General features: G+C 37.6%; 1 protein-coding gene and 1 long non-coding RNA gene across 3 annotated transcripts; both read left to right on the top strand.

The window, feature by feature from the left end:
• The first annotated feature begins 47,445 nt into the window (after positions 1 to 47,445).
• Positions 47,446 to 51,056, top strand: LOC124165185. Its single transcript, XM_046542475.1, has 2 exons — positions 47,446 to 48,783; positions 48,988 to 51,056. Exons 1-2 carry the CDS (start codon positions 48,619 to 48,621, stop codon positions 50,776 to 50,778), a joined length of 1,956 nt encoding a protein of 651 aa, XP_046398431.1. The 5' UTR covers positions 47,446 to 48,618; the 3' UTR covers positions 50,779 to 51,056.
• A 4,133-nt stretch (positions 51,057 to 55,189) lies between these two features.
• On the top strand, positions 55,190 to 68,081 carry LOC124165184. 2 transcript variants are annotated; one of them, XR_006866153.1, is made up of 7 exons: positions 55,190 to 56,050; positions 57,131 to 57,183; positions 62,732 to 62,813; positions 63,052 to 63,131; positions 64,927 to 64,998; positions 66,443 to 66,522; positions 68,003 to 68,081. It is a non-coding gene; the product is annotated as an uncharacterized LOC124165184 (long non-coding RNA). The 2 variants fall into 2 exon arrangements; XR_006866154.1 differs by lacking the exon at positions 63,052 to 63,131.
• The last annotated feature ends 4,008 nt before the right edge of the window (positions 68,082 to 72,089 follow it).

The raw sequence follows: 72,089 nt of genomic DNA, 5'->3' as shown, positions 1-72,089 counted from the left end.
CGAAGAAAAGCCTAACAAAAAAGGGATTCAGAAAGAGCAGTACTTCAAATTTTTATTAATTCAAGCTAATTCTACTTATACTTACAAAAAATAATATGCACAAAGGTAATAGAAAAATTATTGCCATATTTTAGCGTGTAGAGACAGTTGAATCATGCATTTAACAAAAGATACCCAATACCAACGAAAAGGAGGAACAAAAACGTATTTTACAAAAAATATGCTTAAATGGGAATACAAGTTAATATTTAATTTTATAGAATATACCATCACACAACACAACATTATCAAGAGCAGTGAAAATGAATGAATACAGAAAATAATTTTTATATTACTTTAATTCCTTAAATGAACACAGTAATACTTATTCACCATATCATAGTAATGAGGTAATATAAAAAAAAGTACCAAAAATTGGTGGATAAAATCAGCTAAAATAATAAAAAAGTGAAAACATTATAAACAGAACGAAGTTACACGAGCCGCAAAATTAGATAACATTCTATCACTTCAAACCTCCTAAATACAAATCACAAATACAGAATTTGAAATTGCACTAGGATACCATACTGCTTTAGCCAGAGGAAAGTCCAATGCTGTAATTCAAGCAGGAGATGACATAAATGATTCATTAAAATACACAATTGATTGGACAATTAGACTTTCCTCTGTTTATCCCCCTCCCCACGTAGAGGGAGCAGTTTGGATTTTGAGGGGGAGGGAGGGTGGGGAGGGATTTTTAGTGAAAGGAAGGGAGAGTTAGTGTCAGTATTGCTACTAACACTACCATTAGTACCACTACTACTACAAGCACACACTCACTCATAAAATCACATTCCATTCACTCATTCATAAAATCACATTCATCCATTCATACAGCCCTGCCTACCTAAATGCTACTTTATACGCCTGAGTTAATTAAACGCCTAAATACGGAATCGTGGCCACGATACACGAAGACCTGCCTAATCTGTGTTATTTCTACTCGACGGTAGGACGCAATATAAAATCCCTACTCTCCTGCCGCAAATCCTAACCATAGCTGGAAAAAATACATGCATTAATAAAAAATGTACAAAGACCCTGTACAATAATTGCAACAAAAAATGCAAAAAAAAACAACTATCTTCAGGCTTGGTGTCTTCTTTCTTCCTATCTTCATTCTTCATTTCTTCACGATAAAATCCTCAATTCCCTAGTTGTCGGCGCAGTAACCTTCAGGTGTCCATTTCATGGACCTGAACAGTTGTCTCCTAAAGCAATCGCTGTCGTTGTCCACAAGCTTGACCTGTGGTAATATAACAAAAAAATCTCATAATCCAACAAAGGAGAGACATAAAAAGTTGACTCTCAGCTCAGAAATATCATGTCGAGGAAGACGTTTAGAAAATATTAACTTTTTGAGCTTGTAGAAATTTTTAAAATTAAAAAAATGCAAAAGTGGGTAATTCCAAATTATTTGACGCTTGTCAAATCGGCAATATTTCAATGTATTTTCATTATTCTTTAAAAATTTAAATACATGATTGGGCGATATTAAAAATTTTCCAGGAAATCATTACTAAGAGTTGAATGTGTTATTAATATAACTTTTTTTACAACTTACTTGTACTTCATAGGTATTACTAAAAATTGATAGCAAAAATTTATGTACTATTTTATGAAATGGAAAACAATAATGAAATTATAAAAATCAACACGATGAAATTATTTAAAAAGACGAAAACAGAAGTTACAAATATGGCATCCATATTGAGGATAAAATGCTATCCAGGAGGATGTATTATAATAATTTCTTGTGGGATGTAATAATTAATATATAAGTCTAATGATACGAAAGAAATAACATAAATTATTTCTCAAGATCATGCAAAGAAGCAGAGGTCTAAGTAATCACATCAGAAACAAAACAGCCGAAAAAAATGAAAAATATATACTCAATTTTCTGACACCATTGACACATTATTGTTGCGACTTTTTTTAAAATATGTCACTTATACTCGGAATATATAATTCACGGAAAAATTCAGATAGGTAGAAAATATGACCGGAATCTCATGTTTCACTCAGGTTGGGTCTCCGAGGAAGTTATTACTTGAGCACGCATGACGGATGCTGAGTTACCAAAAGCAAGGCCAATATGGAAACCTCGACCTCCGCATTACAATGAGGAAATTAAACAGCAAAGTAAATACGTATGCTAGATTCACGACAATTCCCACACCTGTCCTTCATTCGAATTATATAATTTCTCAGAAATGAAGTTTCAAATCGAAATATATGAAAGCAAACGCTATCGTCGTCGCCAACCAATCAATGCCTTGATATTCAGCGCAGGATTTTAGTTTTGTGAATGTTACAAAAAAAGCGCGAAATCTTAATTTTGGATGCGGTTGAATTAAATATTTTCGCGTAGGAAATGTGAAAATATTTTTTTCTCACACAATCATTACTTTTATCATCGAGGTTCCTGAATGTAAAAATCATAGTGTACCTATGTGATCATTAAATATTGGTTCTGAACTGAACTCAAAACTTGGAGGAGGAATGAATGAAATCTTACCGTCTGCTTGCGGCAACGAGCTGTATTCTTTCGATCTCTTTGCACGTGCTTTTATCGAGGCCTCGAGTAGTCAACTCACACAATACGATCCATCGAACTCTGCAATGGAAAAAAACGAACACTCATAAAGAGACAAAGCAATACGCTTGATAATCGGCCTCATGGCTGATTCAATCGATAAATTTTCTTATGGCGCATGGACGTCACAGAGTGAATAGGCTCACCTTTGACTTAGATTTAAAAAACTTGGAGTGTAAAATAACGTTTCCCGTATTGCAGAGGAAATTAAAATAATATTCTATTAATTAATAATACTTATTTTTATAAAATGATTCCAATTCAATGGAACTATATCTCCCTTGAATAGGAAAAATGAAGGACTGATTTTGAAATGGGTAACCTTTCAAAAACACAAAAAGTTAAATAACTCTGATTCAGAGTGAAAAATCATGATGGAAAATATCATTTGTAATGAATAAGCAGATAATTGGAAATATTTTTTCATAACTTTTTAATTCAATTCTAAGTTAGTATAGATCCATAAAATTATAAATCACTTCCAGTTACTAAGTACCAAGTACAATTTTCAAACTGATTAGTCAATAACTAAATTGAGGAGGATATTAAGTTCATTTGTTCATTTTAATGGCATTATGAGCAAATTAGAAGTTCAGTGTAAGCACAATTGAGTTCCGTTAATGAATGTAACATTGAACATTCTCAAACAACTCGTTAATTAAAAAATTTATATGGGAAAAATGAACCAAATTTGAATGAATATTATGAGATCATACCGCTCCTTATCTGCTGCAACTCCTGTAGAGCCGCAAGAATCCGGCTCGGTGAGGTGCACCATCCCATCTTCTTCCAAGTGTCTTCTTTCTCCTTTTCTCAGCATGTCCAGCGATGGCTTGCGGACCTAGGGAGAGAGCGGGTTAGTGCATACACAAATAAATAACCCTTCCGAGGATTTGCACCGCTCCAAAGCATCACACAAGGACGTGACAATGGCATCGATAGGAAATCATAAATTTCCTACCTAGCCACAGTCACATTCCTGCATGACACAATGGAATCCATAATGCAAAACCACGGCACAAAAAACTAAAACTAACGCACGGAAAAAACGCCTAGCCTTACGCAAATTTATGTTCATTGGCCTAAAGGGCCCAAAGCTAATATGTCGCCTTCTTCTGGTTCCGAGATGCCATCCTCTTCTGTCTTCTATTCTTCCGATGAATCTTCATTCTTCTCTTCACATCCAGCGATGGCTTGCGGACCTAGGGAGAGAGCGGGTTAGTGCATACACAAATAAATAACCCTTCCGAGGATTTGCACCACTCCAAAGCATCACACAAGAATGAGACAATGGCATTGATAGGAAATCATAGATTTCCTACCTAGCTACAACCACTTCATGCATGACGCAATGGAATCCGTAATGCAAAACCACGGCACAAATAACTAAAACTAAAGCACGCCTAGCCTTACGCAACTTTATGTTCATTGGCCAGAAGGGCCCAAAACTAAGCCGCAAATATCGCACACGTCTTCTCTTCTTTCTTCTGTGAATAATTACGTCCTCAATTTCCTCTTCTTCGTGCAGTCTTCACTCCTCACTCCTGGATGTCCAGCGATGGCTTGAATCTGTGAAGAGGTAAGATTAGTGCATGCACAAACAAATAAATAAATAACACTAACATGCAAGCCCAAACGCGACGCAACGGAAAAATATTCGCAGCACACGCAAATATAAATAATCACACGCTGAAAAATATCACACGAAATCACACGGTAGATTTAAAAGCACACGCTCTCGGATTCTTGCCGTTCTTCGAGCTCAATTTGATGTCTTCAATCTTCATGGCTGGAAGGGAAGGAGTTACAGACATGTTACAATTAAGTACAAAAAAGTACACCAAGTTCAGGCGAGGGATTATCAATGTCCACTCATTCCCGATACACACACACATTATCTTCCCTCTTCATTCTTCGAGGCCCCTGCGATGTCTTCAATCTTCGGGGCCTCAGCTACGTCTTCTTTCTTCATTCTTCACTCCTGCAATAAATGGTGTTAGTACAAAACCCACCCAAATACCTTAAGCAAACTACACACACAAAAATACCCACGTGGATTTCCTGCCTAAGAATGCATTCTTTGTCTCCTAGGACCGGTCTCATTCGTAGTAAGTAACTTTGAAGTGCACTTTCTGGTACCTTTGTGTCAGCGCTGTTTAAAACCTTTTCAAACTTGCTCCTTCGAGCCGTTACCTTTCGTGTACTGTTGTTACCTAGAGCTCGTGCTTTGATAATCGAGGGTGAATTCACTTTCCACCAGGAGTCTCTCATAACTCCTGTTGTGTGGTTCAGGTCGGGCCTATTTTACCATTTCATGTACAAGATTACCTGATGTAAACCTGATGAAAATATACGGGAATTCACAGCGCCTGAGGAAAACTGCACTCTTACCAGCCTTCAACTCAAGTCGATGAATGGTGTTCTTACTCCTAAATATACATCCTGAAATTGAAAAAGCAAAAATGAGGATTAAAATTCGAGTCAAATCTCTCCGAATAACATAAAAGGAATAAGCATTGGATGTCCCGCGAGGCCATCGTCGTCTTCTCTTCTTCATTCTCCCCCAGGTCCACCTTTCATTCTTCCCCTCACGTCCGGGGATTGGTTGCACCTAGAAGAGAGCAAAAAATTAAATTAAATTCGGGGGTTAGATTATTAAACATGGGGCAATCCACCTTAATTCAACAAGCGTTTGTCCCTAAGAGACTGAGATTTTGATACCTGTATGGCTCTACATCAACCTCAAACTAAATACTCTTGAGATCATATTTTCATATGTGATTTTAATACGTTATCGATTTTTTTTTTTTCAAAAAAATTGCCTTAAATCATATAAATCCAACAATTTAACTATCAAATTATCGTAGAGCCATTATATATTGCTTATTTTACTGCTAAGTCCTTTCGGAAGTCACTTTGAGTAAACTATTGATAAAGTGCACTTATCTATTATTGTTATATCTAAATATTTAAAACATTGTTCAACAAATCAACTTTTTTCAAATAATCCACCTCAGAATTGGCCCAAGCATTTAATCTTTAAAATGCAGGCTCAATCATTGCCTTAGAATTAAAAAAATTAAATTTAAATCAACTTCTGAATGACATTTTTTGGAAATATTTGAACGTTTACTTTTTCTCCCGTGCGGCTTTCCGATTACTTTTAATACCACTCTATGGGCGCGTACTCATAGACTGGTAGTCTATATCATAGTAGTATGACCTACAGCTTCAACTATAAACTATCAACCATGAATTCATTAAAATCTGAGACCCTTCGGGACAAGCTTTTTTGGAATTGGAGTGGAATGACTCAAAATATTATACCCGTTTGTCTTTAAAAATCGTGGAAATGGATGCTAAAACAAAGGCTGTTTATTTTAAAAGGACACCCAAAAAGTTATATATAAATTCACATATTTGTTCAATGACTTTTAAACAACATTCTATTTTTTGGGAGCTTTCTAAAGTGATATTGAATAGGGTAGGTATATTAAAATCTCTCGTAACAGATTAAATCATTGTCCTTTAATGTGGAATTCTTTATATCCACTTGCAGTGAAAGATTTGTATAAATATGTAAACTGACTTAGAAATATATAACTTTAAGTATTATAATAGCAACACTAGAGAATTCGTAGAATAAGCAGTACCAAAGAAATACATAGCAAACAAACATTTTGGGAAATTTTACATCGTATCAACTTTTTTGTTTTATAAAATAGGCAGATAGAAAATTTTAAATATGTAACTAAAAAAATTGATGTTATTGACCACACGATATAGTATATTTTAAGTTGAACATTATTCTATGAATTCCAACTTGTACAAATCCAAAGTTGCTTTGTTCCACCGAGATCACGATTTAACTTTATCTAGTTTATTTTGGATACTTTTATTTTGGATTAATTAATACGGAAGATCATTTTTAATCAAAAATCATAGTCAATACTTAATTACAAATTTCCGTCTCTCTTCACATAATTCGTTGAAATTGATACTGGAAACAAAGGAGGCAGTCAAGCGAACCTTATTTCTATATTTAACGGGCTTCTTTTGTGGTAAAATGAAAAATCAATAACCTAAAACCATGACACATGTCCATGCGTTATTATCGCGACAGAATTGAATGGGTATTTTCAGTGTAAATACCTTAATCTAACCTTCATTCATTTGATTTATTAAAAAGCAATGTTTTATCATTTTTTATGAAAAAATTACGTGATACTTGCAAGGACCGCACGTGAGATTGGGTGAGATTCGACTCGACCCCCTCGCCCCTCCTGAACGCCACATCTAATTAACCCTTTCGCTACTAAAAAAGTAAGTCGTCTGGACGGTTTTTGACACGGAAGACGAAAGCCGCAAATATTCGTCACATATTTTCCAACGGAGGCCAAGGAATGCCGTAAATATCCGTTTCGTTGCCCTTTTATGCCGGTCGAGGCTACGCGAAGTCTTATCTGGACCATCAACATATAAATTGTTGATGCATTAAATCCATTAATTAGGACGGTAGGGCTCCGTTCAAAAGTTGACAATGCACAGAAAGAAACCGAGGAATTGAATTCGAAGACTGCAACATACGGGCAAACAACAATTATCCATGTAGAAAATTCACATAAACTAATCATGAGTTGACCCGGAACCAATTCTGCTACTAGGGCTATCAACCCGGAAAGGAGGAAGACCAACTATACTTTGAGCCCGAGATAATGCGGAAAAGTTGAAAAAGATTGGCGCTGATGGAGTGTGATTATCCGTGAGACCCTTCTTAACCAATGTCCTGCAAAATGGCCCGTACAGAGGGGACAGAAGAGACCCTTGGGGCTCAGTCCAACAGTCATGCTAAGGAAACAACACCACTGTGTCGAAAGGGTTAATGGATACCCCCAAAGATGTAATATTCGTAGGAATTGGCTTGTTCGATACAGAGTAAATATATAGTTGACAGACGAAAGTGGTGTATTTTGCTTGAATGCTGAAAAAAATATGGAAATATAATCCTTTAGGGAAATAAGAAAGTCGGAGTAGTAAACCAACGAAGCATTTTTTACATTAACGTCCCAAAAATATGGCTCTGTTGTGCCTACAAGTCAAGGGAAAGTGAAGGGTCTGTCAATATATAATGAGAGGAACATTGAGAATACTATGATAGTAATATTCGGTTCTCTTATTTTTCACCTGTATAAAGGCTTTATTATCAAGTACGGACACGTAAAAGATAAGCGTGTAAACTGCAATTGCGAAAAAATTATGTAATTGAAAACATGAAACGCTAAAAATTGAATAAATATATTATATTTTTTCAAGCGTTTCAACTTCTGTGGTGAAGTATATGAATAAAAATAATAAAAAGCACGTTATTATCCTGTAACTCATGTCATAAATGATTAGCCTCATTCACTAAATCGAATCACGTATTAGTTTTCTGTACGCAAGAGACTATTTCTAAACTTAATCAGCCTCTTCGCTTATTTATGCTTCATGTGACATTTTCTCTAATGCCCTTTGAAAGTTTAGTTAAATTAGCGCCAACGAGAGTGAGACGTATCCCTATGTCAAATGCTAAATCAGTATAATATCCAGCCAGCATTGTGCGACAAATCCACGGAGAAAAAATCATTCACCAGGATTCGAACCCGGATCCCCCCGAATGATTTTTTTCTCAGAGCGTTTTAGCGCAATAGGGTGGTTTCCTATTATTTTTTTATTGCTTCAATCGAAAGATTATTACTCCTGGAGTACGCATTTCACGCTTTTAGATTTTTAAATGACAGCATCTATTTTTCGCGATTAAATGAAAAGTGAAAATTTTCGCCGACATGAATTTGCTCACATTTAGTTCGAGTCCCCACTCTTGGCTTCTCAAATGAACGTTGTTTAAAATCGATTATAGAATATCATTGCCGTAGTGATCACTAATTTCGCGATAGATGACGGCGTCGTTAGCAAATAAGCGTATTTTACTGCTAATACTAGGGCATAGTTCATTAATGTAAATGCCTTATGAACAAAACGGGGCCCATTAGGCTTCCTTGTGGGGCAACGTATGTCACTTCAACTACATCAGAGCTCATTCCGTATCGAACTACTTGTTACTTACGATGACTCGGTAAGAAGCGTATCCAGTTTACAACTGTTTCATCTAATCCCCATGACTGTAATTAGTATTTGAGTTAATTGTGAGGTACCGTGTCAAATGCTTTCTTAAAATCTAAGAATAAAGTGTACTCATGTCTTTTCGATTCAACAGATTGAAGGACATCGTGAAAAAAGAACGCGAGCTGTGTTTCCGGAAGCCGTGTATTTATAAAACATTTTCTCAGTAATAAGGTAAAAGGATAGATTAAATCGAAATCCCTCCTCCGTTCACGGATTCAGGGCAAATTTTTTGCAGGTGGCTTCTTAAGTTTATTGAAGCCAAATTCTAGTTATGACAATAATAATATTTCACTCAAACATTTTATTTTCGCTTCATATGTTTTCTTATGACGTATACCCCTTCCTTCCCTTCCCGTATTTCATTTATAGTTAAAGGGTTCCTAGACCCCGTCCATATCACGATAGTTTTACTTACATTAAACTAAGTCATGTATTTTGTATGCATAATGTATTCACAACAGCGTATCAGCATTCCACGCCTACTTGAACGCCTTATAAAAACTGTAACAACTGTCATATAAAGCCTAAAAAAGGTTTTAAAAAGGAGTACTGATATCCGTATAAATAATCGGTTATAAACTAGGACTCAACAACAGCTGTCAGCTCCGAGTTCTCAACGCGACTCAAGTTAACAGAAGAATAACCAGACCGAACACCTTTTGCAGTACAAGACTTCGGAGCCTCTGATGAGCTCAGTTATACTCCCAGAACTTTTCTGTAACAACCGCGCACAATATAGACGTAGGGGAGACCGGGGCATGTTTTCGAATGAGGCACGTTTTCGAATTGGCTTCACCTCCTAAACTATCCGCTATAGTGCATCACCAATAATACTCGAATGATGCGCCTATGTATCGACGGCTGTTTTGTGAGTTTCAAGGACAGGGACTCAAGGGTTGTGGAGGAGTGTCACCTTTTGTTGATTTTTGCTCAGGTGTGTAACTTTTTATTCCCTACTTTAAACTAAAAACAAACATATACCGTTTCAGTTGTGCCTTGTTTTAATAATATATTTCGATTGAGCATTAACTGCTGTGTTTAACGATATAGGTAATGGACAAAGAATTATTTATTATCACCATTTAAGGTAGGTTTAAAGTAAAATAATGGCGACGGGGCGGGTTTTCGAATACGATGCGGGGTAAGTTTTCACCATCGAAAACGTGCCCTTTTAATCATTTGGTGTTTACTGACACCGAATTCATGCCAAGTTATTTCACGGATAGGCTTTACCCAACTGGGATCAATGTTGAAAACTGTTCCACTGAATCTAATTTGGATCAGTTAGCTGAAAAAATCCCTAAAACTACTGCAGCTTCTTGTACATCGCCAGAGGATGTCAGGCCGTTCGAAAAAGCTCTACCCAGAAATAAAGCCAGGCAATGGTGGAAAAAAAGAAATTCGGCTATTTAAGAATCAGTTAAAAATGGAACAGGAACAAGCTAAACAGAAAAGGCAAAAGCTATAGCAAGGAAAAAAGAAACAGAAAAAAGTGCACAAATAGACCATGAAGAACGATGGGAAATGGCAAATTCAGTAAACAAATTTCTATTCCACAGCCATTCCAGTGATGAAGATAGGATAGACTGTAGGGGCATTTACTGGTTGGAAAAATTTAGCAATTCCAAACCTATCGTGCAGTGGGTCAAATGCACTCGCTGCAAAAGATGGGCACACGATTCTTGCATCAAAGGGGAATCATTATTTTATGTTTGCCTTAACTGTGACATCGACGATGATTCTGAGTTTTGCTAAACTTTCTTAATGTATTTGTGTTAAATATACAGTTAACTCCTGACATATGTGTTCTTATTTTCCATTTAGTTATATTTTAGTATATGCGAAAAGTTTTTCAGTATAACTTAATGCTTTCGCACGTTTTCGCACGTGACTTACATTTACTTCTTTAAGTATATTTTTACTAACAAGTATTAATATTTCATTTGCTACCATAATTTCTAATTGTGTGATACAATGTTTCTAATTGTGTAATGAATGTTCTTTCTTGTGTTCTACACAACAAATGATTTAAATCTATTTTCATAATTGATTTCTAAGTGAAAGTAAATGAATATCTAGTAGATGAAAAGCAAGAAGAAGTCACCAAAGGCTTATTCATCTCGCAGTTAACATTCATTTATACCATCCGATCTTAGCCGTATGGTATGTTTCAATAAGCCACCTGGGGATTGAAGTCTTCAGTAATAAAAAATGAGCAATATATTGAATTATTCATAGATTACTTACTATTGTTTTAAATGATACTAGCCATCATCTTCAATTTAAATACATTCGTCATTAGCGTCACTTTGATCTTCAACAGATTCGCATTCATGTATGTGCAAATATGAAATGAGATTCTTTGAAAACTAGATCTGAGATTAAGGCAACGATAGATGAAGCGCTGAAGATGAGCGATAGATGATGATTAACTAGGATACTCTATTTCACATTACATATTTTTTGTGTACAGACATTTTTTTGCTATTTGGATGCAGCAACATGAGTGATCTTTGGGCTCACGGCAAATAATAGGTATACTACATATATTAAATTATATGTATATTATGATCCTATGATATTCTAGGTAGACATGTATTGTATTCCGTTCCTCCAGGTCCGTAAACTCTAGACATACTGCTTGTTCACTTTGTGAGGGGCCCATGACTTCTTCATCTTAATCATTAATTTTCACCTTTAAATAGGCAAAATAGGTTTGCCTGCTCAGTGCATTTCTCAAGCGTCATGCAGTGGAATTATTCCGTATGTTACAAGGGCATTCTAAACAGGAAAGTTTTCAGTTAATATGGATGGAAATAAAAACTAAAAAACTGCCAACATTGTAAAACGAAAAGAAATTGCAATGAACGCCAGAATCTAGAAAAGGAATACCATACTGATCCTACAATTTTTGTTATAGAGACATTTCATAATGACTGTCAAACACCAAATATGAAATTAATCTTTAGCAATATTCGAACGGAATTTATAGGTACTTAATATATAAAAAGGCACTTTAATAAAATGAAGACCAAGATTATTTTTGTTGTTTTTTAATGCATCTAGAGCATGGAATGTGAGACTAAAGATAAAGGTGGGTGGGGAATAACTTGAACAGGTGGAGCAATTCATCTATTTAGGTAGAATATTAGAGGAAAACGGATACAGTAGTGAGGACATCAGGAAGGGAATTGCATTAGCAAAGGAGACGTTCATGAACAGGAGGGAGCTTCTGAGAGGATCGTTATGTAAGAGTTTAAGGAAAAGGTTGCTGAAGAGTCTATTCTGTAGCGTTTTTCTTTACGGTGGGGAAACGAGGACACTTAGGAAGGAGGACGAGAGAAGATCGGAGGCATTCGAGATGTGGGTGTGGCGAAGAATGGATAAGGAGAAGTGTTCGACGCATTCCTACGCTGTTGGAAACGTGAGTTTCAAAGTTGAACGGTCTGTTGGCCAGGCATTAGTCGTCCCCAGTGAACGCACCACCAATGGTAGAGATGCGTGTGGTACCCCAAAACCTTGGTTGAATGATAATTTTTTTTAATAGGGCGCCAGGTGCATACATATGATGCACCACGAAGTAAAAGTACGTCACAGTCTCTTGAGGCAAGATGGATTTGAACAGGCACAAGGTTAATTTCCAAGAAGAATTCTGAGATTAACAAAACTGCTCACTATCCAAACTTTTTCCTTCATTCATGTAGTTATCTCTAGTTTACCACATACATATGGGTCACATTCACCGACAGCACTAACTTACAACACTTTGTGAGATCCCGGGGAGGAGTGGGGGTAAAGGAGGGGTAATGTGAAGGGAAAAGAGTGGAGGGGCGAAGGGAAAGAAGGGGAAGGGCGTTTTGAAAGGAGGGGAATGGGGTGGGGGGCTAGCGGATCCATTGGCAAACCTTTGGGATGAACTACATCGGCGAAACACGCGGATCAGTGAACACGCCAGGATGAACACCAGAGAGCAATTCGACTGGGGTAGTCAACTAAGTCCACGGCAGCCGAACACGCAGGCTGAGCCACGCAGTCGACCTTGAAGGAACAGCAATTGTCGACTATGTGAGAGGCTTATTCGGAGACTCATCAGAAATGCCATTGAAATAAAACAGCAGGCGAAGAAAAATCTTAACAGAGACATCAGCATTAAAATAATTCGTACTTGGCAACCCGCAATTCGGAAAAACACTCAACAACATACTCATCCAATTCCCATCCCCCACCCCCAGAAACGAATACCAGTAGATATATATTAATAAAAATCCTTACTTCATCTGATTCCCTTGAAAAAGCGACCACCATTAGTCGGGATATATTGAAGCCACCCGAAAATTGACGCAGCGGCATAGCCTTAAAAATTTTTTCATTGGCATAGTGATGATCGCTATGTCTTTGTTAGAGGGGCTGTAAAGTATTATAAGGTTGAAATTTGGCACACCCCAACGGAAAAAATGATTTTAACGAAACATTTGAGAGAATTTAAAGTTGCAAAATTTATGAAAAGGTGATTTTAGCACAAAATGCTATCATATGAATATTGTTTCTTTTTGGGTGGAATGTGTGTCCCAGTACTGTATTGATGTGGTTGTGTGTGTTCTCTTATGTGGCCACGTCAGTGAGTTCGTTCCCTGACACACGACAGAGGATTGTATCCATTGAATTTTTACGAGGCTATGAAGGGCTCAAGTACATTGAATGCAGGGTAAATTATTAAAGGCTGTAATACGAACAATGTGAATAATATAAGGCTGATTTCTAAGGCAATCAGTAGCCCTTACTGATGGAGCTATGAAACTTCCTCCCTCAAAGAAAGATATACTCCCCAACCCAATGGATTTGCAATGGCTAAAATCCATTAGGAGAGTTGCTTTCCAATTAGGTGTATCTTTATGTTACCATTATGAAAAATAATGGAATCTGCGCCTGAGGTAAAGGAATACCATTGTCGAACTTCCATATATATATATATAACTTGTAGTTACAGCGATAAAAAATATACACTTCTCTCACTACAGGCGCCGCAATATCAATTAAACTGCAACAATACTGTGACGTAGAAGGCTAGGGTCGACCACTATTGTATGTCATAGCGAAATACAATTGCACGGAGTGGAAGAATTGTGGAGTGTAAGCTACAGACTTATCGTTAAAGATCGCGAAAAGTTAATTGGAAATAGGTAGCGCAATTAAAAACGCAAAAATGTAGTGAGTGCATGAACGTATCACGGAAAAATTCAATCAAGTTAGAGGTGAAGAAAATTGAATTATTCTCTACGAATGTATTGCAATCACTGGCGAATTTCAAGACGGGAGGAAAGCCGAGAAACAGGGATGATGCATCCAAAATGGAAGACTTACAAGGACCACAAGCTAGTGGTTGCCAAAACAAAATTAAAATAATCACAGCCTAAGATGATATACGAGGAAATTGCTAGTATATATGAGAGATTCTAATTTGATTAAATTCTAGAACCTAGTGTGAGGTTGATTCAGGAACTAGAAAATGGACGGCAAAAATTACCCTTGGGATTATATAAACCGAGGCTATATTCCAATATCGATGTAATGTCACCCAAAATGATAGACAAAAATAAAAACAGAAGAAAGCGATGAAAAGTATATGGCAAGCAGAAAATAAATAAAACTCGGTATCAAGTGTAATTTCAGGAGGCAGATTAGAACAAAATAGCATCGGATGTGACCGAGAAATCAGAGGAAGAGAGTCAGAAGAACTTGAGCAGTTGGCTATTGGAAGCAGCTGAAGAAGTTCTTGGGAGAAGGAAAATCATCAGAATGGATTTCAAAAAAAAGTCTTGAACCTCACTGAAGTCACCGCTGAAGTAGAGAAATACTAAAGCTGCTAAATGAGAATACGGAACGATATTTTTCATAAATCCAGGGAGATAAACATCGTGTGCATGGAAAAGTAGAGGCTCGCTTGAGGAACCTCCTCTAATAATGAGCGTAAGATGAATACCGTAAGTGACAAAAACGGAGAACTTGTGACTGATGACGAATAAAAGTGAAGACATGGATTGAATATCTTAATGAGATGTGTATGGGAGGGCAACTAAGTACGATATCAATTTAAATCGATATCGATTATTAAATGTTCGAGTGTAGCAAAAAAATTGCATTTAACTAGGAAAACAAACATTAGAAGAGGTCGACCAGTTTATCACCAAATTACTTTAATCGTGTTCTTCCTTGAATTATTTGACGCAGCAGTATTGTGGATTGGAATTCCATGCTTAGAATTTTGAATGAAGTTAATTAACAATGACATGTGAATGATCCACAATTCGTTTAAAAAGACCAAGTAGGGGTGATATATAATAGGGCCCAGCTATGAAGAATCAAGTATTGGGAACAAAGTCAAGTGATCTGAGGCTGTGTTATTTCTCCCGTAATTTTCATAGTTTACAACTAAAAAGGGACCGATTACATCAAGGAAAAAATTGGGAGTTTACATGCATGAATATCCACGAGGAGAAATTAGCTCACGCTTAAAATATTTACAAAATTGAAAAAGAGTCTAATTAAATAGGGTAGAACAACGATCAATGCCATCTGAAAATCACCATCAATTACTAGAGTGTAGCAAACGACAGAAAGTCAAGAAAAGTATAGAACTAGGGAAACAAACATTGGAAGAGGTCGACCAGTTCAAATATTTCGGAGGGAAATAACCAGGTGTAGAAACAAGAGAGATACAATCAGTAGAACAGCCCAGGCGAAGCGAACTTTTCAGAAAAAATATTGCACCAATTTGCTAAAAGAAGCAGAAAATTTTATTATGAAGTTTGGAAACCTTCTATCTTACAATTCGAGTGTGCTTCTCTGTGGCAATGAATCAATGGCAATGACAGCAGTGGAGAAACTGATGGGTATTCGGCTGTATGAAAATTAATTGGATCGTTCGAGTGAGGACTGCGGGATTCCTCAGAGGAGTGGTAGAGAATAGAAGCCTAGTCAATACTTAGAGTAGAATACACACCATTATCATCGAACATATTTTGAAAAACTGGTCTTGATGGCATGATGAAAGCAATCCTCGACGGGCAAGTGGATGTTAAGAGCGGAAAAGTAAGACCTCCGATTTAATATTTAAAGAACCAGAAAATAAGAAAATGAAAGTGCATTAGAGAGATTCCATCGCCCTCCACGAGACATGAATACAGTATAGTGAACCTCTTAAAATTTACGTGAACTATTAATTTATAACAGCTCTCATTCCTACTAGTTGCCTACATAGTCACGGAGATTGATACCAGTAAACAGCTGAGGATTCGTAGCATAAAATACAACTATAAAAGAGTACATGATGAAATATCGAAATAAAAGTAATCACAGAATAAGGTAATATTTGCGCACCGCACAGGATTTAGTTCTTATTTAGCCACCAATAGATACAAAGAGAAGCAGAAGATCTATGCATATTCAAAGGCCTATCAAAAGAAGTGAATGATATTGACTCACCATATTCCTTTAGCCTTCGTCTTCCTTGAAACCTCATCGGAATGCCCCATTCAACCCCAAATGATTCACGGAAGTGATCCATTACACCAATATTAAACAAGGACCTGAAAAGAAAAATTTTGCATTAAAGGCTGGCAATATTCACGCACACTTTACATGCAGCATAAATTAAAGATTATGTTGATAATAAAGGCTACAACAAATTATCATACTACCGACCACAAAGTTGAAATAAATGGAAAAAAGAAAGTGCCAAGTGGAGTGCTGTAAATCCAATTATTATCCCTAATATTCTATTACTTTTCCTCATTGTATAATTATACGACCAATTCTGGCGGAGCGGCTTTGGAATGGGAGATGCATTTCTTAACGAAATAAGTAGATCGCAATCTCCTAGGCTTAAATATCAAGGACTTTTCCGAATGCCTCGTAGAAACCTATATTACGTGGAATAACTCGCCATTCAGATACCAATTAGAGAATTTTTTTAAAGGGTGAATAAGGGTTCCTGGCTAACAACTTAAGAAATCGCTTCATTTTGAAATCAAGTTCTATCACAATGAAAAACGAAGCACCGTGGCTGGCATGTAATACACTGTTCCACGTCCTCATTTAATACCTTATATTTATTGTCACAGCAATAAAATTCATCGTTTTAACCTGCGTTAAAAAGTAACTAATCTGCTGAAGTACTAGAAGTAAGCTACCGGATTGCCGTAAGGATCATAATTCCTACAATCAATCCGTTATCTTTGATGTCCTAAAAACCACGATAAATGTAAAGATAAAACCACCCACAGGTCCCTTACTCATTTCAAATGTCGACACTTCATGATGGAATGCAATTTTCACAATTTACGCTTAGCACACTCGGAAAAATTATTACGTACTTAGTCAAGGGTCCAACAAGAAGACTGATCGAGTATTTGCTCTGGCAACAAATTAAGTACGAGACATTGTCCATTGCCGATATACTTTTCACAAAATCTCGAAAAAATTTCAATCCTTAGGTCACAAGATAGAGACTAAAATCAGCACGCCAGTAACCGGCGAGGGTATTTCCTTATCACTAGCGTTCTCTAAAAAACCATCCTAACAAATATTGCCACTCAAAATATATGCCACTCTGATCACGATATCTGAATGGAATTAAACAAATTGTATTTGCGAAGTATCCTACACTTCAGAGAATAAATTGAAAGTGCATTGAAAATATTATGAAAATTATTCACCAAAGAAGTAATTATGGTACTCACCTCTTAACCCCAAGAAAGCTTGCCGCGAACTGAAGTCCAGAAACAGGGGGAGGGGATGTTCCGACACTTCGTCAGCCATGTCACGTGTGCCAGTGACGTCACGATAATTTCGAACCGATTTATTCTTTAAGGCAACGAAAACAAGAAAAAACCGCTGAATATCGTAGATGTTAGCTGATTTAAAATTTTATACCATAAAATACTTCAATAAATACGGTTATGTTCTATATTATGATTGAAAAATGTATCGCGCGGAAAATCAATAATACGCTTAACCAATAAGATTCGTTCATTTTTCGTCTTCTGCTGTTATACAAAAATAGCGCTAATTTCTCAAGCGGCTAACGGTCGAAACTCACGTGATCAATGTTCCAGAATTTTCTAGTCATCTGCGAAGGTCATTAGTTACGTTTGCAAAACACGTCATCGCATCACGAAAAACAGTATAACAGGGCATCAACGGTCTTCATTCAACTGTCGTCCGCAAAGCAGCACCTCCCCTCGCCCCTACTTACGAAGAAAGCACACCCCATTCCATCACCAACCTTCATTTCGGTAAAGTCACACTTCTGAATATTTTTAAATTGTTAAATTAATTTCCTGGAAGTTTCATCCGTTCCTTCGTTCGTTGAAGTCACCGTCTCATTATGCGGAAACGAGGATGGAGAGCGATTACTACAAGCTACATATCCTCAGAATTACTGAGAAGAAATGCAGCGGTATTTACGGAGGTAAGTGAGCAAAAGCATTTTTATGAAATAGTGAAAAGAGAAAATAATTTTAATCACGACTATCCTCATGGATAAACATGTCTCAAATATAGCTCATCATGTAAAATGTTAGCAAGAGCCAGTGAATAGCGGACATATGTAGTGAGTTCACAAACAATAAGAGCGTTGATAATCCCATTGTGCGATAAGTACATACGGGATAAGATAATTTGTTTGCTCTTTAGTGCATAAAAACTCTCTACGATTCGCATTTTCATCGATGCAACAAATTTATCGAATATTTAAAAATGAAAACCACACTAAGCATTAGTATCTTCAATTCAGTCAAGGTTGTATGCATTGCGTAGCTGAATACTCCCTCGGATCTACGCATCATTTCGGTGGTAAAGATTCCATGACACAGAAATATTATAATGATGTACGCCAGCTGCAAATGTGTTATTCGATAGTCTCATAATTGCTGCCCTAAGTTTCATCGTAGAAAAACTTTCGAGTGACTCCAAAAAATTATTTTTAATCTTGCTAATTAGTCGAGCGTAAACCATAAGCCTATACAGAGTCAAATAAAAAGATTTCAATTGCTTCGAAGATCTTCAATCTTCGTTATGATCTATGATATTTTATTAAGTCCGCAATGTGACCATCTTCTTTCACTGCACCACAGATATCGATAAAGCAGGCTAACTTGCATGTTCGTTATTACATTTGTTCATTTATAATTGCGTTTGTTAGTAGCTATCACACATTTCTTGGCCTCAAAATAGTGCCTGAATAATCATATGCTAAATGGTTCATTACTAGAAGTTCTGTGTCTAGAGTTTGTTTGTAACGACTCATATTATTTATATTTCATATGCCAAATTTTATTCTTGATCGAAGGTATAAATACTGGCAACTTGAGTAGCTTTAAACATATTTTAAATTGATAAAAGTCTTGGTTTAATTTTCCCATAAATGAAACCATTTTCAGTTAGAATTAATGGTGGATTTTAGGCGCCAATAAGAGTTAGCTTATTAGAGGTTCTGTTTTTAGAGAGGTTAAGTGAAGGTGATTTCGCAACAGATCGTCGAAGCAACAATGATCGACACTAAAATGCTTGCAAATTAAAATAAAAGCTGTACGGAAATAATCAATGAATTTCAGCTTCAGCACAAGCCAAGTTCATTGGCATTTGCTTTTTCACCCTTACTAGAGGGAAATTTCAATTGATAAATTGAAACTAAATGAGTTTATGGATTGTAATCAACACGTTTCTGCATGGGAATATTTCTGAATGTGTAATTCAGACTTTGCCAGCGTGGGCTTATCAGTTATTTAATGTTAATGGTCGTAGTCAACAAAAGCTGAAGAGATAAATATTCGTACGCCTCATAACTTTTAAACATGAGATAAGCCGACTAAGTATTCTGTCAATATATAATAATATTCTTTCGCAACTCACGAGTTATGTCAGTACAAGGGGAAATGCATCGTGGTTTACTTCAGCTTTCAAACTGTTTCGATTTTTCTTTAAAGTACACGACGAAGGAAAAATATGGAGAAGGGTTTATTTTGGATAAAAAAGTGAACGAAGCAAATGTGGCAGAAATATTGAATTAGCACTTATGGCTTGCGTTTTGTCTGAGATTTACACGGTCGGCACGCAAGTGATCAAATCAAGGTATATACAATGAAACACGCAAAAGAATAGGTTTAGATTATAGCGAGTCATACGGTTACTGATCCACGTAGGTTTGCACATTCATGATTTTAAAGCGCAGTGGGAAGTGGAGAAGAAGCTTATCTACTTCTACCAACCAAACACCTTTCTCACTTCAACTCTCTTTTTCAAAGAGGTGATTCAGCTGTACTTTTCTATCTAACCCTGTTATCACTGAACAAAAACCTTTTTGAGAACTTTATTTTCACGACACTGATTGCATTTTCAGACACTTTACAGATTAAAAACTGTTATAAATGGCGGATCAGTATGGGGTGTAAAATCAAAGCATTGGATCATTACGAATCTCTATACGAGCATTAGGAATATTCATCCCAAGGCATCTTAAATCAACATAGTCGAACCTGTAGAAATTGGTGGCCAGATCACGCGATAGCGAAAGAGCAGTACTAGGAAATTTATACCTATTGAACTAATATGAAAATCCTTTTTTATTCACCCCGCCATACTACAAAAACCGATAGCTCCAACATTCTAAAGGCCTGGTTACACGGTGCATTAACCCGTACGGGTTAATGTATGAATGCGTGTCTGTTTGCATGTCTGAATTCATGGACGTTTGCGTGAACGAGGAGCATGAATGAGCGGTTACACGGTACATGCGTTCGCACAAGTTTTCACACATTTTCTCGTAACGCGAGGCGTTTAGTTTTTGTTTATTCCCTTTACAGTGCGCAAAATTTAAATGTGAAAACAGTATCATTAGGTAGGAAGCAGACGATACCTACCAGAAAATAATTCCCTTTTCGTTGTTTCCTGTAGGACCAGGAAATTTCACATACTGGTAATATATTTGCGCTGCCGTGTAAACAGTGGTTTTCATTGTAGTTGCCGAACTTGTTTCATTTCGTGCCAGTAATATTTATTTATATTTAATATTTATCGTTATCGCTCGCCTAATGCTATATCTCAATAGCACTCTATTTATTTCAAACCGTTATCAAAGTTAATACTTAGGCTGAAAATTTGTAGTCGCATCTTGTTTTTAAGCCGTGTTTACTAGACATTTTTCCGTCATCTGTTTCACTGAGTGTAGATGATGTATGAGAGTAGATATTTTTAATACTTTGTTCTACTTTTGTCCGGGACGGTTATAAAGTTAAGAAGATATTTGCTGTTGATGGAAAAGATGTTGGTTTAGAGGTCTTGTCGATTTATGAACTTGCGTAATGTGAGTCGTATTTTTGTGGTGGGCCAGCGCATTCCCACCTCGGACGTATAAAAGGTACAATTGTCGTTAATTCGTATGGTATAAATTATGTTTAAATATGTTCTATAAGTCGTATGATAGCCGTTGTATTTCACAAATGTCGTGTTGAAAACTCTGTGACAACCTCATCGATTGTTTTGTTCCGGCATAATACAACCAATAAGATACCATAGGCATAAAGTTGGTATGTCCGGCATACATACAGGGATAATCTATACGAATATTAGTGTTGATGCAAATGGTGAGTTTGTGGTAGGATTCAAGCACTTACGATACAGTACAAATGAACAAATACGCGTAAAGAGTTACTGAATAGCCAAGACGGCCGTGGAGTAGCCCTGCAGATGACAACTAAATGTGTCGTTTCCCACCAGGTATCTCTGTTATCAACTTGTGCGAATGCATGAACGAAATTAGAACAGGTTCTATTTTCCGTTCACGCGTTCATGCATTTGTACATTTTGGGGTGGTTACACGGTGAATTTTTCCGTTCATTCTCGCGTTCATACATTTAGACATTAACCCGTACGGGTTAATGCACCGTGTAACCAGGCCTTATGACACTCTACGAATATACTTATACTTATACTCCTGAAATATATTTCATTTTCGGGAGACTCCGCGAATTGGGTCAAAGAATTTTCCTTCTCCTCAGAAAAAAATGGAGCTATATCACTTCTGTTTTAAATTATTTTCTGCAAAACCTCCATGTTGAATAAAACTGCAAGAGGAGAAGACTCCCTTTATACCTATTGAACTAATATGAAAATCCTTTTTTATTCACCCCGCCATACTACAAAAACCGATAGCTCCAACATTCTAAGACACTCTACGAATAAACTCCTGAAATATTTTTCATTTTCAGGAGACTCCGCGAATTGGGTCAAAGAATTTTCCTTCTCCTCAGAAAAAAATGGAGCTATATCACTTCTGTTTTAAATTATTTTCTGCAAAAATTGTTTAACCTCCATGTTGAATAAAACTGCAAGAGGAGAAGACTCCCTACCTTCTACTTGCTTCCAGGTCCATCGACGACAGAGCTCAGCTTTAAAACAGCGACACCCCAAAATACTTATATTCACAAGCACTTCACATTGAACACAACACTGACAATGAATTATTTGATGGAAACATGACAATTTCACTTCACTCTTTAGCCGATGAGTAACACATTCTGGTAGCCTCACATAATTCCAAGAGACATGCACACTGCTTTCATCGTGATGAAGAACGATTTATTATTATCCAAACGTTGACGAAAAGGCTTGAAGAGATCGTTGGCAACTTGATTTTAGGATTGCACTGTCAATCACTGAATTAATTGAATTGTTCACTCCACCTTTTGTAAACTGTAAAAAGAACAAGAAGTAGCTTTAAGCTATAGCACTAAAAATTTGGTACTGATGAAAGGAACAGTTCTTAATCATTATACTCGGAAGTAACATGAAGTCAAAACCAAGGGTGTGGGTACAAAAACTCCAATAATTGTGTCCAAATAATTTTCCAAAGAATGTTTCCTACTTGATCAAATATAATGAACAATTATGATTAAATTTGTAGGTTATCATGGATTAATAGGTTATTTACGAGACTTACCCGTACCCTTCTGCGAGGGAGGACACACCTCCTTACCCTATCCGAACTGCTGTGAGACTCAAACTTAACTAGGTATGATGGAATGAGGAATTAGGGGAAAACCTAAAGTGACGCACTGCTTCTAACATACAGTCCTGAGAGGTAAAGAGGGCGGGGAATCACTTAGGATATCAGGGGAGGTTGCCGTGAACAAATAGCTCAAGTCAGAGTCAAAATTGTCGGCCTGATTTCGAGTCCAAGTGCATCGCGAAGGCGCTCGGTTGGCGCGTCGTAGGGTGGAGAGCTGGTTGTTAAGGGGAGGTATTGAAGGAGAAGGAGAGGGGATGGGGGAAAGGGAATGAGGGCGCCACAAAAGAGACCCTCAACATTCCTCTCCTGACGTCACGTACTTAGGTCACGAGGTACGCTTTACTGCGTATAGTCGCAGAGTGAGCTCTTATGTTAACTTAACTGTGTTATAGCAAATGAAATTACAAGTACGAGTGAACACGTGAATCAATGAACCAAATCCCCTGATATGGACGTATATTATGCCATTATGGGTAATATTACAATGACCGTGCGGTTTGGGAGCGGTGGTCTTCTTGCATGCTGGAAGTTCGTGATTAGTCACCCCCTGCCAAACATCCGAAAAGTGGCACGCAGAGAATTATGTTGAATTAGAAGATTTAGAACATGCAGTAATTTCTGTTCAATCGCCTGCTTAATTGGTTTGATTACACGGTGAATTCTTGAGTTAAAATATTTAAGTTTACACATTTCCTTTCACGTTTTTATGTATCCTATTACCAAACATGAACACCAAGGAGAACTCCTTAATCATTATACACGCAAGAAATATGTGATAAATGTTTTTCATGATAAGTTCTAACTCGATTATTATAGTGAGCTTTAAAGGCTCAACTCAAGTATAAAGTACCACGGGATTAACTTCCATCCGAATGTGTCTTCCTTTTTATAGGATGAACTGTGCTATACAGAACTGCAATACATTACTTATCTTATGCCATCACCGCTTTTATTTATTGCATAATTTTATGCCTAGGTGGAGGTTGGTGCGATGGCGGTAGGTGACGAGGATTTTAGTTTTCTGATCCCCCGACCAACCAACCACCTCAAGTATAGATAGTTTAGATGTCATGGCCAATGTTCTATACCTGATTATTTTCATTCGTGTGACATTATTTTCTGTCATCTTTTTGATCTTCTTGATTTAATATTCTGTACCTGAGTATTGATTATTTTTTAATTATTCTTTGTATGTTCTTTCTCATTACCGAGGGCTGTTTTTTTCTATCTCCAATGGGTCATGACTAAAAGAAAAAGTGATCGAACAAAAATCATTTCATTGCTAAACAATAAGTACACATTTGCTTCATTTTCGATGCAATGGCCTCGGCGAAGGTTGTTCTCCATAGGACGTTGCTGCGAATGCCTTTCAATGATTTTACCGCTTTCCTAAATCTAATCGTCCGCTTTTAAACGCTTTTTCCTAGCCAAATTGTCACTCCGCGAAATATGCAAGTCAAAAATCGCAAGTTCATTATTGGAAAGGAGGGTTATCGTAAACGTCCCATTGAAATTGCTCAAAGAACAGTTGGGTAGCACAAGCGCTTAGGAGACGGGTGGTGTCATGCATCAGAACACTTACGGAATTCAGCACGCCTCTTATTTTATTTTGAATGGCTCCGCGCAATCGACCAAGTATTTGCATTTATCGTTAAACCCGGCAGAATGAAATCAAAAAGTAACACGCCTCATTTGTCCCAAAACAAAGAAGCATAATAATTCGATTGTTTGAAGATCGCCTGAATTTCATTTGTTTGCTTGGTGATTTTAAATGCCTCCATTGCTTATGCTGTATCTTTCTTTCAGGTGTCATATGTCGTAAGTATGTTATACGTCTAAACCTTGGCCACAGTTGATTTTTTTATATATCTCTTTTAAAAGCGTGAAGGACAAGAAATTTCAATTCCCATTCATCAAATTTCGTTCTTGTTGCTCCATGGTTCTCACAATGCGAGAGAATCAATGGCTGTTATATTGTTAATGAGGCTTGCTACTAGCCTTAAACGGACAACTTATGTTCTCAGATGACTGAGCTTGTGGTAAGGAGGGTGTGGAGTTGCCCGCTGCCTGCAGTACCCTTCCTCGATCCATGCAATAGATTGAAATTGCACTCAGCGTCCAAAAGAACGGAAGGGCTGGCGGGCGCAGAGTCACCGATCGCTTTCTACCTTCTCCCTTCCTCAGATCCTGCATGCGAGCCAGTGGTCGCCAAAGTGGACCTGCTATCTCCCATGTCCAACTGAGAGAACATCTGTGGCCCAAGTCCAGGACAGCGCGGCTTGCGATGGTGTTGGGGAACAGATGGTGTTTCTGGAATGAGCGGGTGATGGCCATTGGGAAGGTGGACGGATGAGGGAAAAATAGTTCCTTTCATCAAATTCTAATCTCAGGTAGTCTACCATGATACTCATACTATCTGAGCGCTACTTAATCTTAAAATTTAGAGTAACTTCTTTTCACACGATTGAATATATTTTTCATTGGTCATCATGTGATTCTAATATGACTTGATGTCCATTGGTCTTCTTCTTTATAAAGTTATTTTAGAGTCACATGTGAGGTAGTTGCTCGAGACAAAATTAATCCAAAATTCACAATATCGTCGAAGTTAATATCTGCCACATGTTTCTGAAAGAAAATTTCTACGCGACCTAGCCAATATAAGATAACATGAAATACTTAAAATTCCAATTTGATATAGCATAAATCCTACTTTATTAAATCATTCTAAATTTCATCTTACGCCCATTAAGTACCATGTATTTCTCTCCTATCTACCTTCCTTCAGCGGCATCTTGTCTCTCTTTTATTCTCTAATTACTAAGTCTATTAGTTGAGAACATATATGATTCAATCAATAGTATAAATAATAAATGTTCAATTACCTCCTGAAAAATGCGCATGTGGCCATAAAACAATTGGTGTGGCAATGGGAACTTATGGGAACTGTTCTCCACGATTGAATTTAAACATATATTGTAAATTATCTCAATGACCTGAGCCTTATTGTCTAGGCTATAACAAAAAGGACGAGTTTTTTCAATCATAAAAGATTGTTATAATGTAGTGGACTAATTCCGATTTATTTAAAACACAGCACCTCACAAATAGCATCACCATGAAATCCGCTGTACGAATAATGCAAAGGACAACGAGAGCGCGACGCAAGACAACACAGCGGACACTCTACGCCATCTATTCACCAGCCCTGATGAGGACACGGTGGTCTATTTGGGGGTTTTATCGGCTTCCCTTAAGTTTCGGACGAATACCATATCACAAGGCATCACGGAAGAAGAGAGTTCCATATGATTTTGACTTAACCATGTTTGCCACATTGTCACTAATAAATGTATTAAATAATAATAACTTATTGACTAGGCTTGACGACGAATAGATACTGTAGCGAGATATTTATTTATTTATCTATTGTAGCTTAATTAATGAGGTTCATGGATCAATTTTTTGGCAATGCCCAAGTTTGCTGTAAAATATTCTAACGATAATTTTTGTCGATGCCATAATTTGAGCCATTAGCATTTGTAACAACCCATCAGAATCACTTACTTGATTTTAGAAAATTAAATGTATAACAATATTTTAATAATAAATAAAGTGAAAACATCAGCCACTATGGAGGAGCAGCAGAAAGAGTGAAGAGGTAAAGAAAAAGCAGTTCCATGGTAGTTCTATCAAGTCAGTATTTGTGGTTAGTATTCATTGTTATGGCGGCTTGTCATACCCTCCGAAGAACAGAGGGATGTGTTCCAAACGCCGTCCTCAAAGTGCTACGGCAAGCAAGGTGCAATATTTGAAAAATCTCCGCCTCCACTAGCATTTGTACCCGGTTACACAGGGAGCAATTAGTTATGACTGATATAAATTCATAACTCTAGTTATCACAGCAACTAGACCCCAGAGTGTTACCTTAAGAAACAATTACATACATTCTCTTTTTCCTATTTTAAAATTCGTTAAATGAATGCATGTCAAATAGCTCTTAAAGAAATTCGCCGTTAGTGCAGGTTTCTACTTTCGAAATTTGTTTAAACACGTAGCTCACGAAAAGAAGGGTTCGTGTCTAATTATAGATTTTATATCAATCGCCTGGTTTAAAAGATTCACTTTCCAACATCCGTTGAGTACGGTGATCCCCGCAGCCAGCAGCCGTCTCCGGACTGCTGGACTGGCGGATGCAATTTTATCTCCCTTTTTATTTTATCATAGGCGGTCGCTATTTATCTCTAAGCATCACGCCCGACAGAATTCCATATATATCTGGGTAAATATTTCGGGGTAAGTCGATGATCATTTTGTCTAATTGGGAAGTTTCCTTCATCAAAGGAAACGAAAGGCGTCGATTGCGATGCCTTACCCACCATTACTGTATTCATAATATACAAATTATTTGGTTTTAGAAATACCGGTTTAGACGAATGGCAAGGGTCAATTTTATCCTCATTTGAAAGAGGCCAGATTGGTGCCCATACGATGCCACTCCACGTAACGTCACAGTTTCTATACGAGTAAATAGGAGTTTTACAGCGTCTGAGGTTACAAATGCATGCATGAGGCACAGAGATCAGGGAAACATGTCTTAATAACCACCTTTTAAAACTGGCTAAGGTAGGACTGTTTTCCCCGTTTGATTAAGTATTGATAATCCTTATTTAAGCCAAGCGCCATCAGCTAGCATGGTACTCTGCTACATGCTACCATCCTGCGTCGTATCAGCGCTCAGAGCCTCGCCCCAAGGTCACCTCACTTGCGGCAGCGGGAACAAGAACGACGTCACACGGGAGTTTTCCCGGCATTCATGCTTACACGTCGCGTTTTCGCGCGCTTGAAATTTTTCAATTTTCATTTAATCGTGAAAAATAGGTATCGTAATTTAAAAATCTAAAAGCGTGAAATACGTACTCCAGGAGTAATAATCTGAATAAAAAAACAATAGCAAACCACCCTATTTCTCATGGGAAGGACGTCGAAATTTTTGGAGTATATATGACAAGATTGTGTGAGGGTGCTTCCGTATAGTTGTTACCGTGGCTGTTCCCGTTATGCTTGAACTAACATCTCATATTAAAACGAATATTTAGGATGTGCTCTATAGAATCAACTGTATTACGCACGTTACCACGCCTAATTCCGATGTAACTGCGATGCCAATGGCCATGCACACAATCATATCAAACTAGACGAATTGTTATACTTTCAAACCCACGGACACATTTTCCAATGCATAATGCTACCTACATATTTGTAAGTCATTACGCCATGCATTCCAACTTGTTTAACGTTCTTTTTGCCAAATTACTCGTCCAAATAACAACGCAAATGTACTTGCACCGACAGTGATACAGTCTGCGCATTTATTGTCTAATTTACACGAGAATTAAAGTCACTTACACCAATATTACTCTATCAGAATATCCACATGCATCAGCACTCATGAAATAAAGTGGTATTATTTTATTAGAACCAAATACTTAATAAAAACCAACAGTATAACATATCACCATTCCCAACCGGAATGAGCTTCCTTCACCTATAGCCCACTCGACTTCTATCCTATCGGAAAGCCGTCCTTTAGTCGATAGGAAGCCAGTCTGAAACGCACGGATTGCCTGGCCGATAGCAAGTGACGTAGAATCCGCGTCAGGTCTCCCGATTCGCTCGGAAGGGGAGACTCTGAAACACCCCCCAGCAGTTTTTTTCTATCATCCGAAGCCCAGTGTTGAGTTGCGAGGGTGTGCTAGGAACGGGGCGAGCGCGAGTTTTCTGTTCTTCTGCATGGAAAGTGAAAGGAAATCAAAGAGGAAAAAGAGTATGAAGAGCAATTTCTGAGAAAAGAGGAAGCATATCTTTTGAGGGATGGTGGAAATGAAGTACTAGGAATAATGGTGAGTATATAAATCCGTTTTAAATGTGCTACATTATTAACAGTTTAAATATCTTTCGACACGTATTTTCATCCATGTAAAATCTTTAAAAATGTAATGAAGCTAATAAATAGACTATCAAATTATTTTAACCATTTTGGTCATTCCAAACCTGCTACAAAAGATGTAATTTACACGGTAGAAGGAGAAATTGCTTTAAAGTAAGTACCTCTCGATAATGTATCGGCTATGACTATAATATATTAATTTTTTGGAACCAAGCATTGAAAATAAGATGAATATAGAGAATATACTGCACATTATCAGTTGGGTTCTAGGTTACACCATTTCCTTTTAAATTCTTGCTGACGCTAACCAAGAATAAATATTTCACCGAGTAGGTAATATAACGTGCATATCTTCATTTCGTGTCTAAATATTTTCAAAAGTAACCGCTGTGTCATCAAAACACGATACGAAAAGTATCACGTTGGTTAATTTTTCACGCATTTCCGGAAAATGTGTTTCTCGATAAATTACAACCGAGGGAAAAAACTACGGGAAGTTATATTCTTATAAAAGATATTCTAACTATTGAAATTACTATTACTAATTATTGCGTGAGTCACCGAAAATAAAGAATTTTAACTTGAAATTATATCACTGCAATATCAAGATTTTTGGTCGCTGTAATACAGCTATGACGTCTAGATTACCAAATTTAATCGTTACATATCTCCTATTTGCGTAAATATGCTTGTTGTGTGCAAAAAATATGTACATGAAATACATTAAACCTGCGAATCATTTTTACAAGTATAAGACAAGAAGACTTTAAGAAGTATAAGACAATTTCATTTACATTTAATCTGGTATACTCCTCCACAGATGTCTTTAGGGTGTGTTCTTTCATTTTGACGAGGATATTCGAATCTGGTCATGATGCTGTGTTTTTGGAGGGCTGCCACTCCTCCACAATGCAGCGGCGGTGATTCCTACATCGACCAAACATCACGAGCACTGAAATGCCGAGTCCAACCCTGTACAAAATAAACTCCTCCATTGTGGGGAGGTCTACCCTCCAATGAGGGTAAGGGAAGGATAGGTGTACCCTTCCTATTCCCTTCAGCAACGGTGCACGAAGGGTATTTTAGAACATTGGTGGGTAGGCCCTCTCCTTCCTGGAGTGTAAGGGAAGGGTTCTGCCAGCCTCAACGAAGGGTACAGGAAGGGTAGGACTAATATAAAAACTAAAAATCCATAAATTAACATGAAAATTTAAAAAAAATCGCTAAGCAACTAAATTAAACTAATGGGGATGAATTATAACAGTGATTTCTAAAATTATAAGACAGAAAAAAATTGACCGAACATGGTCTTGAACCCAGAACCTACATATAGGAGGATGAAAAACTAGTACCTTAACAACCTTGGCTATCGGAGTAGTACTTGGGAAAGGCTTCTCAACGGATCATATACTACAAAATCTTAAGATGAGATTCGCACCTGAGTCTATGTGGAAGAAAGCTGTGACATTTATCAACCACACTCATTTCGTTTCAGAAAATAAGATCGGCATACAAATACCGAACATCACTCCCCCCATGTCCCATTGTCAGCCACACAAATAGGTTACATCCTAAAAATGTGAATGAAAGAACTTCTAACTGAGCTTTTTTCACACAATTATATAATCTATTGTGTACAGTGGCGTAACCAGGAATTTCGTTCCGGGGGGGGGGGGGGGGGGGGGGAGGTGTCCAAAATCGGGTGGGGAAATTTTTGAAAAACAGGATACTAAGTATTGGGTTTTCAACTAATTCCAACACTTTTCATGATCGAAAAAACTTCAATAGTTAAAGAAATATTTTTAAATTCATTATTTTTCAATATTTTGTTTTCTTTTACGAAGGAAAATGATTGTGTTTTTATATTTCGGGGGGCGGAGGGTACGATTCAAAGACTGCTTACGTTCTTGTACAGAACTCAATGCTCTTTAGCAGGTGAAAGTAGCTGAGGAGGCAATGTCGATATGTTTTCCTCAGTTATAAATGCTAAGTCCCAAGGAAGGGTAGACGAAGGATTTTTCTATCTTTCCCTTCCCCTTAATAGTGGGTAGGGCGTGGGTTGTGCAAGGGTAATTACCCACCATGAAGGCTACTACCCTTCTTTTACCCTTCCTTAACCCACCATGGTGGAGTTTATTTTTATCAGGGAAGAGCACAGAAGGCACGTAAAAAATAGACATTTCACCCAGTCAGCGGCGGCGGAACACCAATGGAGTGGACCGACGCACAATATTGGCTTTGACGACGCCTCTCTTTTGTACAAAGAAGGCCGCTACTACCCGAGAATAATCAGGGAGGCAATTGAGATCGCCAAAACAACGAAGAACTTCAACCGTGAAGACGGCTACAATCTCGCCAGCGCGTGGAAAAGGGTCTTCAAAGATCCTGACCAATCAGGGCACACCTCCACAAAAAAGGCGGCAAACGAGGTGTTTATAAGATGAACAACTTTCTGCATCGACAGTTCAGTGGACCTGAGGAAGCCAACTGGAACGTTGACGAAATATTGTTCTACAAAATGGATAAACGCGGAAGAATACCCGAAAAAATCACTAAATATCATCACAATCTCCACGGAAGCCTACTTGAAAACATCAGGTAGACTCATTAAGTGTAACTGTAGAAAGTTTTCTGCATAATGATGCTTCTAGAAGTTTATGACAACAAAATGTAATTTCATTAAAAATTCTTCAATACTAACATCTCCGCCTTGGGAAGAAGTTAAAATTTCTGAGGAGCATTACAAGATCAATTTTTCTCTACCCCTCAGGCCACCGTATGACCCTTCCGGGGATGTACCCTGCACTGAAGTCAGGTCTCGTACTTGACATGTTACCCATTTCTTTTTAATTTCGAAGGGAATTTTAGTTCTTATACACCACTATTATTTCACATGAATGAGGACACATATATACCAAGACTGTTAATTGCCACGAAAAAAAACATTTCGCTTAACCGGGATTCGAACCCAGATCCTCCCGATTGCCGGTCAGTAATGTTACACAAGTTACATTACCAAGTAATTTTTTTTCTAGGCGAATCTTAGTCACAAGGAAAAAGAGATTCTCATATTCAAGTAAAAAGGTGGCTTTGTGGTATAATTAGTAGCATATTTGACCGGTCATCGGGGATATCCGGGTTCGAATCCCAGGTTAACCAAATGATTTTTTCATGCCGAATATCATACTTGGTGTATTTAACTATGCACTCGCGCGCGTGACTGCATACAAAGTTACTTGTTTGATGCAGTACTTTGTATGAGTAAGAGCACTGTTATGTTGGCAGCCTGCGCGCTGTGAGTAGTGTTATGTTGGCAGCCTGCGCGCTGTGAGTCATGTGGGCAGCCTGCGCGCTGCCGAGTGTTACGTCCGGGCGGAGTGCTGTTCGGGCGGTTGACGAGTTGAGAGAGGTCGCAGTCTTTCGTTACTCATGTCTGTGAGACCCAAAGTGAAATAAAGTCTAAAAGCCAAAGTGTAAGATTGTTCTTCTTGTAGACAGCTTCCTTCGACATAATATCTGGCGACGAGGAAAACTGGCAAACGTGTGCTATCTTTCAACAGTAATATCCATGTTAAGAGAGCGTGATTGTAATTGAGGTTTTTTTAGTCATGTCGAAACCTCCTATATTTGAACCCGGAATCGAGGACTTTGATTCCTTCGTGGAAAGACTTGAGTTATTCTTTCTCATAAATGGCACCGAAGACAGACTCAAGAAAGGTCATTTCTGTGTGAATCTGAATCCGGGCGTTTATGCAGAGTTAAAAATTTTATTAGCTCCAGTAGATTTCGCTAAGGCTACATATGATCAGTGTGTGCAGGCTTTGAGTACTAGGTATAAAAAGATAAGTAAGGTTATACCTGAGCGTTACAAGTTCAATTCTCGTAAGCAACAATCAGGGGAATCCTTACAAGACTATGTTTCTGAGATCAAGCGTTTATCAACGAAGTGCAACTATGGCTCGTTTCTGGATCAAGCATTGCGTGACAGGCTGGTGTCGGGTCTACGGAACACGTCTATGGTGAGTCGTCTATTATCAGAGAAGGACACAATGTCATTCGACGAGGCTTGCAGTATTATTTTCGAGATGGAAGCGGTAGAGCAGTCAACATTGGTGATGGCCGGTTCGAGTTCTGACTCTTTTATGGTTTCCTCCAAGTCTGAGGGTTCGCCTTCATTTGAACGTGTTGCCGCGAGGAAGAGTTTTCGTTCTCCCGTGAGGTCGACGTCATACCAGTCGAGGAGGGGGTCATCGCCGAGGCGAGGGTCTCCATTCCGGGGGCGTTCGCCATCACCTAGTCAACGCTCGGAAGGAGGTCAGAAGAAGAGGTGCCGGTATTGCTATTCCAGACATACTCCAGATAAGTGTCCAGCTAATAAGTGGTTGTGTTACAATTGTGAATGTCAAGGTCATACAGCTGAATTCTGTGGCAAGCAACAAGTGAATTTTGTTGTTACTGGAGTCAATGTATCTGTGAATGTGTTAAAGTCTCAGTCTGATTCATTATTTGTGAATATTGTTATTAACGGTAAATCTGTGCGGTTCCTTGTTGATACTGGGAGCTCTATTTCGATTTTGAGTTATGATGTTGCAAAGGAATTGCAGTTATTGTCGAAAATTTTGCCCTACTATGGTACTATAAAAGGTGTTGGGAATCACTTATTAGATGTAATTGGAAAGTGTGAGGTTAGTATTTGTTACGGCAAGTTGAGTACAATATTTTCCGCTGTAATTATAAGAAATGTATCATGCCCTGCTATACTGGGTCGCGATTGGCTGTCAGTATTAGCACCAAATTGGGGTATTACGTTATTACCTCATTTGTATAATGAGGGTGAGGTTGGTCTAATAAGTAGACAGGAAACTTGTATGTCCGTTCGGTCTAGCATAGAAGAGTACGTTCAGTCCTTGTCAGTGAAATTTCCTAAAGTATTTTCTAAACAGAGTAATGATAAACCAATTGAATATATTAAGGTTAATCTAAATTTGAAAGAAAATGTTCCTCCTGTTTTTCATAAAGCATATACGGTTCCTTATGCATTGAGAAATGAAGTAGGCCTTGAGTTAGATAGATTAGAGTCTAAAGGCATAATTACTAAGGTGAAAACGTCTGATTGGGCAAGCCCTTTGGTTCTTGTTCCTAAAGGTAATGGAAAGATAAGATTGTGTGCCGATTTCAAGGCAACTTTGAATAAGTTTTTGAAGGTGGATCAACACCCTATGCCTATACCTGAGGATATTTTTAATCAGTTTACTGGCTGTACGGTGTTTTGTAGGCTAGACTTAACTGAGGCTTACTTGCAATTAGAAGTGCATGAAGCTAGTAAGGATTTTCTAGTTGTTAACACAATACGAGGTTTGTACAGATTTAATCGTTTGTGTTTTGGACTGTCTCCTGCATGTGCAATTTTTCAGTCTGTTATTGACTCCATTTTAGTAGGAATTGATCATGTGGCACCATACTTAGATGATATTTTAATTGGTGGTAAAGATCTGGCTACTTGTAAGGAAGTTTTGAATAAGGTCATGATAAGATTAGAGGAATATAATGTCAAACTGAACGTACAGAAATCTGAATTTTTTGTCAACTCTCTATTGTTTTTGGGTTTTGAGCTGTCAGGTAAGGGTAAAGTTCCTTCTGCCACCAAGATTGAGAAAATTTTGTCAATGCCACCACCTGAGAATTTGACACAGTTAAAAGCCTTTGTTTCTATGTTCAATTACTACAGAAATTTTGTTCACATGTGTCCTGACATTTTGGAACCATTCCATAAACTTATGAGGAAAGATGAACCATGGGTATGGTCTTCGGAGTGTATGATTGCCTTTTCCAAATGTAAAACAGTTTTATCTGAAGCTTCTATGCTTGTTCTGTATGATCCAAGCAAAGAGTTAATTTTGTCGGTGGATTCCAGCTCCTTTGGGGTTGGTGCCATCCTAAGTCAAATTGAAAATGGTGAGGAGCGGCCTATTGCTTTTGAATCAGCTACCTTAAATCAGTCCCTAAGAAACTATTCTCAGTTAGATAAGGAAGCATTGGCGATAATTTTTGGTGTAAAAAAATTTCATAAGTATTTGTGGGGGAGGAAATTTACAATTTTCAGTGATCACTTGCCACTGAAAACAATTTTTGGGGAACAAAAAAAAATTCCAGTTATGGCTTCTTCTCGATTAATAAGATGGGCTACCACTTTATCGGCTTATAACTACTCTATGGAACATAAAAAAGGAACTTTGATTCCTCATGCAGATGTATTGTCGCGTTTACCATCTTCAGATAGCATAAATGATAAGGAAGTGTTGTTTACATACTTGTCCACTCCCATGTTAGATTTGGATGAAGTGAGTGAGCACACTCGCAATGATAAGTTGATGAGCAGAGTCTTGGAGTATGTTTTAAAAGGTTTTCCAAATTCTTGTGCAGATGAATTGAAGGTTTATGAACGAAATAAGTGCGCCTTATCTGTAAGTAACAATTGTTTATTTTTTGGTGACCGAATTATTGTGCCTAAGAGTTTAAGACAGAAAGTATTAGAGATAATGCATTTTAATCATGCGGGTGTTGTACGATCCAAATTATTGGCACGTTCATATGTGTGGTGGCCTGGATTAGATAATGATATTTATAATAAAATAGCAACCTGTGACATTTGTCAGTCAACAAGGAATAGAACAAATAACAAGTACCGTCAATCGTGGCCATTGGCTCATTTTCCTTGGGAAAGGGTTCATTTGGATCTATTTGATTTTTGTGGAAATAAATATTTGATAGTGTGTGATGCATATTCGAAATGGATCGAATGCTTTATTTTGAGGTATAGGTGTGATTTCAATGCGGTATTGTCCAAGTTGGCTGAAGTTTTTTCAAGATTTTCCTTTCCAAAGACAATCTTTCCAAGATTGTATGTGATAATGGACCGCCATTCAGTTCTCATTACATGAAGAATTTTTGCTACAATAAGGGGATTAAACTGATTTTCACTCCTCCATATTCTCCTCAATCAAATGGGCTGGCTGAGCGTAGTGTCCAGACCTTCAAAAATTTGTTATCAAAATTTCATTTACAAAAGAGACACAGAAACGAAAATGTTATCACTGAAGAACTGTTACTTGACTGTCTATTTGCTTATAGGTCTACACCGTCCTCGGTGACGGGAAAATCATCGATGTCGATGTTGTTAACATATGAGCCAAATGTTCCTTTGTCGGGTCTCAAAAAAAAAGTTACATTTAAGAGTGGTTTAATTGATGAAAAGGTCACAGAACACAGGAAATCATTCAAAATATTTGAGGTAGGCCAAGTAGTATGGGTTAACCCTAATAAAAAGCAAGAATTTGGTGTCAAATTCGAATTGGGAAAGGTTATAGAGAAGGTAAGCAATTTTGTTTATATAGTAAAATTGTCCAATGATGTTGTGGTTAAAGTACATGTAAATCAGCTCAGAGAATTTTATGATAATGCCCAGCTACGCAATTCTCTGGCGGCTAAAGTTCGCAATTTGCAAACTAGTAGTGGTGAGAGTGAGCAATGTGAGGTGAATGATTATAAGGAGACACAAAACGAATTGCGGAGGTCTGGACGAGTCATAAGGAAACCGAATAGGTATTCCGACTCGAACTTTGCTTAAATTTGTATTAGCTTGAATCTGGGATATGCCCATTATTATTGTAGTAATGTCTTTTGTTAAGTATTCGGTGTTAAGTCATTTCTTATCTAGTCAGTCTGTTAAAATATAAACCAATCTTGTCATTTGTTTTATTGTATCTTTTGTCAGGTTGACAGTTATCATGTCGATTGTCATTTTGCTATTGTTTTATTATTTGTCAACTAAGAGGGGAGAGTAGTGTTATGTTGGCAGCCTGCGCGCTGTGAGTAGTGTTATGTTGGCAGCCTGCGCGCTGTGAGTCATGTGGGCAGCCTGCGCGCTGCCGAGTGTTACGTCCGGGCGGAGTGCTGTTCGGGCGGTTGACGAGTTGAGAGAGGTCGCAGTCTTTCGTTACTCATGTCTGTGAGACCCAAAGTGAAATAAAGTCTAAAAGCCAAAGTGTAAGATTGTTCTTCTTGTAGACAGCTTCCTTCGACATAATAAGCACAAAACCTTTTGAATGTGACGCTGGAATATACTCTTTCACAAATTACTCTAACCACTGTACGGTAGATGATAATATTTAGTTTCCGTTCCATGCTTAACAACTTAATTTGATAGAATGATTAATGATTTTCAAACGCTCTACATAAAAGCATATGCTTAATTCAACTTACAAATAAAATCCGAAGATTCAAACGCGATTGAGCGGAATTTTTCCATATTGAATGAAACACTTGCAATACGATTATAAGAAAAGTTATTGTGACCTAGATTTCAATGTTATAACAACATCTTCAACGTACAAATGGTGTGTGATTCATTCAATGTATCTTCTTGGGACTAAGCTATGTCTGATTACGAACTAATGAATTCGACTTTGCCAACATTTGGCCCGCTTTAATTTCGTAGGGGATAATTTATTTATAAGGCCTTTACTAATTTCTTTGAAAAACTACGAGAAATATTCCTCCTTCCATTAATTATGTAAGAGATAAGGGGCATACGATCGAAATTTAGGGAAAAAGGTCCCGTCCTAAATAAAAGGAAAATTATGGTAAAGCTAGAGACTAAGCCGGTAGATTCCGTAGTGGTACACGTTAACGCATACCTACGACGGACTACTATAGGATGAAGAAGTTTAAGGCGTCTATGAAGATAGCAGTAATCAAACAGGTAAGGGGTGAAGAAAACCTTATAATTTTAGGTGATTAGAAGGAGAAGGCTTTGAGTGTCAATATTAACGGAGAAAAAAACTATGCTATGATTCGCTGACGGCATAGCAGTCATAGCCGAGACAGAGAAGAATATTAGTATGCAGAAAAAGAGAGGAGGCTAGGACAAACATTAAGCTAAGAAATAAAAAACTATGAGATGTGAAAGCGTATTCTTACCTGGGAAGCCGAACTACGAACGATGGACGAAGCAAGACAGAAATGGTCAGTAGATTAACGCTGCCGAAGATGGCTTACTACAAAAAGGTGGATCTTCTTACATCTGATAATGCAGGCATAGATGTAAGGAAACAATACATCATATGCTACACAGGGAGTATGATTCTCTAAGGAAGTGAGGCTTGGACGTTGATAGCAGCAGAGAAGCCCAGTAAACACGTATGACTCATGCATGAGGTCATAAACAAGTCTGACGAATTTGTAGGACTCCTACAAAAGAGTCCCAAATGGCCTCATAATGATGTCTCCGTGAGGTCATATGTACTCGTATAGGAATTCTTTTCGCGGTCTCACACGACTCGAAGGAGCTCATACAAGAGGTCTTATAGGACTCCTGTAACAGCTCCAATATGATATAGGCGTAAATGTGGTGCCTCCACGTGTGTGATAACGGAACTATAAAAATTACCCACTTCGTAATAATTCCGATAGATGGCTTTAAAATAGCCTACAAAAACGCCGGGGCCCCTACCAGCCCATTAATTAAGATTTCAAAATACTTTACGCACCTTTATTTAGGAAAACTCTCCGATGACATAAGTACCCGACGTATCCAATTAAAATAAAGCAAAATAATACATTTAATGAGAACCATAGGTGGAAATAAGGCAGAAAAACAAAATGGAATAGACAACTTCATGATATTTATAAATTTATTCTTCATAATATTAAGTCAATAAACAAACATCACGAGTTTTTTAATTCTTCCTCTCTGCATACTTTACGCGGTCTCCGCTTGATACAACCACTGCCTCTCCACTCTCTCCAAGGCGACACTACTTGCTGATGTCGGGTTCCATTTCATAACAGAGGCTGAAAAAAGACATTGAACTTAAGTTTGTTGAGAGTTATAATTGATAACATGATAACATCAAATAAACCATAGATAATGACTATGTATCTCATTAGCAGTCCCTAAATACTCCCAGGGCCGGTTTTAGCACCGAAGATGACCGTTTTAACTTGGTTAATTTTAGGAGTAACCGAATTAGTGAACTACTTTTGATTAACTCTTACACTTAATTAATTACATTCCTATTGCATTAGAATGCACTTAGAAGTTAACTTAAATACATGGTGAACGTTATTTCCATGCTTTATCGTTCCATAAGTTACATTACGAAGTGAAATCAAGCAAATTATAAATCGGTTAGCACTTTTGTTTGTTTACGTCATGATTTTGAGAACTGACCCTGTTAAAAATTCCCCATTGAAAATACCCATTAAAATTTCTTATAAGGAATTGGCAATGGGGACTACCATTCCCTATAGGGACACCCATTCCCTATAGGGACAGTTATTCCCTATAGGGACTGTAATTCCCCATTGAAAATACCCATTAAAATTCCTTATAGGGAATTGGCAATGGGGACTACCATTCCCTATAGGGACACCCATTCCCTATAGGGACACCCATTCCCTATAGGGACAGTTATTCCCTATAGGGACTGTAATTCCCCATTGAAAATACCCATTAAAATTCCTTATAGGGAATTGGCAATGGGGACAGCCATTCCCTATAGGGACTGTAATTCCCTATAGGGACTGTAATTCCCTATAGGGACTGTAATTCCCTATAGGGACTGTAAGTCCCTATAGGGACTGTAATTCCCTATAAGGACTGTAATTCCCTAATAAAACAGAATGAATAAAAACAATTATTCTATTGATATGATTTAATACTAAATTAAAATTTTTACATTACATAATATAAATTTGTTGACAGGCTTGCTATATTTGCTACCAGGATTCGCACTCTACCTAAATATTGAAATTCACGGTTTTTTCCATGTTTTCATGTTTTTTTTCAAGTTTTCACGGCTTTTTTCAGGTTTTCACGGTCTCATTTTTGTCAAATTTACGCACCAGTTCACGTTAATAAGCCAACAATAAAACGATCACCGGCCCTATTTTAACTAAAAATTAACGTACGCGACAGACAGCGTGAATGTAAACGCAGCAATGAAAAGTGGCATCTTTTGTGACGTCACCTATCGTTTACAAAGTTCAAAGCCGACCAAAGGCCCAACCCAACTAGTCGGCGCTCTTTCCCCGATGCCGAATATCATGGCCTCCTTTAATATGCGAATGCCCTTATGACCTTCTTCCGTCTGAACACCGGAGGTCCTTTTTTAATTCCTCGCAGAGAGAATGTTTATTGCACACGTTGTTATTACCGCACAGTAACCAAATTTCACTTACCGAATCTTCCTGAGATCGCGGAAAATATTAAAATTGTTAATATAAAGTAATAAATCAAAAAATCAATTTTATATAATCATAATGCACTTGGATTGAAATATCTAAAGACAAAAGGAATACCTGCTGAAACATGTTATTTTCACTTTCACGTTATTATTCACAAACTCAAATGAGGTAAGCGCAGTCTATTAAGAGCTATGGCCAGTAATTGGAATATGGCATTTGCCCTCATTTTGTGTGGGAACCGAACTTTGAGTTACAAATCGGATATTTTTCAAAAATGGTTCATTATGGGTCAATTAGAAATGCAAGTTATTTCATTTGTCCTTTTTCGAATATAAGTCCATCTCAAGCTATCATTGACATTGAAACCTCAGACAAAATAACAAACTTCGCCATTAAAATGGAAAATAGCAGTCAATGTGCCATATAGTACAGACCGTGGTATGGACCAATTACTTCACTAAATATTCGTGGGCTAATTTAATCGGTAATAATTTAATCCGTCGACTGTGGTTCTACAATCAAGATTGAGATATTTTTAAGGTTTTATGATGAAATTCACGGCTATTTCCAGGTTTTCACACGGTGGACGAAATTCACGGTTTTAAGGTTTTCATGGTTGAGTGGGAACCCTGGCTACGCTTTACATTATACGTTACTTTTCAGTTGCTTCTTCCTTCGGTATTTCGCCATGTCGCAACTCTTGGTGGCAAATGCCTTAGTGATAACATGCTTAAGTCTTGCAGATATCTCCTTTTTCAGGATGTCATCCTGACTCCAAGCTCTCTCCCCCACACAGCACATCTTTGCCAGAGGACGTCCGCTGCGCGTCCGTCGCGTCCTCTCAGTGTCCGCGGATTTTCAGGACAGCCAGAGGACATCCGCCGGCTGTCCTGGCCATCCGTCCGCACACTGTCCTATCTCGGATGTCCAGCGGACGTCCAGCTAGTGTCCCATTATGCAGGGTTTGGGAGTTTTGGTTTCCTCTTAAAACACTCACCTCCTCAAGGAGGAACTCCGAGAGAAAGTCTCGAGATCCTCCTCCGAGTAGGGAGTATAGGAGAAGGGAGAAAGAAAAAAAACTCTCTCTCGTTTCTGAAGCCAGAATACTTCCTCCCGATCGAGGAAGAGGAAATTTTTCGTGGAGGAAGAGATATTTTGAGGATTATTTTAGGTAACCAAATGTAATCCTCTTGTTGGAGTGTTGACTCTGGGAGGAAATTATAAACTATTTAACGAAAAAAAAAATTTGACATTTTTACCGCTTCTATAGTTTAAGAACTACAAATGTACGCTATTTTTAAGTTTTATATTGTTTATAACAATTAATTAAGTTTAAACAAAGTTAGCAACAATTTAAGTAACATTTACGAGCGTTAAAAATTTCTACATGCCTTACGGGTTAAACAACAATAATTGAACGAACTTATGACTCTCTACATTATTTATAACAATTTTTAAAGTTTAAACAAATTTAGCAACAATTTTAGCAACTTTCAAAAAATTAAAAATTTCCGCATGTTGTACGATTGAGAAGCGTTGGATGAACAATAAACCCGTACTCTTTCATGATTATAAAAATTACTTAAATTTAAACAAATTTAGCAACTTTTACAAAAATTAACAACAGGAATAATGGAATTTATCGATTTTTACTGAAATTTTATATTATGTACCAATGTCCTGCGAACGTCGCGTAGCCGTCTCGGGGACATTCCATTCATACAGGTTAAATGAACTCTTTCAACTTATTGATTAATTAATATTTACTCTCTAGGGATTAAAAAATCTCAGAGGCGATTGATTGGAAAGTATTTTAATGAAACATATAACGCTTTAAATTTATTTTAATTTTTAATGGTAAGAATTCTCCTAAAATTATCACGGCATCGATGGCCTTATTCCCAGATTAGACATTGTAATTGTCCAATTTAAGGATAGGCAATAGAAGGTAAGTACTGCCGTACCTTTACTTTATATTGAAATTCTAGTTTTTTTGGTGGCGAACGAATTTTGAATCTACCGCTACTCCGCGATACAGGAAGGTGTTTTCCCATGGTTCTCCACATTCCTCCGTTCCTCCTTTCCAACAGAGGAACCGGAACGGAATACTGGAGACAGCATGGTGGTTTGGCGGTTACAAAGACGCAGCCGAATTCCAAGTAAGTTTGATGTGACATCTAAATAATTTTTCTTGGCGTTCACTGGCGGCAGTATAGTGTTTCCGCATGCTCCTTATATTTCTTATAACTCAGCCTGTAACATCTCGAGGAAAAATATGGCTCTGCTTGGAACAACATGACCGTCTGGGTATAACCGTTACTTGGCAACGAAAGGTAGCGTCTTTTTCCGTTGTTCATGGTGAAATTTTCGCTTTTGTTCCTTGTTTACATGATATAATGTAAAGTGGAAGTTCTTGTACTATAGTCTCTGTACGCGAGAACGTATAGGAAATAATGTAAGTGCTAGCGTATAAAATAGAACCTGTTGTTTTGATAACGTAGGCTACGGCTGAATTTGTTTTGAAGTCCAAACGGTCCGTTTGGTTCCGTTCCTAAATCAAATCAAGTAGGGTTCTTGGCAATAAATATAACTAGGAATTGTATTTACGTGTAACGGGGGATTTTGCAACACGCATGTATGATTAATAGGTTTCACGTAAATTATTAATTCTTTGAAATCGGACTACACCGTGTGATTTCTTTCGATATGTATATTCACGCACGCATCGAAAAAGAACATTAATGTTATGATAGGATAACCACCAATGTTTAGCCTTTTTACAAAAAGTTGTAATACTCTTTATCTGTTTGATGGAACTAGGTTAATAATTAAAAATTTTAGGTCCTAAATAAATAAATGATCTATTATGTCAGTAAAGATAAGGCTTAGGGATTAAAAAATTACAATGCCGACGTAACTTTATTGCGTTTAATATATTTTTTCTGCCAAACTTTGCTAACCTACTAAACTATAAACTAATTTAACTACAAACTAAGTAACTGTGCTATTAGTCATCCATGCATTTAATTTAGTGGAAACTATAGGACGACTGTAAGAAACTCGGGATGAATCTAAACAAGGTCTAATTGTAAGTGATATATTATGTAAACAAACCTTACGGCTATGTTTCATGGTTCATTTATTTGCTCAAACTGCTGCATGAAATCTTATACCCAGAAAATAGAACTTGTGCATCTTTTCGTACAGCCATCGGTACACATTTTGGTGTAGAGTATCGTGAACCTGATATATTTACCTGGAGGCATTTACTGACTATAGCTTTCATGTAGTGGAGTTGAATAAAAATAGCTTATCTGTATTTTTATTTAGTTCCTATCTCTATTTATAAGTTTGTATGTCTCTCTTCTTATAATTGTCTGTATACTTATTTGTCTTCATTCTTTACAGATGTTGCACTGAACCAGGACGATACAGCCACCAATTATAGTGTGGAAGTTACAGTGAAGAGCTGGCTGGAACATGCTAAAGCAAGGCATGAGAGAGAGAGGTGTAAGTATTCGTTTGATTATTATATAGGTTTGGGCAAGGAGGAATAATTTTGGTCTGGATACTTTTTTGGCAAGTTGCTCCTGTTAAGGGAGCTCATATAAAGTAAATTTAAATAATTATTAAACATCTTGTAATACAAGGTTCACCCTTCCATGCTAAAGGTAGAGAAAATAGTATTGTTATGTATTATTTTCAGATGCAGATTCCACTACCAAGTAATTAAAACATTTGAAAAAAATTTGTGTTCTGCATATGGGAGGTATAATTACCAAAAACATGGTTGAAAAGGATCTCATGCTCTATAAAAGTTCGATGTATAACACCTGTAGAACTTAAGAATGGGATAACTTATTCAACAGGGATGGTAGTTGCACAGTACTACAGAAGCTACTATTTTCTAGTAGCTCTAGCTAACTAAGATGTTTTGAAGTAGGTGTTATTGTAGGAGCTATAGAAATTTCAGTAGCTCACAGCAGGCCTTAGCTGCTATTCCCCTGTTATGTCTCTGTCGAAATGTGAATATTGCCAGTGAGCTAGGTTGTCACTTTTGCCTCGATACCAGACTACATTAGAAGATCTATTTTAATTATTAAGATTGGAAGAATTCGGAGATCTAAATCATGGAATGGCCTTTAACTACAGCAAGTTTTTCAAAGTTTCTAATTTTTTAAGTTGCATCTCGGCCAATGCAGCTAAGTGGTTTGTGTGCCAAATCAGTGTGGCTGTTTTCACACTAATCCCAAGAGATCTAGTCCACTTAAACTTCCTCCTTTAAATTTTCTAGTTTCCTTTACTCCTATATCATATTCAGCTCTTCTGCATTAGTCTTCCTTAGCTCCAGCTTTTGTAACACTTTTCTTTACCTCCACAATTCACTCTAGTGTAGTCATAATCTTCAAGCAGAGACCTATAGTTCAGAAATATTATCCTCCATTTGAATGCTTTTTCCAATATCTTTTTCGAGACCTCTACTTAGCTGTCTGGCAAGGATGGATCAAAGAATTTTTTGCTAGATGGTGCACCAGGGTCTAACAGGCAAACAGTCTTCTCATATTTGGGATTAAAATCTAGTGCAACAATTGTTCTATGAAAAATGTTCTTAATCATAATATATACATTACTAACATAATAATATTTTTACTCAAAATCTTTTCTTATTTAAGAACAAGAAAAAGTCAAAGAAAAGTTTGTAAAATGTATTCAGCCTGTAATGGACAGGTTTCCTAATTTTGAAACCTTAAGAATGTTAAACACGTGACTAATAAGACTGTAGCGTCCTGTCTTATGTAATCTGCTTGTTACGTACAAGATACAATTTCTTGCTACAATGAAATGTTTATATACTTCATTATTACAGGAGCAGTGCAGGAGAGCATGACCGCTGAAAAAGATGTGGAGATTGCCATCCAAAACTGGCTAAGGCACGCCAAGGAGCGGTTGCAGGGGAAGAAGAAAATTTAATAATATGTATGTAGTTTCTTGCATTGTATTATTTTAAGAAGCCAAATAAATATTGTGCATGGAATTGATGCCTTATTTATTTAAATTCTTGTCTGGACCTATTATTTATTTGTATCGAACAAAATGCAATCCTAACCTAAACGTGTCCTGAAGGTGTCCGGAGCGGACACTTTCAGGACGTCCGTAGGCCATCTTTTTTACTGACATGCGGACTTGCAGCGGACATACTTTGGCATGAATTCGCACGTCCGTAGGACGTCCATAGGCCACTTGGCGGACAATCACCGGATGTCCGAAAGGTGTCCGTGTGCTGTGTGGGCCATTATCCCTGCAAATAAACATGGAATATTAGTAATGAAGACAATTTTATACCATTTGCTATGCACCTATCATGCAGGAAATCCACCTATTTATTACATTTATACATGGCATCATGCATGCATAGTTATGCACTCCCACCCTAACACATTCATATTTATGTGCATGCGTCAACGTGGCAAACAAAATGCTAGGCTCAACTTCCTAACATTTAGAATCTATGCTGTGCTCAGCAAACAGGTTATTTTTTTATAAATATTTACATTTGCCCATTAACTGCGTAAGGAATATGGGGGTAAGTGGAACCCCTAACATAAATAGTTGACATTTCAATAGCATTGAATTGACATCAATTTTAGTAACATTCTATATTCTGGTTACGAAATACATGGTCTATCAAGTGACTATTTTGCACGCAATGGTATCCTCAATTCAATGGTATCCTCTCTGGAACAAATAACATGAATCTTTGCCAGCATTTACACTTGCCCTAAAAATTGGGGGCAAGTGCAAACCATGCCTCTACCAAGAGTAATGCCCCCCTTCCTCCCCTGTCTCCTCAATTCTATGAAAGAAGTCATTAGGAAATAAGTACTACCACAAAAGAATAACACTATGGTCAAATTAAAAAACATCTACAGTGATATGTCCAGCGGGTAAAAATTTGACATTTTTACAGTAAGAGAAGACCAATTTGTTTGAAGTTTAAAAATTTTTAAATCATGACTTACCATATATAGCCTTGTATTTTTCAGGAGTCAACTGCTGCTTCGGCTCATTGATGCCCTTGAATTTTGGAGCTGTGTTGCCAGTTATGCTCCTTTCCATTATCTTGTCACCGACGACAGCATAGCACACGTTCTTACAGTATTTTATCTCTGGATCTTCACCTTTCTTGCTAAGCACCGGTCTAGCCTTGCAAACTCCCCAGGCCTTACATGTGATCCATACACCATAACCAACATGGATCTAAATAAAATTGCAACACCATCAGTATGTTAATTGCCAGTCAGCGTAAAGTTTAAAAGTGATGGTACATGGAGTCAATTTTAGGAATAGACTTAAATATTCAAATCTACAGAGTGCAACTTTTCCTTGAATAATTTGAAGTTTCATTGTTAGATGGCGATAGCTTTTAACTAAAGAAAATAATTTTTTTGAATACCAGCATCTCCATAATACAGTCCACCTCCCATTCAAATTCCATAATCATGCATATATTATTCAAATTATGCACTATTCCTTATTACAAAATAATCAAAACTTTATCAAGGTTTTCATTGCAATTGCACAAAGCACACACCTGTAACTGACTAAGAAAACTTGAAGTGGAAAAGTAAGGGTTAAATATTCCATATCATTGTTTGCGCTGAGTGAATGCATGTCAAGCACTTGCTCTGAAGTCACCTCTCCAATGCTAACTTTAGTAAACACACAACTTCAGAGGCGAGTAAAGATAACTGGCAAAATCTTGTATCCAGGCTCCCCTCGAGGGATAAGAACACTCCATGGTATTTAAACGATGCAAAAAAGAAAATAGCTGCCACTTATTTCACCAATAAAAGAGCACTGAATTTTACTTACCATGCCATCATTTTCCTGCAGGAATGGAGGCCACTGTTGCACATCATTAGTGCCTGGAAAATGAATTAACATTACCGTACTGCATACTAACATAGGTATTATATGATATCATTACGCATATTCATTGCACATACTAACATACCATGTGGCTCAGCAGCAACCGCTGCTACTTTCTCCGGGGGTTCTGCAGAAGCACTTGAAGCCAGCAGTGGCTCCCCTTGTGATCGAGTAGGAGAGTCCACAATGCCAGCAGCTGCTGTCTCTCCTGGTTCCTTTCCTTTACTAGGGTTGCAGTTCAAATCTGGCGGAATGGTGTGAACAACAATTGAAAAACCCATCAAGGCCTCATATAAGTAATTCCAAGCAAAAAGATCATACATACCACCTTCTCCCCAGACCTTGCTCAGGTCTTTTCTTGCATTCCTTTGGGGATTTTGCTCATCACTTTCTCCAGGGGGAAACAAAATTTTTATGAGCTCCACATAACTAACAAATAAATATAATTCAATATCATGAGTAGTAGCAAATAAATTTAATACCTACCTAAATATCTAACATTTCTCAACTCCAAGTTTTCCCTGGTTAGAGCCTTGATCAGCATCAAGGACTCTAGATTCTTCTGCTTCAGTTGCTCAATTTCCGCATTCTTCTTGAGCAAATCTACTTTCGCAGAACTCAATTTTTTTCGTAACCTACCAATGGTCTCGGCAGAATCATCTTTATAACTCTCGACCGCAATGGATTGTTGGCCCTTTTCTTTCTCGTCCATTGCTTTCAGCCAATTCCTCTTTCTGCTCTCCTGTGAAGCAGCCTTTTTCGCCTATTAAAGTCACAGATAATCATGTCAAAAGACTGAAGTTACCTTAATTTTAAAATTAACAAATATAAACATACTTTTATTTTCCAGGGAAACAATTGCTAGAAACAAATGGTCAGAAATAGTTATGAATGATAATAAAATGTTTGGAATTATTAAGAAAGTGATCAGACTTCCACTTTCCAACATAACAGAAGTTCATGTGTGTAATTTGTACTTACATTTGTACACTCCTTGCTCTTTGCTTTCCCAGACACATCACTTTTAGCGGGACGAGAAATGTCCTCCAACGTAGTTTTTACCGGGTGTACTAGCATCCTCTTTCCTCGGTTTTGACTCAGCCATTCCAATAGCTGATTCCTACTGCAGCTAAGGTGCAGGATTTGCCCTCTCCAGTAATCCTCATCGTCAGTATCGGAGGCATCACTAGGCTTCCCGTCACATTGGTCGTACTCTCGCCACCTAATCTCATATTCCCTCGCCTTATCGAAATCACTTTCCGTTTTCGGAAAAAAATTTTTAATGTGCGTGTGAGGCACCACTTTGTACTTTTTGTCTAGTTTAAAAAAGACATAAGCCCAAAATTCTTTACTGTTTTCCATCTCGTAAAAATTATAATCTGCGCCTTAACTACAACCAACAAGCTCAAACGATGTACCGTTACAGTTGATTACCTACAGTTATACCACGCCACCACGCTTCCACCATGCGCGCACAAGGGGTCGTCATATTCGTGCGCGCGCACCCTAGAAAACAACGTCCAAGGGTCCAAGCGAAACCAAATGACGCGAAGCCAAATCGCCAAATTGTGCTTGTGGATTGCGTAACGTGTGAAATCTGGGTTATTAAGCTACCTTGCCATGTCTAGACAACCTTATAAGAGGTACCTTGACCCTAATTCAAATGTAGGAAGGCAGCTTAATCTGAAAATTAGGCGAAGTTCCGTGAAAACGGAAACGAGAGAGGAATGGTGTGCATCAAATCAGGTGTGGCTGAATTACGACCCTCAGCGAGATGATGAACAGGTACAAATCCTTTCTCCCTATTATGTGCGTTCACTTCAGTTAATTGAATATAATTGTATAGTTGAGTATAGTACTGTAGTTGAATTTAGAGGGAAATATGTTTTATGGGTGCCTGCTACCAATTTTTTTCGTTATCTTTATAATCAATTGTTACCAACTCAAGTACTATTAGCATTAAAGTGAGTACGTTATATATTCTTTCAGCCATACAGTCCAGCGAATTTGAACTATAGTTCTGGAGGAGAGCTTGCTGACGATGATGTTGCATGTGAACAGGAGAAGGCTGACGGCGATTTTAATGAAAGTGATTTCTGTGATAGCAGCTCTCTCAATGATTCAGGCAATTTCTATGAGATGAACCCTGTGGATTTTTCTGACAATGTGAGTGCACCTGGTGACGAATTTCCTGGTGAACATTTAGAAAATTCCTCTGAGGCAAGTTCTCTGAATTTTTCTGATAGTGTACGTGCATTCGATGATGAGTTACTCAGTGAAAATTCAAGCAGTTCTTGTGACAGTGAGGTAATATCACCATTTTCCAGGCTTAAAAATTTCTTACACTCAACTTCTTCTATTCAGTTAAATGTAGCCGTCTCAGTTTCTGAAATTATCCTTTTGGTTTTATCTCTTGTAAATAAGCATTGTTTATCACTGACGGCCTCTTGTGATTTAATGAAAATGCTGAATGTGATCATGGGCACTAGTGTTTTTCCTGCTACTGAGTACATGTTCAAAAGCCTTTTCAATTCCAATTTTTCAATGACCATGCATTTCACTTGTGAATTTTGTGGTCATTATTTGGGTAAAAGTGGTGATGAAAATTTGGAAACTTGTATAAATTGTGAATTTTTTAACTCCACTAAAGGGTACAGGTATGATCACACATTTATCACATTGGATGTCAGAACCCAATTGCAGGAAATTGTGGTAAGTTGCAAGGATGATTTTATGTTTTTAACTAGTGCTGCACCAAGTGACATTTTGGTTGATATACAAAGTGGTTCATTGTATGGAAAGAAAATTCGAAGGGAAGATGAACAGTTTCCCAGTTGGATGTCATTGACATTCAATGCTGATGGTGCTCAAGTTTTTAAGGATAGAACAACAGTCACACCCATTTATCTCATGATAAATGAACTGAAATGTAAGCAGCGTCGGAAAAATATGGTTCTGGCAGGTTTATGGTATGGGAAGGAAAAACCTCGTTTTGATGTCTTCATGGACTCTTTTGTTAATGAAATGAATAAGTTATATAGGGATGGAATTGACGTTCCATGTGATGGGGTGATGAAAACTGTGAGGTTTGTCACATTGTGTTGTTGTGTGGACACAGTTGCACGTGCTCCACTGCAGGGTATTACTGGAGTAAATGGGTATTACTGTTGTAGTTGGTGCACACTAAAAGGTGAATATGTTAACGGAACGGTTAAGTACACTCATTGCGATGCCAACCCTGAGCCCCGAACTGAGGAAGGATTAAGCCTTTGCTATGACCAAGTTATTCATTCTGGAGAAAAAGTTATGGGTATTCAGGCGATCTCTCCACTTTTAAATTTATCTTCATTTGATATGGTGTGGGGTTTTGTTCCTGACTATATGCATCAGATTTTGCTTGGTGTTGTGAAGAGATGCACTGAGAATTTCTTGACCCACACTGAAAGGGAATATTATGTTGGCTCAACCAGTAGCTTGAATACAATCGACAGTCGCATTACCTCAATGCATGTACCTCATTTTTTGAAACGCCAGCCAAAGTGCTTGAGTAACAGAAAGCACATGAAAGCGAAGGACTTTGAGATTTGGTTTCTATTCCTCAGTGTGCCAATTCTAAATGGAATTTTATTGAAAAAGTACTTGTCACATTGGAAGCTCCTTGTGCGTGCTATCAGCATTCTACTTCGAGATGAGCTTCACACAGATGATGTAGATTCTGCGGAGTTAATGCTAACTGAATATGTTGCAAAGCATGAAGAGTATTATGGAAATTTGAGATGACGTACAATGTACATCAGCTTACTCACTTAGCTGATAGTGTACGAAAGTGGGGGCCCTTATGGTCCCACACTGCTTTTCCTTTCGAGTCTGAGATAGGAAATTTGAAAAGGATATTGAAGGCTACGAAAGGAATCCCTCACCAGGTTGTTACAAGTATATACATTAATAGAGCCTGTTATATCATTACTGAGAATGCTGAAGGAATCTCAAATGAAGTGGCTGCCTTTTGCAACTTGAGTGACAAAATGGTATGTGTCAGTGGGAGAAGGTGCCGTGGAGGTGAAGTTGTCTTTGGCCCTAGCACCGATTATGTCGGATTTAGTGAAGGCCTTCCAGAAATGGTACAATATAGGGAGTACAAGGGGGTTATTCGTGATGGGGTTCGTTATACAAGCAAAGGGCATGGAGACTTGGGCCAGAAGGATGACTCCTATGTTGAGCTGGTCAAGGGTTCATTTGCCAAAATTGTCAACATAGTGGCTGTGGGGGATGAACAAATGGACCTTTATGTTGTTCTCAAGCCTCTTCGAACAGTAAATATATGTGGCCTGGATAATCTGAAAATTATAGTTGGTAGAGGAGGGAAGTATTGCGCTCAATTTTCCTCTGTTAAATGTGTTGCAGTTCATATTGAGGTGGATGAATCGGAGTATGTAAGCTCTGTTCCGTTTAAACACTTTTTTTTAAATATGTAAAATTGTTTTTGTATTCTTGTATAAATGTATTTTTGATTTTATAATCATCCATAACTGTTATAATGTTTATGCACCAAAATACAATGCTCTTCTTTGGATAAATTCTGTAGCACCATTTCTTAACTACCTATTTATGATGGATAATTGGTTGCAATGTGGCAACCTCATTACGAAGAACATTGAAGCTGCATAATGCTATTGTTTGTTATGAACTTAATACATTAATATGAAACTTGGGGGAGAATAGCATAATAGGAAACATTCTCTTCTTTACAGTAAATCTCTTTTTTCCATCATGGACCTATGATAACTCTAATCTTATAACCTCATCTTCTCCTACATTAACACCTATAGGGACTTGGCATTCCCCATTGAAAACCCATAAGAGATATTCATTCCCCATTGAGAACCCATAAGAGATATTCATTCCCCATTGAGAACCCATAAGAGATATTCATTCCCCATTGAGAACCCATAAGAGGTATTCATTCCCCATTGAGAACCCATAAGAGATATTCATTCCCCATTGAGAACCCATAAGAGGTATTCATTCCCCATTGAGAACCCATAAGAGATATTCATTCCCCATTGAGAACCCATAAGAGGTATTCATTCCCCATTGAGAACCCATAGGGACATTATATTCCCCATTGAAATTTAATGGGGAACATCATTCCCTATAGGTTTTTTCAATGGGGACTAATGGGTAATTTTTAACAGGGGAGAAGTTCATAAACTTCAATAATCTTAGGGAAAACTGTTTTGTGAACCCGAGATAATAAAAAGACTGCTTGAAAACGTACCAGATATGATCGAGATAGTGTGTATATTAGCGGAGATAATTTAAAATGCGATAACAGCAAATTTATAAGGATACGATGAATGAATGAAATGAAACATGAACAACAACAAAGGCACGTTACAAAACGTGTTCCACCTAAATATTTTACACGAATATTTACCGATACTCAATGATAAGCATGAACTTAACCAGCTTGGAAAATAGTATAATTAATGGATTTTCTCATCAACAAGTGGATAAAGAATCGTACACATAACATCATTGAAACTTACCTTCCAAGTCAGTCTCCGTGCACGTAACACATCATGATGTCCACAAGGTTCGTGCCGATCTCAGATCCGATGGAATCCTGATTCACGTTCGTAGACACAAGGAAAAACACGAGCAAGAACTAGGCCATGGAGTACACACGATATTAATCATAAACTAGACGTCTGAGCTCAAGGCAGTAGAATAACACGACAACACAATGGCGGACCTAGCGGAAAGTGGAAGTGTCAGCTTATTTAATAGAATCGGAGGGAGAAGTTTACGAACCCATCTCTTAATATAAAGAGTTAACTGAAGGAAGAAAAAATATTATACACGCAGAAATATATAATTACGATTGAAATTATAATTCATTAACATATACATGACTTGATTTTTCAGGCCTCATGTGTGTGAGATCTTGAAGACCCCTTGAAGTGTGAGGTCTTCAAGACTTCATGAAGTATGCGGTCTTTAAGACATCATTCATGTGACCTCATGAAGTGTGAGGTCTTAAAGGCCCTTTCATGTCTCTTAATGTGGAATCTTAAAGGAGTCCAACGTATGAGTTCATATAAGACCTCATTACGAATACTGTGTTGACTGGGAGTCAAAGAGTGGAAGCATTCGAAATGTGTTGCTACCGAAGAATGATGAAAATAAAATTGATCGAACGTGTAAGTAATGAAGGAGTGCTAAGAAAGTGGGAATAAAAATAAGTCTTCAAAAGCTTTAAGCAGAAGACGGGAATAGTTACTTGTCCACATTATGAGACATGATGGCCTGATTAAACGATCATAGAAGGACAGGTGGGAGGGAAGAATGGCAAGGGACGGTCCCGAATGAGTTACATGGACAGGTTATGAAGGATGCAAAAGGGTAGAAATATGTATGGCGCTATGAAGAGGCTAGCGGATAGGAGAGAGGAATTGAGAGCTGCGTCAAATCAATCTTAGGATTGTTGACTAATAGTTATGATTTCATACCTATAATCCCTTGGTACCTAGAAGAGCAGAAATATTCAGAAGCTCCAACAACGTTAACTATTGCCCAAACGTAGCAGGATGGATTTTGTCAACACATTGGCATTAATATCTTAAATTGGAATAAGAGAGAGATTCTTCTGTGGGACAATATTGGATGTAATTTTTTATTCAACGTCCAAGAGACAGCGGAAGAAATTTATTCGAAGGTCACAATTGCTCATATCAATGACGAAACGGCGACACTGATTGAAAGATTGAACACTAATCCGACGTAAATATATCCGTGTGAAAAGGATAGATATTATTGGACACTTAAATACGCCGATATAATCTGCAATTAAGATTTTATTCGGTTATAAACAGTTTGATATTTAATCAGAATAAATAGCTTATATTCATATTTATCGAGAGGAATTTACATGATTTCTATGCTCAGATTTAATTTTTTAAATAACACGCGTAAATTTTCCAAGTTTTTTTATTTCTGCCGCGTAAAATATCCTCCTTGAACTATAGAAGGGGTGAAGTAAATAGAGGGCGTGAACAAACAAATTGGAAATCCGAAAATTATTACAGCCAAAACTGGCAGCGCACTAATATTTAGACGACGGATATTTATATGTGTATAAATTAACCCCGCTAAATCAACAAGGATCGAAACAATCAATTCTAATCCGTGGCAATAAAAATTCACGCAGAAAAAAAAATACCCGCATGAAAATTACCGGCCACCGCGACTCCATGTAGATAATTTCAGCGAAAATACTTTTACTAATTTGAAAATACGGCACTTTATTGTTTCTTAGAACAGTATACATATTTGCAATGAAATGAATTCTAATATATATATGCACAGCCGCATGCTTTTCCTCACAACAATGCCCTCAGAAGACGATAGCCGCACGTTGCTAGGAGTGCGTTATAATGCCTGTAATCCTTGTAAAAGGTACTCGTAGCAACAGTGCATACGCATAAAAACGCCAGTTTTTTGAGGAAACAGTTTTCAATATGGGTAATACCATACGTAAGTAACAAAACAACTTCTAAACTTTATTATATCGTGTAATACGCCCTTAAGAATATATATTTTTCCCATTTTTTGTTCTAATACATCCCACAGAGATAGCTGCTTAGCAACCAGGATCTGGTTCTCTCAAAAATAATTTTATGTCCAGTAAACTCGCATTTTCCTTGGTTTTCGGGTAAATTTACTCAAGGAAGAGATTGCTAGAGCCCCGTATGAAGGTGTTATTTCCCAGCCTCAATTTTCCTGGCGGAAATTTATCGTAGTCATGAATTATTTAATCGATTTCCTTTCCGGTAAGTCTCCAGCAATTCCGTTGCATTGTATTACTCCTTCAAAGTCAAAAACGGGACATGAAGATCATATTTATCATGAATCGAACATGTAATCGATGCATATAATGATTTTTTGTGGCGTTTGCTGGGAATTTTTTCTCCGGTCGATGAGATATCTAGATAAACACATTCCTTTGCAAACATCTTCCCAATAATTTCTATGTGAAGGCATATTAATGAACGACTTGCTAGAGTAACGGATACAAATAGTTTTTTAAACTCACACTGACAATAAGCCATATTAGCCCCTCTTTAGGAAAACACTGAAGTAGTACTCTAGTAGTAGTATTTTAGAGCTATGGAATTTTTGTAAGTTAGTACGGAGTCGTAACTGGATTGATTCCCAAGTGAAGTAGATGGGTCCTTGGCATTGCAAGGGTGCAATAGAGCCTTGATAACCTCACTAGGTGTTACACATATAAGACACTTAGGGTCCCTAATGCCCAACTGTTCACTTAGATTCCCCATGAGGAACCCAGGTGAATGCTTCTTCTCCAATTCTTCTAATTATACAATCAAATTAAACGATCTTTCTCTATCCTGCATAGTCTACAAGTGTCATTAACTAATCCATTTTGATAGCAAAATCTATGGGGTGGGAATGAAATGGGCCCAAATTTATTTGTGATCAAGAAGGATTCCTCTCTATAATAGGCAGATGCCTAGGACGCAAAGAGGTGGAGGAATTGGCTGCCGAGGGCCCTATCCCGGAGGAGTTGGAGACTTCAGGGGCTGACGTGGCATTGCTGCAAACAGCGACGTCAGATGAAACTGCAGAGATGCCGATAGCCACGTCCCCATTGCCCCCGGAGGAGGGCCGCCCTTCACCAACCGCCTCTCCTCCTCCGGGAGAAGAAGGCCTAGTAGAAGACCCATGGGAAGACCTCAATGTTGAACAACAGGGCCCTGCCAGGGGGGTGGAAGACTTTCCAGGGCCCCACCTCCACCGTCCCTCAGTTGAAGAATTCATGCAACAGTATAACAACATAATTCTGGATATAGCGTCTATTACAAATGAAATTGACTGGATGGTGGGGGTTATAGAGAGACGGATTGAAGATCTTGTCCGCCAGGCCCTGGGACAGAGAGCGTCGCGGAACCATCCCGATGGGGACGGGAGGTTTTACCGCCATCAAGACCACCTGTGACCCGCGGCGAGGCCCAAAGTCCCACCTCAAGAGGTAAGTGAATGTATCGTATGTTTGTGTGCCTAGAAGTATTGGTGTGGACGTAAGCTAGAGAGATTTCCACCTCATGCAAATGCCAACAGGATTGAAATGGTAGACTCCCAGATGTTTGGATTCCTCTCAATGTAAAGGAGTGCCTCCCCCTGCAATCTGGATCCATTCCTGCCACCATTCAAACATGAGTGATATTCTGCCTCTTAACTTGCCTAATAGGATAGGAGAATCACGGATCATTGGACTGCTTTCCTTTTTCTATAGCTGGGAAGATTGCTCATTAACTGATTCTGGAAGTAACATTCATTTGGATGTACTTTATTTCCATTGAACATTCAATTTCCATGGCACTTATCACTTTTAAACAAGGAGAAGTAACAGGATTTTAATCAAATTAATTCATAATTAATTAAATTACATTTCTATTGCCACACTGATATTGAAGCTGAGGTTAACGACACTGTACATAGTTTCACGCTGCTGCAAAGCTCCTTCAAGCACTCAGAGTAGTCTGTGCAAACTCACATTTGAATATAATTAGTTATGAATCAATGATGATAGCAATAGTATCAGCTACGAGACTACGTGCTCGTTTCCAGACTTTGCTCACATCGCATATACTTTGACTCCAATTTTGCTAGTTCCGTCACATCCTTGACCTTGGGTGCAATTAGCCTTGTATGCCAGCTATCCAAGTTTTACTGGTCTGGCCCTGATAGGAAAATTGGATGTGTGGTTTTCAACAAATTATTGAAAACAATAGTACCTTGCTGTGGGATAATCTATTCCCATGGTGGTATTGATATTGGCAAACACTGACCCCTATGTAATTATCACTTATGTCTCCCATAGTACATTTCTGAATACAAGAATTCTCCCCTATGAACACCCTTATTCTAAAAAATGTAAAGTTCTCTTGGAAAAACTTGTAATAATCTTGGATAATAGTGGTTATTACATTAAAAACACACAACGTTAGGTCTAGAATAACATTTTTTCTGTTATCTTAAGATGTCACACAGTTCTAATTTTCATCAATAAATGAGGTTTATCTACAATTATATGCCTTCACTATTTCAGGGCCATAACATCAAGGACAACTCCCTGGCATGTCGGCGGCCAACCACCCAGAGGTATATGACATTTTCAAGGTTTTCCATTGGAATTGCTGTACCTTAATTCCTAGAATAAGTATCGATCCCTCACTCTTAGATTGTAACAAGATTGAAATACTTTCCACCATTCTAATCATTCCACCGCAATTCAATTGAGAATTAAACTCAATACTCAATTGAGCATCCCCTATTCCAGTGGCGCAGCGTGGGGGATAAAACCCCTCCAGAGCTCAGAGAAATTTTTAAGTTTAATCCATTTTACTTAATGGATTTGTATTACTTATAGAATAGTATTAGGATTAATCACATATCGCTCAGGAAACCGTAATGGTTGCCATTTTACACCATTAATCTTAAGGCGGTTATGCAATACCCCCACACCCCAAAGTATTATAGCTGCGCCTAAACCCACCCCCCAGCCTTTGTCCTTAGCTGCGCCCCTGCCCTATTCCTCCTATAAAAGGTAAGAAGGGATTTTATAAATCTAGCTAACCATCTTCTACATATATTTAGAAGTGGATGTCTATTTGTCTGTCTGCTATGCGCATTACCATGGCTGCACAGATTGCTACCCAAGTTAGTACACAAGTACTTCTCATCCTACCAAAACGCCTTAGTTCCTCTTCTTGTTGTATCCCACCTGTCCTTTTTCTTGTTGTTTTTGCATTAGCTTGTTTTATGTCACATGTACGACATCATGCAATTTCTGTGGCTGGTCATCCCGCCGCGTAGGCACACCTCTTGACACGCCCTAAGTGAAAACATAACACAAAGGATACTATAATAAACCCATTTAAATGCACTCGGCGCAAACCTTTTAGCTGAGTTATGCGTTCACAAGACATTTTTTGCCTACTCATGTACGTAAATGCATTACAATCAACATTGTGGAGTGGGATAAAAGCAGATCCCATAAGGGGAGGGTCGGGCTTAATTACGGTGCAGTGGCCCTAAGGTCTCCCTAAGTTGGGTCTCTGGCAGGGCCAGAATGCATACGACCACAGCTATCTCACCAGTCACCTTCCTTCCCCCATGTCAGCTATAGCCGGCATCAGGTCGTTTGCGTATGAAAATGCTCGTCGATTCAACCCGACGTTTGGCATCAAAGGAAATAGGGATGGGTGAACACAAGGAAACTAGCGAACACAACTATAAAGCCTGTAGATCCAGACTTTGAGACTTTGAGGCTTGTATGCTTTATAATCTGCAAACACCCTAAAATCCATCAAATCCCCAAAATTGGAGCACTCAAATATTGTAATGCGGAATTGATTGGATTCGGAAAAGAACAAGAATGCTTGTGGATAGCACTCTTATCTTTGTTACGGTCAAAATATAAATGACTTGTACATCAATACCAGGGCCCGCACAAGGGAAAACGCAGAGCAAACTGATGTTGTGTTGCCCTACTAAGGGGGGTTTGGTATGGAATACCCCTCAATTACATATACCAATTAAGTGGTCCGGGGAAAGGGGTACAGCTAGGAATTAAGGACAGGGGAATTTTAGAGGGGACAATCAATGCTGTGGGATCTGGATGGTATGGAATGCCTTCCATTGTAAGCCGGTGGTGCTGGGACCTCCCCCAGAAAATTTTAAGATATGTAAATGGTTCAAAATGGTGAGGTTTACAGCTTTCTCAGGGATATTCTATCGATCCTTACACTTTTCCATACTTAATATCAATGCAATTAAGTAAGTAAAATGAAATTAATTAAAAATTTTCTCTGAATTCGGGGCGGAAGGGGTCTATCCTCCAAAGCCTGACCCCTCCCTGAGCCATTGTGTAGCATCACCTCTTTTGTGTATAATGCAGTGTACATTTTTTGTTAAAAAGAAATACCAGAGAGCATTTTCGGAGGTAATAAGAACATTTTAATCCAAATAGTTTAATAGACTTATATTTTTCAAGAACCAACATAATATGAGTGGCAGTGATATATTTTTATTATATACATGGATAATAGCCATGAAACTTTATGAGTTTTTTTTCACAAAGTCTACCTTTTCTTCCGCAAAAATAAAAATAAATTTACACCATGAGATAGAATAAAAAATAAAAAATTTTAAAATTGGAAAACAATTTAATTTTGCTGTTTGGGCGTTTGGTTGCCCCCTAGCTATACGCCACCCTGGGTAGTTGCCTGGGAAGCCCAGGGTGACGTGGGTCCTGGTAAATGCCACTGTTTAATCTTGTCACTAAAATCTAGGAGAGCAAGTTACATGCAACCATTCCCTGTGAGCGTTATAAAACATACTAGTATATTAGCATATTAGTGCATTGAAGATTTTGAAGTGAACTTTATTTAAATATTTCCCTGAGATTTTAATACCTCATCTTTAGATACATATATTTGTAAAACCCGTAATGTGACATTCAAAAAGACATTCCAGCCCTCATACTAAGACATAGTTTAGGGATAAGAAATGAATAGTTTGAAGTTCAAGATGATTGTGAATTCTGAAATCTGACCCAAATAAGGTGCTCATAATAAAAAATATCTGCATAGAGTTCCCATCAAGAGTAATTGTGAATGGTCTAGTTGGATAATACATGAGGGGAGCCAAAAATAACGGGAATTGCGCAGTAACTTTTTCATTAATCAATATTTTCTCTATAAATTGTCATCACCTTCCAAGTAATCCTCATTGACTGCAACACATTCATTCATCTAATCGTTACTTCGACACTTCAAAACAATTTTTTAATTCACTAAAATCAATGTTCTTTCGGCCTTTCACCGATTTTTGTTTTACTTCACCTACCGTCCCAAAACCTTTTCCGTTAATATCCCTTTTCAGTCTAGGAAGTAGAGAGAGTAACAGGTGGCAATATCTGGTGAAAAGTGGGGGTGAACGATTGGCGTGATGCCTTTTTTTGTCAAAAACCACTTCATGGACATTGCGGTGTGGGCGGGTACATTGTCATGGTGGAAGAACCAATCACCTGTGTGCCAAAGATCAGCCCTTTTTTTCCGGATAGTTTCCCTTAACCTCTGCAAAATACCTATAAAGTTCTTCTATGGTTCGGCAACGATCTTCATGAATGAGGGAGTGGATTTTTGCAACATTGCCGTCCGTTCTTGATGTTGACGGATGCCCTTAATGAGGATGGTCATCAATCGACATCTGTCCATTGTTGAGATGCGAAAACCAGTCGTAGACACGTGCTTTACTTAGATTAGTATTCCCAATAGCAGTTTTAAGCATCACTAGAGTTTCTGCGGGAGTTTTCCCCTACAAAAAAAAATAAATAAAATAAACTTCACTGCCGCATGTCCACCCCGCCAGTCAGCCATCACACCTTTTCGCTAAATCAGAAAAAGTTGATTAACCAAAAAAATCCCAAAGGCAAACAGATGCACTCAGAGGCGACCAGGATTCTCACACTGACTCAGAAAATATCACTGCTTGGAACCCTTTATGGGGAAAACAGATCCCTCTCTGAACCGTTAGGTCCCCTCTCGTAATGTAAACATGTACTAATATGAGAAACACTAACAGGGAAATTCATGCTGTTTTGTTTAACTTGATTTGAATGCAGAAAAAATAACTCCAAATATTGGTATTAACATAGTATAGTTTTTATGTGCTTTAAATAACACTGATAATATCTGCAGGGAAATTATTGATTGCAAAGAGTCATTTCTTCAGAAAGCGGCCTCTCTGTAGCACTGCCTGTATTTCACGCCGTGAACGGCGCACTGCTGGGCCACATTGAAATGGGTGTCGTGGTGACCAAGGCGACCGTTAACGGTGCCATCCCGTCAACTGAGCGATTCGATTCATTAAAAGACATCCATACACACGGATAGTTATTTGAAGGCACATAGTGCTAGCATTTGGGGAAGGGAAGGTAGGAACAGAAAGGACAGGAGGAGAGGGGTTCTCCTTATAAGCGGTCGGATATTCGGATCTCCACTGAGCTTCAATGCAAAAAGAAAGCATTTTGACTTTGGCCAAATCTAACATCTATTTCTTCGGGTGAGAAAGCCTCATTCTACATGTTTTAGGATTGATAAATGGGAAATAATTTTTCCCGTTTCTATGAATCCAATTATTTTGAGTTACATGTACTTATTTCACTGCCTTTCCTGGCCGACTGGCAACAGCTGTAATCTAAACTAAGCGATTTTGTTGTATCTAGCTGCATGTCCTACCTTCCCTCAACACCTGGGTGAGGGGTATCGAAAGGGAACCCACGACATGAAATATTTTGGCCAATTTGTAAGTTATACAGTACTACGGTAATACCGTAATTACCCAGCACTCAGTTTGAAAACACCATTATGAGAGGTTGTGTTTTGCGGTTGGACTGTTATTTATCGTGGTTCCAGCTTTAAATATCGAACGATGGAAACGAATTTTAAAATTCCAAAAGCTAGTGCTACTGCTCATACCAGGGTAAGTGAATTCAACTCAGAAGGATTTTTTGTGAAAGACAGAGCACATTTTACTGTGCTGAGTTTGCAATTAAAGAATTTGAACACACAGTCACTCAGTCAAAGAAAGCGAAGGAGGAACTTGTTGTCGCTACTGCTGAAGCATTTTTAAAGACTTTATTTAGTGTGGAGAAACTTGACAATCCAAACATTCTGGAATGGCTCTCCAAGTGTAGACATATATTAGGGAGTGGGAATTTGCCATTAGCTGATCGTATATATGTCAATACTACATACTTGACCATTTCCTTCATTTAGTTTTATCAGAAATTTTGTACAATCGAAATTGTGTTAAATGTTATGTAAAATGCTTAATAAAAGTATTAGTATTCATGAAACGTGTTCCATAAAATAAATGGCTATAAATGTGGAAAAATTGTAGCATTATAAAACACTGCCAAGATTTTCTATAACACAAAAATCACATGGTTTAAAAATGAATTTTAGCAAAAAATAAAATGTCTTCCACGGACCTTTATTTATAGGCCATTTGGCATAGGCAATTTTTCATACTATTTATAAAAAATTCCAGGAGCAATAATATAAGTTATAATGAGGGCCCAGTGAGAAATGGGTGGTGGAATCCACGTGGAACCCACGTGGAATCCACGTTGACTCGTGGATATATGGTGGTGGTGGATATTGAGTGGTTGGACCCACGTGGAATCCACGTTGATTTCAAGTGGATTTGTGGTGATTAGCATAAAATGTTAAACAGAATTTCTAATTTGTGGAACTTAACTCTCTGGTGACATTGCGTCATTTATCATCCTGAAACCACGCTAGTTATGTGAAAATGTATCGCACATTCTATTTTTATATAATTCGTGGAAAGGCAACCAGGAGAGCACATGAAAAACCATAGACACATATATAGAAGGTTTAGATATAGAGTGGTTGAGGTTTTAATGGTTTTAGGACAGCACCTACTGCTGTTTTAATTTTTCCACCAAATTTCCACGTGGGTTCCACGTTGATTCCACGACCAAAAACACGTGGTATCCACGTTACATCTCCACGTGGGTTCCACGTGGATTCCACCACCCATTTCTCACTGGGGGTAGATCATCCATAGTTCAATTTAAGCTGATTTCTAAATAATATCATGTAAATTGATTTTCCAGCCATAACACGTGACTGGAACGAGTCCACTGCATAATTTGGGGAATGACCCCTGCCCCCAGCCTCTGGCAGATCGTCAAAATGGTATGAGATCTGTTTTTGTTATCATTTTTCTAGGTACACATTTTTTGTAAATCGGTCTCATTTCATGAAAAAAACAAATACATACACTTTCAAAATCATACACCTTTATGGTACACAAATTCCTCCAGAAACTGATTTATATGCTATGATAGCTTTTATTTTACTAGAAAGAGTTTCTCGAAAGAGGTTTTTGTAACTTCCTATCATCATCATTAATATCATTTAAATTGTTTTTCAGCCATAACAGCTGACTATGCGTGTAACCGCAAAATTTGGGGAAAAACACCGGCCCTTGGCCTCCAGCAGATCATCAAAATGGTATGGGATCTCTTTTTGTTATCATTTTTCTAGATATATATTTTTTATATATTAGCCTCACTAACAACCATACACAAATACTATATAAAAATTCACAATCATACACTTCTGTGGCAGACAAATTCCTCCAGAAACTTATTTATGCTATGATAGCTTTTGTTTACGAGAAAGAGTTTCTAGTTAGAGGTTTTGTAACTCTGAATAACTTAATGACCACCATGCCCCCCTTCTTAGCTTACCCGCCGTGGCCAGCTTTCTTCCTCTATTAACTCATTGTATATATAAGGCCATGCTCTTCCTGTATCCTTTATTAATAACTTTTGCATTTTAAATATTTTTAAATATAGATTTTGTGAATATGGATCCAAGATTTTTATTCAAATTGGTGAAAGATTCTTTTTGTATTTGAATTTCTTAAAATTGTGGATTTGACCAATCACCCATTTTTACCTTTTTTGAGATGATAGCAGATGTCGTATCACAACAATGTCATAGATTGCAGGGCAGATTGTTAATGATTTTTTTTTATTTACTGCAACAAATTACTTGCAACCATGCCCTGTGAGCATTAGAAAATATATGTATTAGTGCACTCAAATTTTTAATGAGAACATAATTTAAACAACAGCCAAGACATTTCAATGTTTCATCTTTAAATATATGTATGTTTGTCAAACCTGTGATTTAACATTAAAAAGACATTTCAGCCAAGGTATGTACTAAGAAACTTTTGGGACAAGTAATGAATGATTTTGAATTTCGAGATGATAATGAATTTTGAAATCTGAACAAAAAAAAAGATACTCGTATAAAAATATTTCTGCATACCTTGAGAACCTATCAAAAGTAATTGTACATGGTCTAATTGGATAATAGTGTAAATATGTACTAAATATGCAGGGGCAGATCCAGGATTTCTCTCTGGGGGGCACGAGAAAAGGATTTTGATCTGGGGGGGGCATTAGGCTACATCGTAATACAAAATGAATGCAATGATAATGGGACATTATTAAAAATCTTGTATATTTTTTAAGGGTCTAAGGGTGCACATGCCCCTGTGCTCCCCCCCCCCCCCCTCCTAAATCCGCCAATGCTAATATGAGAAACACTAACAGGGAAATACATACATGCTGTTTTGCTTGGAGTAACATTTTATTTCAATGCAGTAAAAAAACCCAGATATTGTTTTTTATAAAGTACATATATTTTTTATGTGCTTTAAAATAACACTGACAATATCTGCAAGGAAATTCTTGATTGCATCACTGTTGATTTTAATTTATATAAATTTGAAATAAAAAATGATGCAATTAATGGAATTGAATCGAAAAACAAAGACACAAATGCTTTCATGAAAAAATGTTTCCTCAAGGTACTAATAAATTTCCAAGAGTAGGTACCTATTGTCTTTATTTAAGGGTCATTGGTGTTGTATTTTTAGCCCAGGAGGGTGATAGAGATTAAATGAGCAAGCTGGCACTGGATGGCTATGTATTTATTTGATAGTTCCTACCATACGAGGCATTAATTTGACATTACATATCACTTTCCCGTAATGGGGAATACCGGAAGTAACCACCAGTACCAACCTTGGGTCTTTCAACATTTCCCATCGACGGAAAGTCCTTAGATACCAACCCAAGGTTAGGTACTTTCTGCTACAATTGGCACTTGCAATTTATCATGCTTATTATAACAAATTCCAGGAGCAACAACATACATAATGATACGGGTGGATCATTCAAATAACATTTTAAGATGGTTCCTAATGAATATCATGTAAATTGATTTTCAGCCATAACACCTGACTATGTGTGAATTTTGGGCAACGACAGCTGCCCCTAGCCTCCAGATGATCATCAAAATGGTATGAGATCTATTTTTGTTTTGATTTTTCTGAATATAAATTTTTTATGTATTAGTGTCATTTCATTCAAAAAAGATTTCCTCAATGCACATGTTAATTTCCAAGAATACCTATTATCTTCATTTAACCCTTTCGCACTGGCAGCTAGAATAGGAAAACGTTTTCGTGCTACAAGTAGCATTAGAATATTTCAAACCTCTCTGTATTGAGCTCTGTTTAGGGGGTGAGTTGCCTGGGTATTTTTCTCCCTCTGTTTTGGCACCCAGCTCAACACCCAGCGATTAGCGTCCGTCCCTTACCCCACCCACTGGACGACACCCTCTATCCCTATCATAGCACGAATCCATGGTCAACTTACTGCGTTACCAGTGTTTTTTAAACCAAACACTGTACATATTTGATTTTCAATAATTTACTCTTATAAAAGAATAACTAGTATTTTTTAAGCATTGTGGAATTTTAAACGGGTTTCTTGTGCTAATAACAACAGTGTTTGTAAATATGTATAAGCTCGGCATAAGGTAATAAGGCTATAAGTCCTTAAGTCTGTTATTTTTTAACGCTAAAATTTCCTTTACAAATTACTTAACCTCGGATCAAAACAAAGGATTCATTTCAAAGTAATAAAAAAATTGTAGTATGCACAAAATATGTCATTGGAAAAACTATTGACAACATAATCACCTCGCAACGGATTCCTACAGAGAGGATGATCATAAATGAGTTGAAGGGTCCGGCTTATAATTGCTAAGGAGTGGCCCTAAGGACTCGCTAAGCTGGGTCTCAGGCCGGGCCTGAATGCATCCAACAATTGCTACCTCAGTGGTCACTTCCCTTCCCTCGCATCGGCCAGAGCCAATATATACGGTCGTCTGCATTGAAAAATCTGTGATAGCTATACCTGACGTCAGGTCTTCTGCGTATGAAAATGCCCGTCGGCCACACACGATGTCTGGTGTGAAAGGGTTAAAGGCAGGCCTGTGCTGGGCGCCATCTTACGACAGTGGATGGCCATGGCCAGAGGGTGCCAGGAGTATTCAGGGGGAGGACTGCAGGGGAGTCTTGGGGTGTGGAATACAATAATTGATTTTGAAATTTATATCCTCACCCTCTTGAGATTGAATTGAATCTTACGAGATTGAATCATATTAAATTAAATTATTATTTTTTTTACCCAAGACGATGTTAATTATGCTGTTGAATGGGACATGATTCACATCAAGGAACTGGGTAATATTGGTATTCTGACAGTAGAATTCGTCAATTTCGGTATAGGAGGGTGTCTTGGCGGCCCAACACAGGCCAGGTTAAGGGCCAATGGCATATACAATTTATCATACTATTATACATGATAGAAGCATTAACATACATGATAATAAGGGTAGATCATCCATAGTTCAATGTAAGCTGGCTCCTAATGAATATCATTTAAATTGTTTTTCAGCCATAACTGCTGACTATGCGTCTAAACGCGACATTCGGGGAATGACACCTGCCCCTGGCCTTCAACAGATCATCAAAATGGTATGGGATCTGTTTTTATAATTATTTTTTCTAGATATACATTTTTTATATATTAGCCTCACTACCAACCATCAACAAACACGTACACATTCAAAATCATACACTCCTGTGGTAGACAAATATTCCTCCAGAAACTGATTTGTGCTATGATGGCTCAAATAATAGAATGTGTAATAATTGAGCAATAGGTAATATACGTAATAATAAGGTAGAAAATCCAAAGTGCAATTCAAGATGGATTCTAAATAATATCATTTAAATTGATTTCACAGCCATAACACCTGACTATGTGTGAAATTTGGGGAACTTTTGGGACAAGGAATGAATGATTTTCAATTTTGAGATGAAAATTAACTTTGAAATCTGAACAAAAAAATGATACTTGTAATAAAAATTTCTACATACTTTGAATGCATACCAATAATTATTGTGCATGGTATAGCTGGATAATAGTATTAATCAGTGACGTTACTAAGAATATGCTTTGGGGGTGCGGGGGGAATGGGTGAGATGGCGTGGGGTGGCAACCCCCCTCCCTGGCAACTGGGAAAATTTTAAAAATCGTACATGCCTAGGAATACATTTAACATCATTTAGGCACTAAAGATTTAACTTTAAGTAGTTGCAGTTATTCCATGTCAATGCTGGGTAATAGTTTTAAATATTTTCTTTTTAATTGCTCTGAGTCTTAGTGGTTTGAGTATGGGGAGGGGGATGAGGGGATGTATTCGTCCCAAAGCACCAGAGAAATAAAAGTATTATTTAAAACCATTGTCTAGTTTGGACACATAACAAATGCATCCGCACAAAGTTAAATTTAAATTGCCAAAATGACGTAAAATGCATTTTCAGGCATTTTATTTTATTTTTTAATTTTCCTTAACTTCCCATTTTCTGGGGGATAGCCCCCACTACCCAACCTAATCCCCCCTCTCTAAGGCCCCCAATTCCCCTAAAAGCATATTCCTAGTTATTCCACTTCTGAGTCTTATTAGGGTATCTATTCCCTCATAGTTGCACCACTGGTGTAAATACTAATATGAGAAATACTAACAGGGAAATTAATGCTGTTTTGTTTGGAGTAACATCTAAATTGAACACAGTAAAAATAACCCAAAATTAGTTGATAACAAAGTATAGGTTTTTTGGCTTACCTTATTATCATACTGATAGTTTTGGCTGGGAATTTCATGATTATATTTACGTTATTTTCATTTTTGCGCAAAGTTGAAATAAAAAACGATGAGTTGAAAACAACTACTGACATGATTTCATGCACAAAGGATTCCCTCAAGGCATGCGTTAATTGCCAAGAGTACGTATTAATTTCAGTTAAGGTCAATTGTGCATGAAATTTATCGCACTAATAATAAATAATATAAAGACAATAACATACATATTGAAAAGGATACAACATCCAAAATATATTTCAAGGTGGTTTCTAATGAATAGCATTTAAATTGTTTTTCACCCATAACAGCTGACAACGTGTCCCACCGCAACATTTGGGGAATGACACCTGCCCCAGGCCTCTAGCAGATCATCAAAATGGTATGAGATCCGTTTTTGCTATCATATTTCTACATATACGTATGTACATAAAATTCTAGATATAGAGAAGAAACCACTGCTACTAAGCCTGTTTTGTCAATTAATACAGATAAATAGAGCATTCAAGGTTATATTGACCAAGTTTAAAGTTTATCTAAAGAATTTTATGATTTCATGATGAGTGGGAATGAACAACAAATGTAGAGAGTATGCAACCCGCGTGCCACCCAAATTGTCTGGCTGGGGTGCCTGGCGCTCACTCTCAGTGCGATATCTCGGAATCCTAAGGGCAGAAATGAAAGAAATTTGAGGTGATACTCTGCGAGTGTCTAATGAGTCGTTGTAGAAGACAAAAAAGTGATAGAACAATCCGAGAGTGACATCATCTTCAGTTATGTGCGAAAAACACCCAAAAATACCAACTAGGTACACTACTTTGACACTAGGTAAATTATTGTTTAACTCTATTGGTGAATATTGTAATGATGATAAAGGTGGAGTGTATGAAATGATTTGTGACGATTGTGAAACCAAATATATTCACCAGACTGGGAGGAGTTTTAAAACGAGAATGAGAGAACATAGACGATGTTTCTTAAATAACGACGACTCATCAGGAATTGCAAGACATTTGAATGACCAACACCAGTGGTGCAATTTTGTTGCAAAAATTTTACAAGTACATACATGACTAGAGGCAGAAACTGGATTTCTTAGAACAGTTTGAAATTGTTAATTGCCCTGCTAATTTTAAATTATGTAACGACCATATGTTCCCATTCCACTCACCCCTACCTCCCACCAATCACCAATTGACGTCATCATTAACCTTGGAATGAACACATCCCAATAACCCTCCCCCCTCCTGAAAAACTCTACCACCATAAAAAGGCTGTCATCCAAGGCTATGTACCTTGATAATGGCACGAGTTGTCGAAACCATGGTGGGTTTAAATAAAAGTGTGTGGAAACAGACAAGTGGTTTTACTAAGCTGAAAAATACCTAAATTTCAAAACTTTGAGTGCGATGCGGCATGTTTTCCTGGTATCCAATTGAAAATATAATTTTCATGATTTGTTTTCTCACCAAATGGGATGAAACTGGGGGGGCATCCCAAAATAAATTCGAAAACTTTTAAAATAAGGACCACCCTAATGTGCATGAAAGCATACAAGTGCAACCTGCTGTTGCATGACTGTTGAATACTCATCCCTTGCTGCACGCAATTGCGTTAACTCACAAGGGATTATGTAGATGTATATTTAAATTTTCCAAAATATGCTTGTTAGAAGGCAATGTTTTAGAATTTATATTAACCTTCCAATGATGTGTAACTAATCACGTACGTTAAGTGTCCAATGGACCAAGCTCACCTGGTTACACTAGGAAGAGTTTAAATTTACCATAAACAAGGAAGCAATACCTATATCAAAAAAAAACATTTCCTGGATATAGACAGTTACTTATACCACTTATAAGTGGTATAAGTAACTGTCTATATCCAGGAAATAATGGAATACCACATAGTTAACCAAGAGTTAGTGAATTTTGTTCGTGAAAAAAAACATTTTTCTTATGCCATTTTTTCAAACGAAGTTATGGAAGCTCACATAAGAGGAATATTTTTTTTGTGTTATAAACTGAAATAAAGAGTTTTTTGATTCTACTTGAAGCTATTTCACCAAGTGATGCCTCAAGCTATCCATTTCAAAGTCTCTATTATTCACGTTGGCTTACCAAAGTTTCCTGATTTGGGGTTTGAAACCGTGGGTGGACTTGGTGCTTTCTTTAACAAAAGGGAGAGATCAAGGGGCTGGATACTTACGGCATTCATTCGCCTGTGTTGGAAATTCTCCATTGAATATTTCTGGCTTTCATCTCCTGGGTCAAGTAACGTACTGTCGGATATTTATGGCATCAGTAGCAAAATGGTAAAAGGAATACATAATAAATGCAACTGAGAAATTTATGGAGTACATGGAAAGGCATACGATAGGGAAACTGCGGATTGCTGAAGAAATCATTAAGATAATTTAAGAGCAAAAGATGGATGGGTGGATGAGAAAAGACAGCAGAAGGTTTGAGTAGATTAATGATACATGGCACAGAAAAAAAGGAGGCTGAAGTATATTTAGGGGAAGAGGCAATTTGGTGAAAGGGGAAGCTTGGAGAGGGAAGAAGAGGTAGGGGAATCATAAGCCAGTCTGTGTCACTATCTGGTATTAAAGGAGGACTGGCTATGCTGCGAATTAGGTTTAAGAATGAAGCAATTTGTCCAAATAATAGAATGATGCAGAATAAGTGGAAAGAATACATTGATGAACTGTATGACACATGGAATAGACCAGCAAGGTTGATCCTAAAGGGAGAAAGTGCCAGGGGCAGTTTAGTGTGACTGGGGGCCCTCGGCTAGGGTCCACTATGGGGCCCTCCTCCTGGAGGATTCAGGGGTCCCACTCCAGAAAATTTTAGGAAATTGTATGTCCATGCTATTCTGGCTCTTAAAAATAAGATGAACATTAATGAAAAATAGCAATTTCATAAGGAAAGTAGCTCTAGCAAAGTGAGAATTCCACTGCTTGTAAAAATTAAAACTTTATTGTGGTACTATCATCTACTATTAAGAATATTGTTCCCTTAAAGCTGCACTGAAATATAAAAGAAACCTATAAAATAACCCTTCAAATACCCTTTTCCAAAAAGATGGAAAGGCATAGGATAAGGAAACTGTGGATTGCTGAAGAAATCATTAAGAATATTTAAGAGCAAAGGAAGGATGGGTAGATAAGGAAAGACAGGAGTAGGTTTGGGTAGATTAATGAGGAATTTATTGAGAAATTGTGTCATTATCTGGTATAGGAAATGTGTAGGAAATTCTCCATTGAATATTTCCTGCTTTCATCTCCTGGGTAAAGAAACGTACTGTCGGATATTTATGGCATCAGTAGAAAATTGGTAAAAGGAATAATAAATGCACACAACAAGGAAACAAGGAAAGTAGCACAAAAAGTGAGAATTCCACTGCTAATAAAAATTAAAACCTTACTATGGTTTTATTATCTATTAAGAGTATAATTTCCTTTAAACTGCACTCAAATCTAAACTAAACCTCTAAAATAACCTTTTGAATAACCCTTTCAAAAAAGCGTCACGTTCTCTTTTATCTTCTGGCACCTTAATTTGTTTTTTATATAATTTTTGTCATTATTTTATAAATAAAGCAACTAATGAACACCTAGAATTTAGTAATTGCAAAAAAATCTTATGTTTAAGTAATCTGAGTTTTCTATAACGCCATTCATGTACGCTTCACAATAGAATCGAGCATTGTGATGGGCCCATAAGCTAAGGGGCCATTGGCTGTCACCGATCAGCCGACCCGGCCATACCACCCCTGGATAGTGTGGTGGATGAGGATGTTGGACCATGGAATGTAAACATATTGAGGCAAATAAGTCTTTTGAGAAATGAGGATAAGCAAAGGGGTGAGTGTGAAAATCAAATAAAACAGACAAATTTCAAAATAAAAGTCCAAGGTTAAACTTTATTATATATAATGAAAATAATTTGTATAGAGTAATACGCATGATATAATCTTAGCTCACTTTCAAGGCTCTCCCTTCTCTTTACTCTAAGATCATAGCGAGATCTTTTTGACTCTCTTTTGTTTTTTGATATGTATATGTTAATCCTTTTTTGTAAATTACCATTTGACACAATTTTTGGTTGCAAATAATCTGTTTAGTAGAAGTACTATTGTAAAACTTCAATTTAATTTTTTTTCCATTTGTTCAGGTACATTCAAATTCAAGGGCGTACCCAGAATCATTACTAGGGTGGGACAAGCCGTGTTCTAGGGGGAGGGGGTGCAAGCCAAGGTCTGAGGGGGGAGCAGCATTGGGATTTATGAGACTATTTCCTTGAAAAAATAGCTTTATTTTAGTAGCACATCTTAAACTAATATATATCATTTTTCGTGGGTTTAAAGAAAATTTGTTGAATGCTTTTGTTTCAA

This window comes from Ischnura elegans, chromosome 9 (assembly GCF_921293095.1).
Source record: "Ischnura elegans chromosome 9, ioIscEleg1.1, whole genome shotgun sequence".
NCBI lineage: Eukaryota > Metazoa > Arthropoda > Insecta > Odonata > Coenagrionidae > Ischnura > Ischnura elegans.
Note: the sequence above shows the minus strand (reverse complement) of the source record. Positions and strands in the feature narration are given on the sequence as shown.

What these genes read in the sequence shown, in the direction of transcription:
- LOC124165185 (XM_046542475.1), top strand. Translation starts at nt 48,619, where the DNA reads ATGTCTAGACAACCTTATAAGAGGTACCTTGACCCTAATTCAAATGTA. An exon ending in CTCAGCGAGATGATGAACAG is followed by an intron (nt 48,784 to 48,987) that starts GTACAAATCCTT and finishes ATATTCTTTCAG; the next exon opens with CCATACAGTCCAGCGAATTT.